The sequence below is a fragment of the Helianthus annuus genome, chromosome 4, assembly GCF_002127325.2.
Source record: "Helianthus annuus cultivar XRQ/B chromosome 4, HanXRQr2.0-SUNRISE, whole genome shotgun sequence".
NCBI lineage: Eukaryota > Viridiplantae > Streptophyta > Magnoliopsida > Asterales > Asteraceae > Helianthus > Helianthus annuus.
In genome coordinates this window covers 186,149,575-186,221,663 of record NC_035436.2, presented here as the reverse complement: position 1 = coordinate 186,221,663, position 72,089 = coordinate 186,149,575, and the positions used below count along the sequence as shown (strand labels likewise).

The following is a 72,089-nucleotide window of genomic DNA, read 5'->3' as shown; positions in this document are numbered from 1 at the left end:
ATGATGCAGATATGTACAAATATCAGGAATCAAGTAGCAGTTCATCGGTAAATTCAGTTAAGCACAGTAATCAAGCAGTAATTAATTATTAATTAAGTCGTACGGATACCTGGTTTAGTGAGGGTTGTCACAAGTATTTACCTTTGCAAGTATAAATCCTTAATCGAATAAATTGCAAATAACTTTTACTGGTCTCCTATTCTGGAACGAAGGTTTAAAATAACCTATTAGAATCCTAACGGGTCTTTAATTTAGCCGTAGCTTAGACCGGTCAGTTTCAAAGGATAGTTACGGTTTAATCGCGTAAAAGGCGAAAACCGGGAATGGAATGTGATTTGGACCCAACAAGTTTGAAGACTTGTTTTATATGGGTATAATAACCACACTCTGGATTTTGGGGTCAAAACAATATGGTTTGACCCGTTTCGGCTAGTTTATGTAAACTAGTTACATAAGCCGAACCGTGCGCGCAAAAGGCGTAACGGGTAACCGTAAGAGTCCTACACAAGTTTCCTAAGTCAATATGCTTTAAAGAGGTTGTGGTATCAGTAGGATACCTTCCATAATGCCCGTAACGAGTTTAAGTTCATTATATGCCCCGTAGGGGTATTTCGGTCATTTTAAGGATTTTAAAAAGAGGATTCTGAGTTCTACAGGAAATCTGAGTTTTCCGAACAGTTTATAAAGTTCAAAATACTCTATTTATTATTTAAAATCAGTAGCAACTGGAATCGGGTCAAAAGACCTTGTAGAACCCAAGTTATGCTCGAAAAGGGTATATTCGGTAATTACCGAACCGATGCCATAACCGCAGGTTATGAGCAGGTTAAAAATTATTAAAAATCTTTAAAATACCCAAAATATTATTTTACATCAGTGTGTAAAAGGTTTGGTGTCGAAATCTGGGTTTAGATAGGCTTTATGCTAAATGCGCCATTTAATTACTAAAGTTTCCGTAATTGCGCTATTTAGCATAACTCCTATTCTGGACCTCGGATTGACGTGAAATTTTAGGGACATGCTTAGAAATCAGTAACTAAGGTTATGGTCCTTTCACATGTCCAAAATTCTTGTTTTAAATTAAAAAGGGCGTTACGGTCAACCTTTAAGCATTTAACGGAAAAGTGTAAAAGACTCGGACAAACAACGAACCAGTCACAGAGGTTTATACCATCATGTAACCTGGTCCTAAGAGAGTCCTAAGGCATATCTAAAACATACTTTAACGGGTCATAACTGAAGTCAAAGCAAAAGTCAAAGTTTTGCGACTTTCGGCTCCGAACCGGGTCAAAATAATAAATGGTCGGATCAAACAAGCTTAGACTAGTTAATATACTTATTATCATGTTTTATGAGTGTTAAAACAGGTTACACACCATCTACATTACTGATTATGCATAAAATCGCAAAATATCATTTCTGTTGACTTTTTCTAAGCACGTTTGACTCGACATTCGGACTAGTTAGAGTGGGACTCAGAGGGTGCCCTTTTAGGGGTTTAATGCCCACATGATTACCAACATATAACTACTTTTGATTCGACAAACCACTGGACCATTTGTGATTTATCGTAAAGTCAATCGTTAATTACGACGGATTGACTTTTAAGCTAAAACTATGGAAAACTAAGTCACAAAGGGTTAGGCATACTTACAGAAGCTTGGTGCACGACTAGGGATGTTAGAAGAATGCTTGAGAGCTTCAGAGGTGATCAAGAAAGCAGATTTGAGGTGTGTTTCAAATGTGTGCAATGCATTGCCTTTTATAGTGAAAATTTTGGCATAAGATCATTACAACTCACCCTATAATTGCTTATGGATGATCAGCAGGTGTCCCTGAGTGCTAGGGGACATGTAGGGGGCGCCCATGCTTCAATTAATGCATCCAAGATCGTTCACAAGCTCAAACAGTGAATCTGCCCATGTTTACTGCATCTGGGAACTTGACGCGGCCCGTATTAAGGATTAGGCATCTTGGACGCGGGCCGCCTGAATCCTAATGTCAGTAAAAGAATCTGCAGGTGGCTCGCGGCCCGCATTAGCTTTCTTGTTTCATTAACGCGGCCCGCCTGAGGCCTGTAAATCAAGATTTTCAAATCTTTTGCCATGATTAGCCTGACCTTTCGGTTTCGAAGGGGTAACTTTGCGATTTGGGCCTCGATTATTTACAAATAAGGGCCTCGTGACTATTACCCGCATTGTTAAGTCCCCGGTTAGTTTAATTACTATCCGAAAAGTCTTAACTTTTATTGTTGACGCTTTTAACCCCTCGCATACGGATTTGATCATAACTTTCTCGTTTTAAAACGGAACTTCGCGAAATTTATATCGTATATTCTAGTGAGCGTATTTTACTGTTACAAAGTCTCGGGTTCGTCAAATGGTCACTCAGAGGTATAAATTAAACATGTTGACACATTTAACCCCTGTAGTTTGTAATCTCTCACTTTCTTCCGCGTTTCGCTCCGTACGATCCATGATTTATTCGTTTGAAGGTACGAGCATCATTTAGGGTTACTATACAGTATATTTACCCCTCGTTGACATTTCTAATCCTTGAATTTACATACTTTCAAGGTTTGTCAACTCTAGTCCTTTATTTAGTATTTAATACCACGTGTAAACTCATGACACGTGTCAACACATTATTGGACACAAAATTTCGAGGTGTTACACCTTTGTTTATATAATGATGTTTTTGGCGCGTAATTTAGGAGGGAATTTCTTTTAATAAATGTTAATAACTGAAATTCAGTTATTTGTGTTTTTCATCTTCCTGTAATATTCAACGCGTTTTATTACTAATTTTTGGCGTTTTGTTTTTAATGGCGTTTTATTTTTTTGTATGGAGTTTTATCATTTGATTGCGTTTTGAATATGAGCAGTAAAAGACCCTTTTACTCTTAATGAAGCGCGTCCCACATAATAAAATTGATGTTACTTACGAAAACGCTACCGCGCAATCTAGTCAATGGATTGTTTTGATCGGACGATCCATAAGCGTTCTCACCGTTCTCACACTTTTCACCGTTTTCTCTAAATCCTGACCCTATATATATATATATATATATATATATATATATATACAGAGAGAGAGAGAGATAGAGAGAGAGAGAGAGAGAAGTAGTGGACCACAAAATCTATACCTTGATTGCGAAAAGATATGACAGAGATAGTTCCTAAACTTGATTTTAACCAGCATGAAACCTACAAATTTTCGTATTCCAAGAGATATTAAGTAAGAGGCAAATAATATTTTATTCGAGAGTTAAGTTGGCCAGAATAAATGGCCGACCAGTGAACATTATTGCCTATCCATAATTCATTTTGAACATATATTCATTTACTGGCTGTTTGTTTACCTTTTAATGGACTCTTACTGTTTCAGACCTCTTACTCGTTCAGCACTTAATGGTTCAGACTGTTTGTTTCACGAGCAGATGTTTGAATGGTTTAGACAATTGCCTCTTAATAGTCAAGCATTATACTGAGTCTGAATGGTTAAGACCTCTAATGTTAATTAGTCAGACATTTGCCTCTGAACGGTTAAGCTTTATACTAGCTCTTAATGGTTTAGACCTCTTATTGGTTCAACACTTTATGGTTCAGACCTCTTACTGGTTCAGCACTTAACCACTCAAATGTTGCCAAACAGCCCCTTACATTAGGTAAAAGTTAATCTAGAGTTTCATATATAAGTCTTTAAAGGTAACATATATTTTCAATGGTTTCTTATTATTTTAATTTAGATTGTATAAAAAAGTTTCATTGTTTTCCTATGGTTTCAGTGTAGATTCTGTATTTGAAATAGAGTAAATGGCATTTTAGACCCTGAGGTTTTGTCACTTTTGCGACTTTCATCCAAATGTTTGTTTTTTCGTACCTGGATCCAAAAGGTTTGAAATCTTGCCATTTTCATCCAACTCGATAATTTCATCCAATTTTAACGTTAAGTCAAGGGTAATTTCTTCCTTTTCTAACCTTTTTTCTCACGTTCCCCTTTTATCCCCTTTATTACTAACCCTAAATTCACCCATGGTTATAACCTACAAATCCAACATTGATTTCACCATTGCCATCTTCAAAATCAAATCGAATTTTCAATGGTAAACCATCGAAATTCTAGGAAGATTTGCCAAGTTCTAGAATGGGAGGTGTACCAATATCAAAATCAAATATGAATAACCAAAATAAACTTGAAGGATCTGCAAATATCATCTCCGAATTCACAATGCACCAACATCTATTAAATCCCCAAAACCCGACTTTCCTTCTGTCGCAATTGATAATGACTTTTGTGTTTCTTGTTTTAAGATAGCGATTTCATGGCTAGTGGTTTTATCATGATGGTAGTAGTTTGCTTTAGATGATGATGATGATGATATCAGCCAATGGTTTGAGAAACTTCAAGACCATTGATGACGATCCCTTGTTCATGGTGGTTTAGATGATATTGATGATGGTTTCTCCCACAAAGAACTGCCTAAAGATTCAAACCCTAAACTACCTATCGCAACCCCCAACCCACCCTGAGAGCGGGTGTCGCGAGCCTGACCGGCGGTATCGGTGTTTATTAAATTTGCAGCGGAATTAAATCATCAGGGTCGTAGTTAGGAAATAATTTCAGAGTTTGTAAAACACCAAGAATTTTTATATTAAACAAATGGGCTAAAACCCATATTCCATTTCAAATGTATTTGTAGGGATAAACTCTAATTGCTGAAAAACATAAATTCCTTCTTTTATTCAGGTAACTATAGCCACTTTATTTAGGCCTTCAGTGCTCCATAGCTGGCTTCTAATAGCTTCACATCAAGTTACCTGAAACGCGTATGAAAAATATTTTAGGGTAAATTACATTTTTCGTCCTTTATGTTTATATTGGATTGCAATGGATACCCTTTAACTTCAATAATTATAGTTACAATCCTTTATTTGTAAAACTCATTACAACCTAGGTCTTTTAACACTAACCAGGTTAAAATTTTAAGTTAAGTTTATTCATACAAGGACAGTTTAGTCTTTTTATCAATCTTATTAAAATATCTTATAAATAAAAAAAACAAAATTAAAATTAAAAACTTATAGTAATATATATGGACGGCTGCACCATCACTGTTCCACCAATGTAGCATCCCACTATATCTGAACATTCTGAACTCAATTTGTTGCCAACCATTCTCAAGACCCAAAATGGCCAGATCTTCAACCCATCCCACAATGTCTGAACATCCACACAATCTAAATTTGTTTCCACCACTACCACTGTGACAACCCGAACTTTCAAGGTTAGTTACGTTTTAACTTTGTGAACTTAACTCCGTTAAATGTAAACGCTTGTTAGTTTAGTTATATAATTTAGTGGGGTGGTAGGGCCGCATATAGGTGAGTTCTATAATTATGCTTGTCTAAGTAGCAAGACATATTCCTTGCCGACTTGATTAACCGGTTCTTATTACGTGTTCTCTATAATTATGTCGACTCAATATATGTAACCACCATAACAGGACCAATCGGCCCACATATATGATTTTATCATGAAACCCAACAGTTTTGGTAATAACCCTTTTGTAACAGCCTTGTAGTCGGCCCACTTGTGTGAAAGTGTAGAATTAAATCCTGGCCCAGTTAGGATAGGGATCATGATCATCGGCCCATGTTGTGTTGATTAGCAATATAATTAGTTGTAGGTCGCATACCCGTATCACATAAAATATAACCAAGCAAACCCTACCCTTTCACCCATTGTGCGACGGCAGTAGGTGTCCCCCCTTCTTCGAGCATCATCCTTCTTGATTAAACTGTGGTTAGTGATTCTTTAATTGTGTTGTTATACATGAATTCATGCGTGTGCAATGATTAGGTTATGTGACCAGTATGTGTGTATATGAAGTAAATAATAAGATCATGATTATTAGCCTAGATAGTATGTAAATTAGGGTGTTGTACAGATAGACAAACGTGGCATTAAGTCAAGTGAATTGAATGATTGTTGGTTGATTTCGAAGTTGTGCATGTGATTTTTAATTGATTTTGATACAACAGTAGACATTCAAATCACATGGGATTGCCTTTACTTTGAAAGTGTGTGTGTGACTCAATTCGGTCCAATGATATTAAGGGAAAAGACATGGTGGTCGGCCAACATAGGAGAAAATATTAATAATATTAGGGAATGAATATTGTGGGTGTGTATAATCGGTTGTAGGGTGGAATTGGTGGAAAATATTGGCTTGATCTAATTGGTGGAAATTATTGGTGGAAATTATTGGTGGAAATTATTGGCATGATCTAATTGGTGCAAGGGGGCGGCATATATTTTTTTAATGTGTGTGTGTTGATGTATGAGGGGCCGTATACTCAAATAGATCATTTGTCTTACAAACAATTAAATGGGTCACACATGCTTACCTTACCGTTGGGCCGCATGAAGGGTGGGATTGGGCTTGAAGTCCAACCGGGTTGTTATGGAAGAACCTTTATATGAATGTTGCTGTGATGCTTTTGTATGACAACAAATGCTTTTGTAAGACTTAGATTACGTCAACTAGCTAATACAATTTGCACTATTTGTTTAATGTGTAAGCACTGTTGTGTGACATGATTAAATGAATGCGAAACTGATCGATTTTGGTAACTGCCTTAGGAGCTAATTGATTGACTGGGAACTAGTGTCTTAAATTTACCGAGCAACCTAAGGTGAGTTCACTACATTCGAGCATGCGTCCCAGTGGTTGGGGACAGTCAGTGGGTATCCCATGGGGGGAATGAGTCTTTGGGTAAAAACGAGTATATTGGTTAATATTCTCACCTATCATCTTTTGTAAGTCCCTCATCGGGTATTAGTTAGTAGCGCTACTTAGGTTTGGCACCCTCACCCCGTGCCTGTAGAGGACGGAGGTGAACTAATGACCCAGTCTGGCCCAGTACTAGATAGGAGTACGTGGGAAGGGCAGTCATGTATTTCAGGAGCCGTCCGTGTTTGGAAATGAGATATTAACAATATTACTTGCATTGGTTATTGAACTGTTTTACATACAACGGGTAACAAACGTTTTCTAAAAACTGTGAACTCGCCAGCTTTGTCTGATACACGTGTTACATGCTCGCAGGTCCTTAGGTACTTGGAACGCAGGAACTTGCTGGCTGGAGGGCGCGAGTGGTCATGGTTGCTTTGCTGAGTTATTTCACGAACATTTATTTACTTTGGTTGTGTGAAACATATACTTTGTGATACGTTAATGCTTCCGCTGAACTTATGGTTTTTGAACAACTTATGTTTGGGATTTCAGTATTATTAAATGATGAAACTTTATTTCAAACTTGTGATTCAATGTAATTGGTGGCTCATTGCTAGTCGTCACACGCCTAACAGGGACACTCCCTAGGTGGTAATTTGGGGGTGTGACAGTTTGGTATCAGAGCCACTGGTTATAGTGAATTGGTTTTAAAAATGTTTTATAAAACCAGACTATAACTGAACTGATACGACATACTGATACGACATGGACCATGACACTCAGCTCCAGGCAGCAAGGTTCGTCTCTTGTTTACTATTGTATAATATAGTTAGTACATACTCATGATTGATATCACACTCGAACGCACACATGCCATTACAATACGCATTACTATGCTACCTGTCCATACTACGTGTTTTTAAGAGTAGGACTCTTCTTGTGTTTACATGATCTATGTTGTGATATCGATGGTCGTACTGTATGAATTAGGGGAAACCTTCTAACATGAGTAGGGAGGAACTGAGATAAGCATGCAAATCAGGTTATTATTATGGGTGCACACATAATAACAACGTGAGGTGCATGTGAGTCCCAGTAAATCTCGACTAGTGTGAAAAAGGAATCCCGCGTTGTTAGTCAATGTTGTATTAGAACCTCGAAAACTGTGAATACTATAGCAATACTTGACATTCGCCTGAAATGGTCTGTTAATTTGTTACTTCTTCCCATACTTATAGAATCATGAACGGACGTGGTGGAGGTCGTCGTGGTGGACGCGGTGGGCGTGGTGGAGGCCGCGGTGGCGGACAAGGCGAAATCCATATGACTCAAGCTGAGCTAGAGGCATTACTCAACGCCCAGGTGGCTGCAGCCTTGGCAGCTTATCAGGCTGGTATGACATGTACCAGACATTCTTTCCTTTGAATCGTGAACTTGAGTCTTACTTGTTGGTTTATTTTCTTTCGTTAATAGGTCAGCCGGCGCCACAAAACCAGCCTTACCCACCGGTCTGCACTTTTAAAACTTTCATGGATTGCAAGCCACAGACCTTCAGTGGCACTGAAGGGGCTGTAGGACTTATACGCTGGTTCGAAAAGGCGGAGTCAGTGTTTGCGATATGTAACTGCCCAGTTGGGGATAGGGTAAAGTTTGCAGCAGGCACGCTTCAGGATGGTGCCTTGACCTGGTGGAATGCCCAGGTCCAACTGCTAGGTATTGAGGCGGCGAACGCCACTACGTGGGATGATTTCAAGGAACTGATGAGAGAGGAATATTGCCCTCGAGACGAGATACAGAAGTTAGAGAATGAGTACTACGATCTAAAAATGGTGGGGTCTGAAATTGAGGCGTATGTGAAGCGGTCGTACGAGTTAGCTGATTTGTGTCCGACTCTGTCCCGACCCATGTCCCGAAGAATCGAGTTGTTTATTAAGGGGTTACCTCCACGGGTGAAGGGTTTAGTTACAGCGGCGAACCTCAATAACCTAACTCAGATTGTTAGATTGGCGCATAAGATCGTTGACCAGGAAGTGGAGAGCGACTCATTGCCACCTCGTATTTCTAGCACTACCACAGCTGCCACTACTTCCACTGCATCTGCTGTTGATAGCAAACGTAAGTGGAACGACGCGGACAAGGGGTCCAACTCTGCACAGCCTCAGAAGAAGACGGATACTGGCAGCACCCGCAGTTTCAGTCAGACAGCATCAGTAAATCAGAACTCGAGTAACAGATCAGGGCAGGGATCATATGCGGGGAAGCTACCCTTGTGCAGCAAGTGTGATTTTCATCACAAGGGGCAGTGTACTCGAGTTTGTCATCGGTGTAATCGACCGGGGCACAAGGCCAGGGATTGTAGGACCACACTTCCAGCTCAGCAGCAGCCAGCGCAGCAGGCGGGTAGGCAACAGCCTCAGCAAACTCGGGGTAATCAGAAAGGGTGTTATCAGTGTGGGGCCGAGGGGCACTTCAAGCGAGACTGCCCTCAGCTGAGACAGAACACAGGGGGTGGTAACGGGAATAACAATGCAGGGAACAACGGGGGTAATGTTGCGCGTGGGCGCGGGTTTGTGCTGGGAGCTGGGGAAGCGCGGAACGACGGCAACGTGGTTACTGGTACGTTTTCAGTAAACGGTGTTATTGCTTCTATTTTATTTGATTCTGGTGCCGACTGGAGTTACGTGTCTTTAGAGTTTAGCTCCCAATTAGGGTTAAGTCCTACACTTCTTGTAATGAAACACATAGTAGAAATCGCAAATGGTAAAACAATCGAAGCTACACATGTTCTATTTGGGTGTAAAATCGATCTTCTGGGTCAAGTTTTCGACATTGACTTGATTCCTATTACTCTTGGAAGCTTCGACGTGATCGTTGGTATGGACTGGTTGTCCAAGTATCAAGCAGAGATTCTCTGTAAGGAGAAGATCATACGTGTTCCCCTTCCCAGTGGGGAATTTCTATCAGTTCAAGGTCATCGCAGCGGGACCCCAGTTAGCATTGTTTCGGCAATGAAGGCTCAGAAGTATTTGCGTAAAGGCTATCCTGCTATATTAGCTCTTGTTACCGATTCATCGTCTGATGAAAGGAAGATCGAGGATCTTCCAGTTGTTCGGGAATATCCTGACGTATTTCCTGAGGAACTTCCTGGTTTACCTCCACATCGTCAGGTGGAATTCCAGATTGACCTCGCCCCAGTGGCAGCCCCAGTTGCTCGTGCTCCTTATCGTCTTGCGCCAGGAGAACTGCAGGAATTATCAAACCAACTCCAAGAGCTGTTGGATAGGGGTTTCATCCGACCTAGCTCTTCCCCCTGGGGAGCCCCAGTCTTATTTGTGAAGAAGAAGGACGGGTCCTTACGAATGTGTATAGATTATCGCGAGCTCAACAAGATGACGATCAAAAACCGTTATCCTTTGCCTCGTATTGACGACCTGTTTGACCAGTTACAAGGGTCGAGCTTTTACTCTAAGATCGACTTAAGGTCTGGTTATCATCAAGTGCGAGTCAGAGAGGAAGACGTTCCCAAAACCGCGTTTCGGACGCGATACGGTCACTATGAGTTCTTGGTTATGCCATTCGGGTTAACCAACGCACCAGCGGTTTTCATGGACCTCATGAACCGCGTGTGCAAGCCATACCTCGACGACTTCGTTATCGTTTTTATTGACGACATTCTAATTTACTCCAAGAACAATGAGGATCACGAGCGGCACCTACGCCTTATCCTAGAACTCCTGAGGAGGGAGCAGTTGTACGCAAAGTTTTCTAAGTGTGATTTTTGGATACGGGAGGTACATTTTCTGGGGCATATAGTCAATGAGGTAGGCATACATGTGGATCCTGCCAAAGTTGACGCCATTAGAAATTGGGCGGCACCAAAGAACCCTTCGGAGGTGCGGCAATTTCTCGGTCTAGCAGGGTATTATCGCCGTTTCATTCAGAACTTCTCAAAGATTGCACAGCCACTCACCTCGTTAACACAGAAGAAAGTAGTTTACTCTTGGGGGACGAAACAGGAGGATGCTTTCCAGCTTTTGAAACAAAGGTTATGCAGCGCACCAATCTTATCTCTACCGGATGGCACTGAGGATTTTGTAGTTTATTGTGATGCTTCGATTCAGGGTCTCGGTTGTGTGTTGATGCAACGCGAGAAAGTGATAGCTTACGCTTCTCGACAGTTGAAGGTTCACGAGAGGAACTACACGACACATGACTTGGAGTTAGGAGCAGTAGTGTTTGCGCTAAAGATTTGGAGGCACTATTTATACGGTACGAAATGCACAATCTACACCGACCACAAGAGCCTTCAGCATATCTTCGACCAAAGAGAATTGAATATGCGACAGCGTCGTTGGGTGGAATTGTTCAATGATTACGAGTGTGCCATCAAATATCACCCAGGTAAAGCTAACGTTGTGGCGGATGCACTTAGCCGCAAAGAAACGAAACCTAAACGCGTTCGCGCATTACAGCTCACTATCCATTCCAGCCTTCCTGATAGGATTCGTACGGCCCAGACTGAGGCATTGAAGGAAGAGAACATTAAAACTGAGGGTTTGCGCGGTATGGAAAAACAGTTTGAACAGAGATCTGACGGCATCTACTACATCATGGGAAGAGTATGGGTTCCTCTGTTTGGTGATCTTAGAGAACTTGTAATGGATGAAGCACACAAGTCACGATATTCTATTCACCCGGGATCGGACAAGATGTATCACGATCTTAAGGTTATGTATTGGTGGCCGAATATGAAAGCCCTCATCGCCACGTACGTGAGTAAATGCTTAACTTGTGCTAGAGTTAAAGCGGAACACCAGAAGCCTTCGGGTCTACTACAGCAGCCAGAAATACCTAAGTGGAAGTGGGAACAGATCGCTATGGATTTCGTTACTGGATTACCAAGAACTCAGGCTGGAAACGACACTATATGGGTGATTGTTGATCGACTCACGAAATCGGCACATTTTCTAGCAATCAAGGAAACAGATAAGTTTTCGCAGCTTGCAGCAGTATATCTTAAGGAGGTAGTTGCTCGGCACGGAGTGCCAACTTCTATCATCTCAGATCGAGATCCGCGCTTTACTTCTGAATTATGGCAGTCTATGCACAAATTGTTCGGTTCAAAACTTGATATGAGCACCGCTTACCACCCACAGACGGATGGTCAGAGTGAGCGCACTATTCAGACACTTGAAGACATGCTGCGGGCATGTGTGATCGATTTTGGGAAGGGATGGGAAAGACACTTGCCGTTAATAGAGTTCTCCTACAACAACAGCTACCACACAAGTATTCAGGCAGCTCCGTTCGAAGCATTGTATGGGCGGAAATGTCGTTCTCCTCTCTGTTGGGCGGAAGTAGGTGACAGTCAACTCACAGGTCCTGAACTCATTCTGGAAACTTCGCAAAATATAGCTCGGATAAGGGATCGTATGGCAGCAGCGCGTGATCGTCAGAAAAGTTATGCTAACAAGCGTAGAAAGCCTTTAGAGTTCGAAGTTAATGATCGGGTTATGTTGAAAGTTTCACCGTGGAAGGGCGTTGTACGCTTTGGGAAGCGTGGCAAGCTTAATCCACGTTACATTGGGCCATTCAAAATTCTTGAGCGGATCGGTAAAGTCGCTTACAGACTCGAGTTACCTGCGGAATTAGGTAATGTTCACAATGTCTTTCACGTTTCGCAACTAAAGAAGTGTCTGGTTGATGAGACACTGGTTGTGCCATTTCAAGAGCTCAAGTTGGATGACAAGCTGCAGTTTGTTGAAGAGCCTATTGAAATCATGGATCGGGAGGTCAAGGTGCGTAAACACAGTCGAATTCCGATTGTTAGGGTTCGTTGGAATTCAAGGCGTGGACCGGAGTTCACGTGGGAACGCGAGGATCAGATGAAACTAAAGTACCCTCACCTCTTTCCCAAAGACAAGGCAGAGTCAAGCAAAACTAGTGAATCTCGGGACGAGATTCCCCTTCAAGTTGGGGATGATGTAACACTTGAGCAAAATCCGCAACAATCTTGAATTCTCACTCCATCCCTTCGTGTTTACTTGTCAAATTTCGGGACGAAATTTCCTTCAAGTTGGGGATGATGTGACAACCCGAACTTTCAAGGTTAGTTACGTTTTAACTTTGTGAACTTAACTCCGTTAAATGTAAACGCTTGTTAGTTTAGTTATATAATTTAGTGGGGTGGTAGGGCCGCATATAGGTGAGTTCTATAATTATGCTTGTCTAAGTAGCAAGACATATTCCTTGCCGACTTGATTAACCGGTTCTTATTACGTGTTCTCTATAATTATGTCGACTCAATATATGTAACCACCATAACAGGACCAATCGGCCCACATATATGATTTTATCATGAAACCCAACAGTTTTGGTAATAACCCTTTTGTAACAGCCTTGTAGTCGGCCCACTTGTGTGAAAGTGTAGAATTAAATCCTGGCCCAGTTAGGATAGGGATCATGATCATCGGCCCATGTTGTGTTGATTAGCAATATAATTAGTTGTAGGTCGCATACCCGTATCACATAAAATATAACCAAGCAAACCCTACCCTTTCACCCATTGTGCGACGGCAGTAGGTGTCCCCCCTTCTTCGAGCATCATCCTTCTTGATTAAACTGTGGTTAGTGATTCTTTAATTGTGTTGTTATACATGAATTCATGTGTGTGCAATGATTAGGTTATGTGACCAGTATGTGTGTATATGAAGTAAATAATAAGATCATGATTATTAGCCTAGATAGTATGTAAATTAGGGTGTTGTACAGATAGACAAACGTGGCATTAAGTCAAGTGAATTGAATGATTGTTGGTTGATTTCGAAGTTGTGCATGTGATTTTTAATTGATTTTGATACAACAGTAGACATTCAAATCACATGGGATTGCCTTTACTTTGAAAGTGTGTGTGTGACTCAATTCGGTCCAATGATATTAAGGGAAAAGACATGGTGGTCGGCCAACATAGGAGAAAATATTAATAATATTAGGGAATGAATATTGTGGGTGTGTATAATCGGTTGTAGGGTGGAATTGGTGGAAAATATTGGCTTGATCTAATTGGTGGAAATTATTGGTGGAAATTATTGGCATGATCTAATTGGTGCAAGGGGGCGGCATATATTTTTTTAATGTGTGTGTGTTGATGTATGAGGGGCCGTATACTCAAATAGATCATTTGTCTTACAAACAATTAAATGGGTCACACATGCTTACCTTACCGTTGGGCCGCATGAAGGGTGGGATTGGGCTTGAAGTCCAACCGGGTTGTTATGGAAGAACCTTTATATGAATGTTGCTGTGATGCTTTTGTATGACAACAAATGCTTTTGTAAGACTTAGATTACGTCAACTAGCTAATACAATTTGCACTATTTGTTTAATGTGTAAGCACTGTTGTGTGACATGATTAAATGAATGCGAAACTGATCGATTTTGGTAACTGCCTTAGGAGCTAATTGATTGACTGGGAACTAGTGTCTTAAATTTACCGAGCAACCTAAGGTGAGTTCACTACATTCGAGCATGCGTCCCAGTGGTTGGGGACAGTCAGTGGGTATCCCATGGGGGGAATGAGTCTTTGGGTAAAAACGAGTATATTGGTTAATATTCTCACCTATCATCTTTTGTAAGTCCCTCATCGGGTATTAGTTAGTAGCGCTACTTAGGTTTGGCACCCTCACCCCGTGCCTGTAGAGGACGGAGGTGAACTAATGACCCAGTCTGGCCCAGTACTAGATAGGAGTACGTGGGAAGGGCAGTCATGTATTTCAGGAGCCGTCCGTGTTTGGAAATGAGATATTAACAATATTACTTGCATTGGTTATTGAACTGTTTTACATACAACGGGTAACAAACGTTTTCTAAAAACTGTGAACTCGCCAGCTTTGTCTGATACACGTGTTACATGCTCGCAGGTCCTTAGGTACTTGGAACGCAGGAACTTGCTGGCTGGAGGGCGCGAGTGGTCATGGTTGCTTTGCTGAGTTATTTCACGAACATTTATTTACTTTGGTTGTGTGAAACATATACTTTGTGATACGTTAATGCTTCCGCTGAACTTATGGTTTTTGAACAACTTATGTTTGGGATTTCAGTATTATTAAATGATGAAACTTTATTTCAAACTTGTGATTCAATGTAATTGGTGGCTCATTGCTAGTCGTCACACGCCTAACAGGGACACTCCCTAGGTGGTAATTTGGGGGTGTGACAACCACCTCAAGTGCAATTCCACCACCATAATTTTTAGAAACCCCATATATTCTAATCAAGTGCATAAGACCCAAAATGGCCAGATTTGATTCGATTTTGACTATAAAGGTTGTTACAAATATTTTATGACTATAAAGGGGCCCCCATCGGAACCATGTCGGAACTCGGTATCTCCGTTCATGTATTAGTTCTACCTGTTGTTCTTCGCAACCAGACTGGTGACTATGCTCCGATCTGTTTTCTGGTAACTCGCCGGAGCTCCGGTCTCCTGAAACCTCTCTCCGCCGCATCCTCCGCCTCCTTCTTCCACCGCCGCCCGTTCTCCACCGAAGACACCACCACAATCCGACGATATGACTCCTAGATCCGGCCATTACTACGAACCTCCATCGAGAACCATCTCTGATCAAGGGTTTTGTCATCAGTGGGTTACCTTAAATGGGTTTCTTGTTACAAAGTTGTAACGATGAGAGAAATGGTTGGCTGGATTAGTATGGTGGTGGCCTCTGTGGTGATGGTAGATGCGGCAGGTAATGAAATCAATTAGGGTTTTTCATCTCTCTCTCTCATTATATATATGGATTAAGTGTTATTTAATAGATGGGTAAAAAGACAATTATACCCTCATGTGCAACTCATGTGATTAGATTCAACCATGAAAAGTAACATGGTTAGTGCTAAAGGACCTAGGTTGTAATGAGTTTTACAAATAAAGGATTGTGACCGTAATTATTGAAGTTAAAGAATATCCATTGCAATCCAAGATAAACATAAAGGACGAAAACTGTAATTTACCCAATATTTTATCAGCAAGAAATACTGGGGAGTACATTCAGTTTTATAAAAAAAACACGTTGTTATATTTTACAGTGTCAAGATGGAGATTACAATGTTTTTATCTAACAAAAACTCCAGAGTACTTGTCACTCGACGAATCTGTGACTATGGTCATATTACCCATTGGCTAACCCTTTGTCCAATGGTGAAGTTATATCAAGTAATGTATACAAACCTCATAATACTCGCAGTAATTGTAGAATACAAAGACTCGATCACTGTAAACATAACTGAAAACATTTAAGGTTTTGTAAATCATTTTGATAAAAAGAGAAAATGACTCACTTTGCAACTTAGGGTTTTGCTATAGGATTCCTAATAATATTTTCTGGTAATTTTCCTAAGTTCCTGATAAAAATATACAATGCACGCGTGTTAGTATAATATCCCAAATTCAACTTTATCAATACATCACGAGATCAGAACCCCAACGTAGTTTACAAAGCATAGCCTTATTCAGGTAGCGCCTTGACATCCGTTGTTGGGTTCAAGATCGATCGGACAGGGTATTGAATTAGTGATCAGGGGTTAAAACACTTACAACGGGGCAAAGCTTCGTGAAAATAGGGGTATTGGGTATATTATTTTCGTGCAATAGTTGAGAGAAAGAAATTGTGAACGGATTTGAACTACAGACTGAAAACTCTATTTATAGTTGTTTTAAGACCCCGTCGCGCCCCACGGTAGGCTAAGCTAATCTCGTCGCGGCCTGCGAAAACCCCTAGCTAGGGCTTAGGTGTGATTAGTCACCGGTGTAGGTTTGACACGTGGACGAAACGTGTCCCTAGGCGTGTCCGGAAAGTTATGAGGCCTCTGCGACCCGCGGTAGCCTTCCCTTAGTCTGTCGCGGCCCGCGACAGACATATAATTTTTTTTTTCATTTTTCAAGTTAAATAACGTTATGCTAGCTCGGTTTTTCGATTATGGGGTGTTTTAGGACATTTTTGAGGGTTGTTATACTACCCATGTTGGATCCAGCCATAAAGTTATGATCTTTCACGTAGGTTATTGGATTTAATGTGAAATTAGGGTTATGGTTTTGTAAAGTTGTATAACAAAAAAAAAAGAGTTTATGGATTTTAAATGTATAATCTTCAAAAAAGGGAACAAATGCGGTAACCGGGTTTTTAACCCAAGTAGTTTCATTTTGCTTGATCATGTAGCCAACATTAAAACCACTGCACCACATGCCCTTTTGATATTTAAATATGCTTTTCGTGTTATATATATGATGCGTGTGTAGTGTAATATATTTTAGATGTATATTTTAAGCCCTTTTTACACTTTTAGCTAAGTTTTAAATTTACAAAACACGATATTCACTAACACTAAACACACATATGGGCAAGTGCACCCATCATGGACGTAGTATAGTGTTGGTAAGATACCGAGGTCGTCCAAGGACACAAGAGCTTTTATTACCGGTTTATCCTCAACGTCTAACCAAATCAAAATGTTAGAAAATATTTTTAAACTAAGAAAAATAAAACTAACTAAATGCTGAAAAATAAAAATAAAAGTAAAAACAGATAGACAAGATGAATCACTTGGATCCGACTCGTGTATTAGTATAACCTTTGATTATTTTCGCACTTTTGCACTTGTTTAAGAGATTATCTTAGTTATTGTAGTAGGCCCCTCTTTTGAAGGTGACGTTACCCTCAACCAGTAGTTTGAGTCAGCAAGGATACAATTCTAAAGGGTCGGATTATTGAAAGATAATGAATTAAGTTATTAATGCAAATTAATGTAGGCCCTCTTTTGGAGGTGACGTTACCCTCGACTAAGTAGTCTGAGTCAGCAGGGATACAGTCCTAGATAGCCGGGTTATAGTATTAATAGTAGTTAACTTATGAGGGGGTCAAAGAGTTTGGATCCCCGCCATTCAATACCTATGGGCATTGAAGGAGATCCTACTAAATTTGACCCAGGTCCCTTGCAGGACCTCTAAATGCTGAACAAGGGCAAGACCCTTACCAAATCGTTCCCTTAACCCCCGACCAGGTAGCCAACATACCTCCATATAGACCGTGGAGATATGAATGGTGAAAATCTTTTATTTTATATAGACAGTAAAATAATGCCAAGACACCACGGACAAACGATAAGGAAGAATCACCTTCAACATAAGCAACTAGTTATTAAAGTCATTAATACAAAACCAATAAAAAGTGCAAAAGATTAAAAATAAAAAGTATTATACTAAACTCTTGTCTTCACCAAGTGATGTAAGAGACTTAGGCAAACATGGCCTTGATTGTCAAGAACTCTTACGATCAATCTTGGATCTCGAGACGACTCACACACTCTATGATGGACAATGGATGATGGTGGTGGATGATGGTGTTATGATGGTGGTGGGTGGTGGATGAAGTGTGAGAGAGGTGGTGTGCCAAGGGATGAGTTGAAATGAAACCAAGCACTCCTATTTATAGGCTGAACAGAAGGCTGGGTACGGCCCTTTGTTCGCTGGGCACGGCCCCGTGCCTGTCTGACAGTCTCTCTCTTCATTAATTGTAATTCGCAATTACAATTAATGCGCCTGCAGTACTTTCGCCACGCCCCCGTGTTCGCTGGGCACGGCCCCGTGGTGGGCAATAGAAGCTTCTATAGGTTTGTCTTTTCTGCTGCTTCTTGGGCACGGCCCCGTGCTGGCTGAGCACGGGGCATGTTTAGTCTTTTGCCTTCTCTGTTTTGCTTGGGAGGATGCTGTCGAGGGGTCGGGCAATCCACTTATGTTCCTTTTCTTGTGTTTATGTTAGATTTAGCCGTCTTTTTGCTTCTTTTGTTAATTTGAGCTCATTTAATCCTGAAAATACAAAAGGAAGACAAAAACACTCTTTTTCCAACATTAGTACTTAAAAAGGGTTAGTTTTATGCCTTATTTGATGTAATTTATATGTTGCATTTTACACACATCAAATACCCCCACACTTGAATTTTTGCTTGTCCTCAAGCAAAACTCTTTAATATGTGGCTTACACTCCCAAATGGAATAGGTAGAAGAGAAGGTTTTGGCTTGTCATCGAGTGTCAGGAATCCAAGATCCTTATTGGGTTTTATTTTTATTTATTTACAATCCTATTCGTTATGATTTATTTAGAACGTTTCATAAGAGAAATTACTTATTTGGGCATAGCATGCCTTTTTAAATTTCCATTTATATACAAGTTCACATACCTCACGGGGGAAATCACTCACACTCGGCCGAAGGTGTATTTTTAGTGAATCATTCGAGAGCGGCATGGAACTTATTCCTACCATAGGCTTGCCAAGCAATCAATCCTCCTCCTTTTTAACTTTTTACCTTTGTAAATATCAAGAGGACTTTTTGGGTAAAGGCTTGGGCTAAAGGTGGGTAGTTGGGTTAGTGGTTAGTAGAAAAGGGCGAAAAGCGTAAAAAGCGTCGGTTTTCGTAAAAATTTTGTTTTAGTGACTTTTTATTCTCAATGAAGTATTTCTTCAAACAAGCTTTTTAGGAGCTTTGTTTGTTTATTTCTTAACTTCATTGTAAAATTCTCTCCATTTTTTTTGTCACACGAAAACCGAGCTTGTTACTAAAATAAAGGAAAAAATAAAAAGGGTTTTTGGTGGGTAAAAAGGGTTTTGGGTTAAGAAATGAAAAAGTTTAGGCTCAAAGGGGTTAACTAGGGGGAGTTTTTGGGTAGGTGAAAAGAAAAATAAAAATAATGGTTTTGAAAGAAAAAGGGTTAGTCCTAATGCCTCCATCATTTACTTACTTGGGTTTAAGTTGGTAAGGACCGGGAATGAAACGTCGTGGCAAGTTCTAGAGTCGTAAGAACCAAGCGGCTATTCACACAAGAAACGAAAAATGAGCATTTAGCGTAAAGATGTATATTTGTATGCTCAATAAAGGCTCAAAACTCAGTTTTTGTGGGAATGGGTTTTTCTATGTGATCAAGTATATATAATCGAATTTTAACTAAGCTTGTCATGCCGTTTCATAATTTTCTTATGTTAGTTCTTTTTATCACGACGCTATCGGTTGTAAATTTGTAAAAATATAACCTTGTTAGTCTTAGAATTCCCAAATTAAACTTTAGACAAGTAAAAAAATGAAAATTTTTGAAAAAAATTTGGGGTGATTAGCGGTTCCAATAGAGTTTTGTGTAAGGCTTGTTATTAGGACTTGCAAAATTCAAGGTTTTAGCATCCCCCTACACTTAAATTACACATTGTCCTCAATGTGTCCCAAAAATAAATTTTTAGGTTGATTGAATGTGTAAAATGGTGTTAAAAGCAAAATTTTATGTTACTGGCAGTCTGGACACGGCCTCGTGGGGACCGGGCACGGCCCCGTGTTCAGGTGCCAGTAACGAAAATTAAAGAAAAGAAACAGAAGCCTGGACACGGGGGCGTGTCTGGTGAACACGGCCCGTGTCCAGTTACCTGAACTGGGCATTTTTCTGCAGGGTGTTCAGCACGGGGCCGTGTGGGCTGGGCACGGCCCGTGCTGAACCTACTGTAACGGAGAAATTGTTGACGTGTGGCCTTGTTCTTGTGCATGGGGCCTTGTTTCTCATTTCCCTTATCATCCTTTACCACCATGAGTGTGTTTTATTTATTATGAACCACTCAAACCTTAAAACCATCATTCCATTAAAACCTTAGAGAGATACATAATATTCCTAAAATAAAATAAAAAAAAAACCTAACTAATTAGGTCAGGAGGTACACGAGGTTATCATAAGGAGTTCTACTTTTCAAGAAAATTTCGAGAATAGTTTCCCGATGTAGTAGGACTTTCGGCCGACGGTTTTCTCCCCTAGATGTTGCTAAAGCCATTCTTCTATCTCCCTCGGAAGGAAGAAGGCAGCTTCATTTTCCTCAGCAACTTGTGGAGGAGGGGGAACACTCACCGGGACTCCTTGCACTACCCTTTGCGGAGGTTCAGGGTGCATGGCGTACCATTCGGCCGGTATGATGACTTCGGGCACCATGTTCCACGCCCTTTGGGTTATTATAGGTACCAAAGCCGGGGATGCGAGAAGGTTTAACCTCTGGTGCAAGAGGTTTACCTCTCGGAGACATCCCTCCAGTCCCACTGTTAGATGGTTGATACGGTCGACCAATGCTTCTTCTACTCCCGTCATTTCATCAATAGCCTCCCTTAGGGCGTAAACATAGTTTACAAGAGAGTCTTCCGCCGTCGATGATCTCCTCCCTTGTCGGTTGTTCCTTGAAGATGTTCCACTTGTTCTGCTTGCCATTTCTGGGAAATAAACCGAAGAAAACTAAATTTTTACGAAACAGGACCTCGGACACGGCCCCGTGCTTGCTGAGCACGGCCCCGTGTCCACTTGTCTGTAGGATTTTAGGCTAAGGAGTCTTGGAGTTTTAAATTATTTTTATGATTTTCAGCTGGGTTTTAAGCACAGATAATTTAAAATAAAGTTATACAACTAACTTTAAACAAGAATCCTTAGCAAATAATCTTACAAACTTCACATTAAAGGTTGGAATCATGGAGTTTCCAAGCTTTCATGGAGGAAATGTTTGAAAAAATTGAAAGAAGAGGTAATGAATAAAAGTGAAGGGACAAGAGGGTTCTTGGGAACCTTCTTTTAGAACTTACCTAGGATGGTATAAGTGAAGATCCCAGGAATCTCTGCCTTTGGAAGTGGTCAAAAATGAGCAAGAATCAGGCTGCATTTAAAGAAAACGACAGCGCACTGGACACAGCCCCGTGTTGGTTGGACACGGCCCCGTGTGCAGATGAAATCCTGACACATTTTGTCCGTATTCTGACAAAATCAGCAGAGAATCTTTTAGGTGAGCACGGGGGCGTGTTGACCTGGACACGGCCCCGTGTCTGGAAGCTGTCTTATGGTGTCTCTTTAATTCTAAGGAACTTATTGATATCGGGTGGTTCCTTACTGGTTGGAACAACCCCAAAGTGCCTAAGATACCTTAATTGTCCTAGACTAAGGCAAGAACGCAAGAGGTTGTCGGTGAGGATAATTCCTATTTTTATTCTAGGTGGACAAGTCCAACCCTTTCCCGGGCTCTCGTTAAAGAAGGTATATGCCGAATCGCTCAGGTCTATGTATGCACCGAACGAAGTCGATGGAGAGTCCTTCACGGCACAATCGGCACAGGGACGACTATCGTCCAAGTCTTCGCTAGGTATGAAGGTATTTTTGGGAGCAACGAGGTTGTTGGAATGCGGTCCCAACATTTCTTCATGGTCATCGTCTTGGGGTGGATCAATGAAATCCTTCCTAAGCTCTTTTGACCAATTTAAAATTAGATCTTCTAGTTGAAATAACTCGTCAAGGAGCATTTCTCCTAGAATATCTGGCTGGGCGCATTCGAGGGAGAGATAGTGATTATTTTTACTTTCGCCCCTCTTAAGGTTATAAGGAGTCGGTGGGTCTATGTAGTGGGGCTTATAATTCAGAAAGTAACATTCTAATTCTTTATGTTCGCCTCTACATAATTGACACCACGTACCATAAGAATGCCGAAAGTAAAAAAGAATTACCATCACTCATGTTTGTGTCAGAAATTACCAACCGCCGGGATCTAACGGTTCTGTTTTCAGTAAGTGAATCTTGGGCACGGGGGCGTGTTGAGTGAGCACGGCCCCGTGTTCAGCTTACTGTCTGACTTAAAACAAGATTACCAGTTCCAATGATTGGGCACGGGGGCGTGTTCAGTAGGCACGGCCCGTGCTGAGCTCTGCAAAAGCTGAAAAACTAAGAAAATCCTAAAAAATTAAAAAGAAAAATAAAAAATATGATTAGGCCGTTGATTCCTAACTTTCTTAAAATCCTTGTGTCCCCAGCAACGGCGCCAAAAACTTGATGCGTGTGTAGTGTAATATATTTTAGATGTATATTTTAATCCCATTTTACACTTTTAGCCAAGTTTTAAATTTATAAAATACGATATTCACTAACACTAAACACACATATGGGCAAGTGCACCCATCGTGGACGTAGTATAGTGTTGGTAAGATACAGAGGTCGTCCAAGGACACAAAAGCTTTTAATACCGGTTTATCCTCAACGTCTAACCAAATCAAAATGTTAGAAAAGATTTTTAAACTAAGAAAAATAAAACTAACTAAATGCTGAAAAATAAAAATAAAAGTAAAAAACAGATAGACAAGATGAATCACTTGGATCCGACTCGTGTATTAGTATAACCTTTAATTATTTTTCGCACTTTTGCACTTGTTTAAGAGATTATCTTAGTTATTGTAGTAGGCCCCTCTTTTGAAGGTGACGTTACCCTCAACCTAGTAGTTTGAGTCAGCAAGGATACAATCCTAAAGGGTCGGATTATTGAAAGATAATGAATTAAGTTATTAATGCAAATTATGGTAGGCCCCTCTTTTGGAGGTGACGTTACCCTCGACTAAGTAGTCTGAGTCAGCAGGGATACAGTCCTAAATAGCCGGGTTATAGTATTAATAGTAGTTAACTTATGAGGGGGTCAAAGAGTTTGGATCCCCGCCATCCAATACCTATGGGCATTGAAGGAGATCCTACTAAATTTGACCCAGGTCCCTTGCAGGACCTCTAAACGCTGAACAAGGGCAAGACCCTTACCAAACCGTTCCCTTAACCCCCGACCAGGAAGCCAACATACCTCCATATAGACCGTGGAGATATGAATGGTGAAAATCTTTTATTTTATATAGACAGTAAAATAATGCCAAGACACCACGGACAAACGATAAGGAAGAATCACCTTCAACATAAGCAACTAGTTATAAAAGTCATTAATACAAAACCAAATAAAAAGTGCAAAAGATTAAAAATAAAAAGTATTATACTAAACTCTTGTCTTCACCAAGTGATGTAAGAGACTAAGGCAAACATGGCCTTGATTGTCAAGAACTCTTACGATCAATCTTGGATCCCGAGACGACTCACACACTCTATGATGGACAATGGATGATGGTGGTGGATGATGGTGTTATGGTGGTGGTGGGTGGTGGATGAAGTGTGAGAGAGGTGGTGTGCCAAGAGATGAGTTGCAATGAAACCAAGCACTCCTATTTATAGGTTGAACAGAAGGCTGGGCACGGCCTCGTGCCTGTCTGACAGTCTCTCTCTTCATTAATTGTAATTAGCAATTACAATTAATGCGCCTGCAGTACTTTTGCTATCCCCCCGTGTTCGCTGGGCACAGCCCCGTGGTGGGCAATAGAAGCTTCTATAGGTTTGTCGTTTCTGCTGCTTCTTGGGCACGGCCCCGTGCTGGCTGAGCACGGGGCGTGTTCAGTCTTCTGCCTTCTCTGTTTTGCTTGGGAGGATGCTGTCGAGGGGTCGGGCAATCCACTTATGTTCCTTTTCTTGTATTTATGTTAGATTTAGCCGTCTTTTTGCTTCTTTTGTTAATTTGAGCTCATTTAATCCTGAAAATACAAAAGGAAGACAAAAACACTCTTTTTCCAACATTAGTACTTAAAAAGGGTTAGTTTTATGCCTTATTTGATGTAATTTATATGTTGCATTTTACACATATCAAATACCCCCACACTTGAATTTTTGCTTGTCCTCAAGCAAAACTCTTTAATACGTGGCTTACACTCCCAAATGGAATAGGTAGAAGAGAAGGTTTTGGCTTGTCATAGAGTGTCGGGAATCCAAGATCCTTATTGGGTTTTATTTTTATTTATTTACAATCCTATTCGTTATGATTTATTTAGAACGTTTCTTAAGAGAAATTACTTATTTGGGCATAGCATGCCTTTTTAAATTTCCATTTATATGCAAGTTCTAGAGTCGTAAGAACCAAGCGGCTATTCACACAAGAAACGAAAAATGAGCATTTAGCGTAAAGATGTATATTTGTATGCTCAACAAAGGCTCAAAACTCAGTTTTTGTGGGAATGGGTTTTTCTATGTGATCAAGTATATATAATCGAATTTTAACTAAGCTTGTCATGCCGTTTCATAATTTTCTTATGTTAGTTCTTTTTATCACGACGCTATCGGTTGTAAATTTGTAAAAATTTAACCTTGTTAGTCTTAGAATTCCCAACTTAAACTTTAAACAAGTAAACAAATGAAAATTTTTGAAAAAAATTGGGGTGATTAGCGGTTCCAATAGAGTTTTGTGTAAGGCTTGTTATTAGGACTTGCAAAATTCAAGGTTTTAGCATCCCCCCACACTTAAATTACACATTGTCCTCAATGTGGGGGGGGGTTAGGTTTTTGGGTAGGGGTGCTCACCGAATTCTAATAACGAATTTTTGAATTAATCGAATCAAATTTTTTGATTTTTTTTACCAGAATTCGTATTCGGATATATCTGATTTAATTCGAATTCACCGTAAATAATAAATTATTTTACATTCATTTTTTAAAACTACTATAAATTAATTATATTTAACATAAAATATTATAATCTGCAAAGTTAATGAACTATCAGTATGTCAAAACACCAAAATTTAGAAGATAGGTTGGCCACTGGTAGCGATTTAAGTTGGATAAAAATTTAGAAATAAGTAGTATGGGCTATTTGTCATTAGGTTTGGTAACATTATGAATAATAAACTTTTGACTTATGGATGTAATTCATAATTTGGCCAAATTTAGAAGTTAAATGTGTGTGTGTATAATAATAAATTTTTTATATAAATTGAATTCGAATTTCGAATCGAATCAACTTGAAGATCATAAATTCGTATTCGATTTGAATTCGATTACTGGACTTGAATACGAATAAACTCGAATTCTAACCTTGATAATCGAATTCGAGTCGGATTTAGAATGTTTCGAATCCGAATCGAATTCTGAACACTCCTGTTTTTGGGGGTGGGGGTAAGGTTTTTGGAGGGTGGGGGAGCTAGGTTTTTTGGGGGTTTACGTTTCAGATTTTTGGGTAGCGGTGTTCATCGAATTCTAATAACGAATTTTCAAATTAATCGAATCGAATTTTTCGATTTTTCCCTGAATTTGTATTCGAATATATCTCATTTAATTCAAATTCACCCTAAACAATAAATTAATTTACATTCATTTTTTAAAACTACTAAAAATTAATTATATTTAACATAAAATACTATAATCTGTAAAGTTAACGAACTATCAATATGTCAAAAACCAAAATTTAGAAGATAGGTTGGTTACAGGTAGCAATTTAAGTTTGGTAAAAATTTAGAAATAAGTAGTATGGGCTATTTGTCATTAGGTTTGGTAATATTATTAATAATAAACTTATGACTTATGGATATAACTCATATTTTGGCAAAGTTTAGAAGTTAAATGTATGTGTGTATAATAATAAAAATTTTATTTGAATTTCAGATCGAATCAACTTGAAAGCATAAATTCATATTCGATTCGAATTCGATTACTGGACTCGAATACGAATCAACTTGAACTTTAACCCTGATAATCGAATTCGAATCGAGTTGAATTTGGAATTTTTCGAATCCGAATAGAATTCTGAACACTCCTATTTTTGGGGGGTGGGGCCTATAGGTTTTTGGGGGTGGGTGGGTTTAGCTTTTTGATGGGTTGAGTTAGGGGTTTAGGTTTTTGGGGGGTTGCGGTGTGGAGGTGGGTTAGTGGGTTTAGGTTTTTTCATATTAATACACATACGTAGTACTTTTATAAAAATAGCGAACAACTAGAAGCTAAAATATAGAACATCCAACAGTTTTTTATAAAACTACAAACTGGAAGCTAAAATACAGAACATCCAGCAGTTTTCAAAAGTCTAGCATATCTCATAAATGGAAGTTGCTAATACAAAAATCTTTCATAAGCTTCTAAAGGTCTTAATCTTGTCAACTATTCTTAAAAGGATCATTTATTCCTTGATATAAGGTGTTTAATAATCTCACACCTCTCAGAAGAAAGGAGTGTACGGCGGTCTTCAGAGATCTAAAGGGTACTAGTTTTGAATCTTCCCTAACCCAAAGACATAGAGACAAGAAGCTACTTCCAGATTAAAATGTGTGAAGACAGAGGACCTTTTCTCTGTAAAGTCAAAGATGGTTGACTATAATGAAGATAAAGGATTTGTCGTTGCCCACAACCTCAACAATTTTTTTCAAATGACTCTTTATCAACAAAATAAAAGAATAAAGACATGTTCAAATAAGTTTGTTTTGGCATCAGCAAATCTAGGAGGAGATTGTTGGGTTATATAAGATCTGCTGATGATGAAAGCCAAAAACCAAATGATCCATCATCCTTGCCTGAATAAGTTAAAATACAATCTACAAAGTCTAGCAGTTTTTCTCCCCACGAAAGCTTCTCGAAACAGTTGCCCTAACTGCTGCTACATCAAACTATTGCCCTCAAAGCAATCAAGTTGAAGAACAAGTGGTGATGGTCAAAGTGTTGGTCAACCAAAGTCAAAGAATAAAGACTAGAAGACCAAGTCAACAAGTCAAATACCAAAGTTTAGGATTTCCAGAAGTGTTGGTTTCTAACCAGTACTTTTGTGAAATCCAGCTGTTCTCACTAATCTTACAAAAGAGCAGCAGTTCAGTGTGACAGTGTAACAATCTAGCAGTTTCATAACTACTAACGGTTACATCATTTAATGAGGCTATTTAAGGTATCTTTCAAGATGACATAATCAGTAGTTCTATATAGTTTTGATTGTTCTTTTTAATAGTTAACACTAAGAGCCTTAGAGAATACAAATTTAATGAGAGTATATTCATCTGGTGATGGGAAGTACTAAATGCACTTTGTGATTGTATTAGATCATTGAATTCAATATATGAATCATTTGCAATTATTCTCAATTCCATCTGTGATAGTTTGTTGTGTTTAGTTATTACCGTTTGATTAAATTTTTAATTTGATTAACAGTTTTACAAGAAAAATACACACTGCACAACACTCAGATCCAACAAATGGTATCATAGCAAGGTTCACTAAATTGACTTCACCATTTATTCAAAAGATAATCTAGCTCAGATTGATAACTAATTGAGTTATCAAAGTATATTGAGAAGAATTAGACCAATCAGATCAACTAGTTGTTTTTGATACTCTAGATCAACTAGTTGTTTTTGATACTCTGTTTTCTGAAGTAAAATTCAATAGAACTCAGAGAGATGTCAATCACTCATGATCCTCACAATACCGGATCGGCAAACAAGTCTCCAATGCTCGTTCGTCATAAATTTAATATATGGCAACGAAGGATGGGTCACCACCTCTCATAGCAGAACACTGGTTGTTGGAGATCCGTGGTGTATGGCCCTCATGTTCCCTTTGTTCCGAGTACCGAACAACCGAATGTTAATATTCCTAAGAAACACACAGACTACTCTAAGCAGGATTTCCATAAGTTGGAGCTCGATGCTAAGGCTTTTGGGTTACTGGCCATGGCCTTATCCAACGAAATCTATGCTAGATTGCTCCATTGTGAGAATGCCAAATAGTTGTGAGATACTTTGAACGAACAATCCAATGGTACAGATGAGGTTCAAAAGAACAAGAGTGAAATTTTAAATCAACAATATGAAACCTTCTCTCACATCTAGGGATAATCTCTGACTTAATAGTTTGAAAGGTTTAACTGTCTTATTAGCGAGCTTTAGCTTGCAGATAAAGTTTTTGCAAACTCTGCTCTGAGTCACAAGTTCATGAGATCTCTTCCTGATAATGGGATACATCTACTTATGTGTTGAGAAACTATGTTGGTTTTAAAGAGATGACTCTGACATAGCTAATGTCAAACTCCTCACTTATGAGAGAGAGCATGATTAGAAACAAACGTTGATGTCATCAGGTAAAACTGCTAATGATTACACATTTGGTAACACAACCTTGATAAGTCAAGATGAGTCATTATCATCTTACATAGTAAATTAACAGAGTTATTATCACTTTGTTGATATATGATGTTCTCAAAGTGTTTTAATTAAAACTAACCAAATTACTCTAAACTAGACACTCTAAGTTTTAAATTTGTAAACTAAGACTTTCTGAACCTAAACCACACAATCGGCAAGTGTACCAGTCAATGCAATACAGCTAAAGTAAGTCTGAGTATCGAACCCACGAGACTCTACTGAATACATAAACTAGACTCGATTACTTATCTAAACTAACTTGACTTAATTGTTTTTATTGTTTTGAGGGGGTTTCTAATATCCAAATGCAAATAATTAAAATTAACTAAAAATGACTAAGACACGAACTAAGACTGAGGACGAATTCAGATGATGGAAAAGATACTACCTAGGTCAGAATCCTACACATGAATGACACGTTCTATCGGTTATGGGACTAATTGTGGAAATCGAGATCTTGAGATAATACACTTAAAGGATGACCTAAAGGACCCTAGACCCTTCACGAGAAGAAACCTATGGACACCTAAAAGCCGTTAAACTACCGGTTTAGTAGATTCCCTCACGGGTTTTCTTACTCCAATAATAAAGTACCAACTAGATAATCTACCTCACAGCGTGAAAGTCACACGTAACTATGGATCCTGATCAGACTCAACAAGCAAGGAATGAAAGGTAAACTAGGAAGATCTTCTCACAAAGGCTCTAACCCTGGCAATCTAATACTCAAGACAAACTGACAATCTCTCACCTCACAGCTATCGAGATTAGTAGAATACCTAACCCTATTCAATTTATGAATAACACTCCAATGGATAACTAGGACTAGCAAACCATCCAATAATCAAGAACACACAGTAATTGACCTAGCATGCACCTATTATTTGAAAGACATTCAACAAGGAACACGAGGAATATTAATCATTCAATGAATAGGATTAAATACGCATATGAAAGATCATGAAAACCGAAGTCTTTAAATCATTATTAATCCACAATCAAAGTTCCAAAACCAATAGAAAACAAATCAAACATGTATGATCATCTTAACCTAAACAGTAGCAAAATTTCTAGCCAAGAATCATAATCAAGAACAGTAACTAGTTCATCAACATAAAGCAAAACATGTCTAAATGTATCAAAAACACAAAGTTAAAGATGAATAAGAAATCAACTATTTGCTAGAGTGAAAATCACGAACCCACAATGTTAAAATCGATCCCGACACCTTCTTTCCACCCAAAATCACCTATGGTTAAAATTGTTTGGTATTTCATACAATTAACCTAGCTAAAAAAATAAATACCAAGTAAAATTCTACATCTAGAAACATAAGTTTAATTGGATAATTAGTTGGGATGATTCCTCATAACTAAATTTGGTGATGTTTTAAGATAATGGAGATGATAATGGCAAATGATTACTATTTTTTAGGGTATGCGGTTAGGATGTCGTTAACTGAGTTAGTAGTTAGTATGTTAGTATCACTAAGTTAGTAAAATTTCAACCAACTGGGGTAGCCCAGTTGACCAGTCTCACCCTTTCTCTCCCCAGAGACCCGGGTTCGACTCCAGGTATGGTAACCAGCCAACCACCTCTTCCAAGGGGAAACGGATCGACTCGGTACAGGGTATTAACCCCCAGGTGGCTATGGGACTAAGCTAACCTGCGGAGTGGGATCACTCCGGCGGCTGGGAGGACCGTGGAATAACCCCCCCCCCCCCTCCCCAAGTTAGTAAAATTTCCTCAGGGTTTGAACCCATGACTTCCAAAAAAAGCAAAGCTTTCCACATTCCCTTGACCACTAGGCCAAAAGATCAATGGTAATTGATTGATTACTATTTTAAGTAGTATAATATTAAGATTCACTCGCATCACCTTATTGTATGTCGGTCGATTCTTCTACCGGTAAAAAATTCTATTCATTTGAATTCATATATAGATAATTTGTTGGAGTATTTAATAGAAAAGGATTCTAGTGTATGTGCTACTCTTGTTCTTTTCTTGTCGTTTATCCTTTCAAATTGTTATCGGTAATATTGAAAACCCTAGTGAATATGGAATTAACTCGTTAATTCAACCAGAGATATGATATGATGATGCATGGAATCTTTACCAGCGAATTCCACACAAAACGATTGTTGAAATGAAAAACAAAAACACTTATTATGGGTAAAATATTATGATTGTTTAATTTTTAAAATTTCAAAAAATAACTAAACTACCCACATGCATTTTAATACAATAATAATTGTGATCAATAGAAAATGGGTGAATTAAGTGAATAGTTTATGGCAATTTGGATTTAACTACGAAAATAAAGACCCATTCCATACCCATTGTCCAGAAATCCCAATATTCGCTTATTAAACTTTATTTTTATAAAATCCAATCTTTGAATATGACCATCCAAGTTGTAATTTATAATATGTTTGATTTACTTTAATAAATATATATACAGTGTTTGGTCTCCTATGCAAAAGTAACAGAGACAAAATGGTATAAAATAGTTTGAATGTTATATAAACAAATCTAATATATTACTTTGTCTATGTTACTAGTTTTTAAATATGAGTGTTATATAAGCCATAGTACTTAGAGTTTATGATCTCATTTTGAAAAGGATAGATTAAATGAAAATATATCAAACTTTATATTAACTAGTATTTAACATACTGAACTCCTAACACTTATGAACTTCTAATTTTTGCTATTGTATGTATTCAACCTGTTATAACTTGCAAACAGATGACATGACGCTGGTTTATTAGGACGTGACAAATAAGATAATCACTTATATGTCGACGTGATGAAGTAGTAATTTGTGGATATACATAATGTTAAGAACATGATATATTCAATACTCTAATAGTTCAGTTTAAATTTAAAACTTAAAATCTAAAATCTAAAATACACTAAAAAATAGTATAAATAGAGTTAGTGACCTTGAATTTATGTGGTTTCCTCATTAGGTCGAAGAAAAAAATTAGTTATTAGCTAGAAATGGTGAGACAAAGAACAAGTATGTAAAGGCGTATCACCATTCACCAACATATACAATCTATCTATATATTCCATATACACTTTGCAAAGATATGATTCCAACGTATGCTTTAGTTTTTTTAATCATATCTCACAACAACATGAAATTTAAAAATCTTTACTTTCCCATCTTGAATTTTATCATTGACTAAAATGACATATATTTAGATTACATATGACATTATGAATTATAAATAGTCAATAATAAGAAATAAATAATCATGTTTATAAATAAAATAAAAAATACTAGTAGTTTTTTAATCTAAATATTAGTAGTTTTTTAATCTATTATGTTTCATATTTTTATTGATTGATTAGGCTTCATATTTGAGTCATCTTGTATTGATGATGTTAGAGTGTTAGACTATCACTATTGTTTATCTCGTTTGATTTGTAAATCATAACTTTCATAAACGCGTCTTTAAATGTGTATTATATTTTTAAGTACCTTTTAACAGATAAAAATACCATTATGCAGGGGCGGACCCACATTGGTGCCACCGGGGTCCCCGGACCCCAATCTTTAAAAAAAATAGTATATTCGGTATATTAAATTGTATATGGACCCCATAAATACAATTAGGTGGACATCATAGAAATAAAAAGAAAGCTGGTGTAGTGGTAAATCTCCCTCTTTTCCACCAAGAGGTCATGGGTTCAATCCTTGATAAGCCCATTTTTCTTATTTTTTTTTAAAATCTAGTTCAAACCTCACTTTAACTCGACCCGAACGAGGACCGACCCGAAAATGGACCCCATTGAAATAAAATCCTGGGTCCGCCACTGCCATTATGTCATTATGTGAGTGGCACATGGGTAGATTTAACATTAAATACTAATTAGGTTAGGATAAAATCACGAAACGTGTATAGGACTACTAGAAAATACACTACTCTTGACACACTAACAATGACACACACATATTTTTTGACATTCAAAAGCGTATGTCAAGAAAAAATTTCATGGTTTACAAAATTTAATAAATCTATGACATTCTTTTTTGTGTGTCATGTTTTTAGCGTCATAAAAAAACAAGATTTATCTTGACACACAAACAATGACACACGCTCATTTTATGACATTCGAAAACGTCTGTCAAGAAAAAAATGTCATGTTTTTACAAAATTCAATATATTTATGACACACTTTTTTGTGTGTCATTCTTTTAGCGTCATAAAAAAACCAGATCTATCTTGACACGCGAATAAAGACACACGCTTATTTTATGACATTTAAATCCGTGTCAAGAAAAAAATGTCGTGGTTGTACAAAATTTAATAAATTTATGAAAATGTTTTTGTGTTTCATCTTTTTGGCATCATAAAAAAAACACTATATAAACATAAGGGTTAATTTCATATAGCAGTTCTTGTTTATGTAATATGAACATCATAGTTAATTTCCAATAGCAAATTATAGGAAAAACTTGAAAACTGTTAAAGAGAAAAAATTGTACGGACTTATGAAAAGTGATATATATATATATATATATATATATAGAGAGAGAGAGAGAGAGAGAGGAAGGTTAACGTACATTACGGCTTAACGTACATCACGTACGACAGGTAATTACGCACGTTCATGTTAAAATCACGCACGTTATAACTCAAAAATCTAAAATCACGCATGTTGAAACACAATAATCACACGTATTGAAAACATTAATCACGCATGTAATAGAACAAATCACGCATGTTGTTGTACGTGAAGTACATTAAGCCGCAATGTAATAGAACAAGGGGATGATTGATGCAAATATTCATCCTCCCAATTTGGAGTGATTTGGTGAGAAAAGATTATTATAAATCTTAGACATTTTTAAATTTCCTAAACTACCCTCTAATTCATTATAAATAAAATAGCGTACACCATTCTTTAACCTAATACATTGTTTTTTTCTCTGGCGCCAAAATCATCAGTTTGCTCCTCTTCTGCCGCCAATTTTCTCATCCATCTCGATAACCAGGTATGAGTTTTAATATGCAATTATGGATTTATAATTCTGTTTGCATAGGCTACTCTAGTGTTAAAGAATGTTATTGGCCATTTTGACGGCTACTCTAGTATTAATAATGTTATGGGCCATTACAATGAGAATGGCTACTCTATTGTTAAAGAATGTTATTGGCCATTTTGACGGCTACTCTGTGATCAATTATTATTATTGTTTTAGAGTTTCTATTATGAATTTTATAATAGTTTTGATGATAAGAGTTTATTAATTGAGTAAATTATTGTTTAAACTTTGAAGAACAGTGTATTGTGTTATTTTGAGATTATAACTAAACGAAGTGTAATATTTTTTTACATAAAGTAGCATACTGATATGAATTAACATGTTCATTTAATCTATTATCTTTTATGAATTAACATTATCTTTTATAAACCCACTATGTCTTTTTTATTTGTGTTAATATCATTATGTGGATCTGGTTTGTCTTTTCCATTGTGCTAAAGAGATGTTTTTTTTCTTTCTTTTTAAGCGAATTTTGGCCCTTTGCTATGGATAATCAGATACTCAATACAATTCATGTTGTGCGAGCTAAACAATTGCAAGCAATTAAAATATTTTGCTTATTGGTGGTTTTTATTATACGACATAGAATGTTTACCAAAAAACATGTTAATTTACCTACTAGAGATGAAATTTTACAAAGACGATGTGTACGAGAAGAGATGTTACATGATCTTTCAAAAAGTGGTAAATGTCGTGAACTTATCCGTATGAGTGAGAAAGCTTTTATGACATTGTGCAATATCCTAAAGCGTGATGGTGGTCTTCGACCTACTCAACGTATGTCCGTTGAAGAGCAAGTTGCAAGATTTTTGCATATTGTAGGTAATGACTTGAGAAACCGGCTTGCCTCTTGGATGTACCGTCGTCTTGGATCAACAACCAGTCGATGCCTCCATAGAGTTTTGCAAGCGATTATATCGTTAGAAAGTCGTTATATTCAACAACCGAAAGGTGATATTGTCCCGAAAGAAATTCAAGAAAAAAAACGATTTTATCCGTTTTTCAAGGACTGCATAGGGGCAATTGATGGAACACATGTTCGTGTCAAGGTACCTAACAAAGATGCCCCTAGATATCGTGGTCGCAAAGGATACCCGACAATAAATGTATTGGCTGCTTGTACATTTGATTTAAAGTTTACATATATTTTAACTGGTTGGGAGGGTACCGCGTCGGATTCAAGAATAATAAAGAATGCACTTACTAGAGATGATAAACTAGTCATTCCGACCGGTAATACCTTAATCCGAATTTACTTAGTTGTGTAATTTTTTATAATAGTACTAATTCCAACTTATTTATAGGTAGATTTTGTTTAGTAGATGCGGGCTTACCTCATACGATTACACTAATGACACCATATAGAGGTGTTAGGTATCATTTGAAAGAGTACTCCGCTCATGCCCCTAAGAATTCAAAGGAATTGTTTAACCTTCGTCATGCTTCATTGCGTAACGCAATAGAAAGAGCATTTGGTGTCCTAAAAAAGAGGTTTCCTATCATTAGAAGTACGACAGAACCATTTTACTCTTGTGAAACACAATCACGCATCTTTTTGGCATGTTGTATTTTACACAACTTTTTACTAGAGGAAGATCGTGACAAAGATCTCGAAGATGAGGTCTTACATGAGGTGTTAAATGGATCAGAAGAAGAAGAACGTCATAGTACAGGAGACATACGTGAGGGTAATACCAGAGCAGACCAACTAAGGAATTCAATTGCTAATGAAATGTGGACTAACTATTTGGCTTATCCGAATGATGAAATAGATATGTCAAAGTAGTTCTAGAATAGTACATTTTAATTTTTCTATTTGACATTGTATTGATGATTGGTATTTGAAATTATTATCATTATTACATTTACCATTTGTAAATTTTCAATTATTTTAACTTTGTATTATTTATTTATGTTACCATGAAGAAAATCATCATGATCAAACTTGAAGTCAGTGGAAATACCAGTAAGAAGGAACAATTGAAGTGGACAGAGATTATGGACAATGCCTTCATTCAAGCAATGATAACGCAACAAGATAAAGGTAATAGGATCAATGGGACATTTACTACACAGGCATACGCTAATATGATTGAAGAGTTGACTACAAAACTTCCAAGAGATATTATTAAAATGGAGATTACTAAAAACCATTTGAGGAATCGTTTAAAAACACTAAAAATACGTTTTTCTCAATGGTACGATATGTTTCGAGGAACTTCATTGAGTGGGTTCTCATGGAATCCTGATACTCAACTAATTGAAGCAGAGGATGAAGTATGGAATAAGTTGATAGAGGTAAGTGTTTTAGTTTTAAAATTCCTTAAAATATTTATGTTATCATTTATAATACTAATTATCTTTTTTTTGCTTAACAGTCAAAACCCGAGGCTGCATCATTGAAGACAAAAAAAGTGTCAAACTACAACGAACTATTAGCGCTATTTGCAAGGGATAGGGCGTCGGGTATACATGCTGAAACTGCTAAGGAAATGAATGCTCGATTGAACAATAACGACACCATTAATATAGAAACGATTACAGATGTGGATGACTTACTAGCGACCAATGAAATAACTTTGGAGAACGAGTACAATATTGAAGATGATATTCAAGTATTAGGTACTACGCCTCCTCCCCCTGAACAATCTTCTAATGCAAAAAAGTATAAAACTAAAAAAAGAAAACTAGAGCAAGAAGATGAAACATTTAACTCAAAGCTTATAAATTGCTTTGAGAATGTTGCTAATGCTATTGTAGATGGCAATAAAATATTAGATAGAGTTCATCATCGTGAGTATACAGGTGAGGAAATTTATAAGGAATTGGCGCCGATGGGTTTGGAGTCCCATGAAATACCGAAGGCTTTAAATTATTTAGCGACCAATCAGGCAAAAGCAAGGACATTATTTAGTTGTCCTCCTGAAATACGAATGGATGTACTTAAAGATATGATGGGTGCGGATAAATAAACGAGTCCAAAAGATGATTAAAGGATTACTCGTTTTTTTGTTTAGTGATTTCGGACAATTAAGACATTTTAATTTCTTTTATTGGGTACTTTATTTTTTGGTTATGTATGTCGAAGACAATTTCTAGTTGAAGGATTCATGTTATTCATTGGTTGAAGGTTTATGTGTATGTATATGTTTTAAATTACATCTTTCATCCTACCATGCCGTTGAGGACAACAGCAGGTATCTACATATAGGAGATCTGCCTCTACAATTTTATTGGCAAAAGCATTATTTAAAATGATATTTCATACCACTTTCAAAGCACTAAGCTGAACCAATATTTTTATAATGTTCATAAATAATACATAAATACATTATATACATAAATAATGATTTGTTTTAATATTTGATGTGTTTTCTTTATATTTGAATGAATGATCAAGTTTTTATTAAGTTTTACCTTTTTGATTTACTGAAATAATGTTATGACTGGTACTTATAATTCAAAGTGTGTTTACATGAGATTAAGATGTTTTATGTTAAAAGGGTATAATAGTAAAATTGTAACTTTCTTTTCTTTTCCTCCCAACTCGGGAACACATAAAATGTTTAATTTCCTTTCATTTCCTTTTCATTTCATTAAACTCGGGAACACGAATATAATCACATCTTTTCCTTTCCATTCCCTTAAAATTCCCTTTCCTTTCTCTTCTATCGTTAAATGAAACTCGGGAACACAGCGTAAATACTAATTAGGTTAGGATAAAATCACGAAACGTGTATAGGACTACTAGAAAATACACTACTCTTGACACACTAACAATGACACACACATATTTTTTGACATTCAAAAGCGTATGTCAAGAAAAAATTTCATGGTTTACAAAATTTAATAAATCTATGACATTCTTTTTTGTGTGTCATGTTTTTAGCGTCATAAAAAAACAAGATTTATCTTGACACACAAACAATGACACACGCTCATTTTATGACATTCGAAAACGTCTGTCAAGAAAAAAATGTCATGTTTTTACAAAATTCAATATATTTATGACACACTTTTTTGTGTGTCATTCTTTTAGCGTCATAAAAAAACCAGATCTATCTTGACACGCGAATAAAGACACACGCTTATTTTATGACATTTAAATCCGTGTCAAGAAAAAAATGTCGTGGTTGTACAAAATTTAATAAATTTATGAAAATGTTTTTGTGTTTCATCTTTTTGGCATCATAAAAAAAACACTATATAAACATAAGGGTTAATTTCATATAGCAGTTCTTGTTTATGTAATATGAACATCATAGTTAATTTCCAATAGCAAATTATAGGAAAAACTTGAAAACTGTTAAAGAGAAAAAATTGTACGGACTTATGAAAAGTGATATATATATATATATATATATATATAGAGAGAGAGAGAGAGAGAGAGGAAGGTTAACGTACATTACGGCTTAACGTACATCACGTACGACAGGTAATTACGCACGTTCATGTTAAAATCACGCACGTTATAACTCAAAAATCTAAAATCACGCATGTTGAAACACAATAATCACACGTATTGAAAACATTAATCACGCATGTAATAGAACAAATCACGCATGTTGTTGTACGTGAAGTACATTAAGCCGCAATGTATGATATACTTTATATATATATATATATATATATATATATATATATATATATATATATATATATATATATATATATATGTATATAGGGAGCCGCTAGAATGATAACCACCTCCAGTTGTAAGAACCGCGAGAACCACTTTCCACCAATCAAAATATGCCAACACAAAGGGTGTTTTGGTCATTTACTCATATTGTCTAATCACTCTCTCTCTCTCTCTCTCTCCATTAATAAATGTGGCAGACCTTTTTATCTATCATATCTTTCTTTTCTCTTCTCTTTAAAATTGTAGAAACCTTTCATCTCTCTCATCCCAAAAACCTGCAACCCACCCTCACAAAAACCTGCAACCCACCCTCATCACAGAGAGATCCGACCTACACTTTTGGGCGGCGGTGCACCACAAACAACGGCAGCAGCGGCGGAAGGCGGTAGTGGGGCGGTGGTTGATCGGTGGCGGAAGACGGTTGTGCGAGGTGGTTGGTCGGCCACCATCGCCTGAAAACGAACCGTCATGGCCACCATCTCTCCGGTCACCCTTTTGCGACATTGCTGGGTTTAATTTGGTATGTTGGGGGTTGCTTGGGTTTGGGGTTTCTTTGATTCTGATTATGTTGGTTTGGGATTTTTTTTTTATTCTGATTATGTTGGTTTAGGATCTTTTTTATTCCGTTTCCGTTGATTCTGTGGTTGTTTGTGGTGGGTGGTTGGTGAAGGTGGGTTTGTGATGTTGGTTAGGGGCGGCGGTCGTTGAAGGGTGATGGTGGAGTGCGGCAAACACCCAGGTGGTTTGGGGTTTTTGCCGGAACAGCCACCGCCGGCATCGACTCCGGTGAGTCTTTTCGTTTTGTTGGCTTGATTACCTTTCTTCGGTAGTCGGTGCAGGTGGCTGGTGGGGGTCCAAAAGGTTCGATTTGATTAAGTTTGTTGGATTTGTTCTTTGATTAAGTTTGTTTGATTTGATTAAGTTAGTTGGATTTGTTCTTTGATTAAGTTTGTTGGATTTGTACAGCTTCTTTGATTTGATTAGTCGGTGCTGTACAGCTTGTTTGATTTGATTAAGTTTGTTGGATTTGTTCTTTGATTTGTGTACAGCAGTGCCCGGAGGTGCCCCGTAGTGCCCGCTGGTGCCGGTGGTGCCCGCTGTGCCTACAGAAACTTTTTTTGCCGACAATTGATATTTGACGATCGTTCTTGGCAGTGATGATGCAAAAAAAAAACGCATATATTTGATGACGATGGCGCGGCAAGGATGGTGGAGGGTAGGTTTTAGAACCCGCAACCCCACTTTGCAGCCTCTGATGTTCGGAAAATCTGAGCCAAAACTTCTTTTTTTTTTCCAGAATCCACTCTTTCTTTTTTATTTTTGTTTGTTGGGTTTTTTTTACGTAAAGCGTAAAAACGTAAAAAGTTAAACTGTAAACTTTTTAACGTAAAAACGTAAAACGTAAAAAGTTTTTACGTAAAGCGTAAAAAGTTTTCCGTGAAACGTTAAAAGTTTTTAGGTAAATCGCAAAACGTAAATTTTTTTAGTAAAACGTAAAAACGTAAAAAACGTTAACGTAAAAAAACCGGCGCGTAAAACGTAAAAAAACGGTAACGTAAAAAATCGGGGCGTTAAACGCAAAAAACCGGTGCGTAAAACGTAAAAAAACGGTAACGTAAAAAACCGGGGCGTTAAACGCAAAAAACCGGCGCGTAAAACGTAAATAACGTTAACGTAAGAAACCGGCGCGTAAAATGTAAGAAAACGTTAACGTAAAAAACCGGCGCGTAAAACGTAAAAAAACGTTGACGTAAAAAACCGGGACGTAAAACGCAAAAAACCGGCGCGTAAAACGTAAAAAACGTCGCGTAAAACGCAAAAAAACGTTGACGTAAAAAACCGGGACGTAAAACGCAAAAAACCGGCGCGTAAAACGTAAATAACGTTAACGTAAAAAACCGGGACGTAAAACCAAAAAAACCGGCGCGTAAAACGTAAATAACGTTAACGTAAAAAACCGGGGCGTAAAACGTAAAAACGGCGCGTTGAAAAACCGATGCGTGAAAAAGCCGGGCGAAAAAACGGCGCGTCAAAAAACGAGGCGTGAAAAGGCCGGGCATAAAAATCTTAAAAATTAAAAAATTTATAATAAAAATTTGATTTAAAAAAATTCTTTTACTAAAAAAATCTGTTTATAAATAAAAAATAATTAAGTCAAAAAACTAATTAATGAATAGGACAAAAAAAATAATTTAAAATTAATATATATAAAAAGACAAAATATAGTGATTTTACTTAAATACCCTTTTGGATTATAATATTAAAGACATAATAAGACAAAAAGCTTTTAATATTAGTATTTACTACTTTTAATCACATCCATCCATCTAGTTGATCTAAGGGCCAGAAAGTGGTTCCCATGGTTCTTACAACTAGAGGTGGTTTTCATTTTAGCGATCCCATATATATATATATATATATATATATATATATATATATATATATATAGAGGGTAGGGATCCTAAGAGAAGCCCACCCTATTTGAGAAACTTGAGAAACATTCTGGAACACACATTTTTCTAAGCTTTTTGTAATATACATATATGTATAGTTTAAAATCAACTATATATATATATATATGTACATTTTGAAATCTTGAATTATGCACATGTGTATATAGTCAATTTTAAATTATACATATGTGTATATTACGAAAAGCTTAAAGAAAATGTGTGGTTCAGAATGCTTCTCAAGTTTCTCAATTAGCCTAGTCCTTCTCACACGATCCTAACCCTATATATATATATAATATTAATTAAAAAATATATTAAAAATGTCTCGTTTAGGCTCATGATCTGGGTTGAGCTCGGGCTAGTTTACTTAACGAGCTTGTTTTTAGGTTCAAGCTCCTTACAGTTAGGCTCGTCATAGTTGGTTTGGGCGGCAGTGCTGTCACACCCCGATTTCCACGTGTTTCACCGCTGGGCCCGGTGGGGGTTTACCGTGACGTAGTTGGCAACAATATAGTCAAACCACACAATATATAAATGCACAGCGGAAGCATAAAGATAAGTATATTTCAACAATCGAGTGTAATATCCAAGTATCACCAATCGTCGAAATATAATCCACTGGGGATCAAAATAAAATATAAATATTGTTCAACAGATATGGCATCCCAAGCTTGCGAGACTCTAACGATGCTTAAGGAGTGGCCAGCCTATTACGCCTAGAACCTGCATTAATCTTTTTGGGAAAAATACGTCAGTTTACACTGGTAAATACATTCAACCGACACTTTTGTAAAATGTTTAATAAAATTGATTTGAATGCACATGACACAAAATCTTTATAACTTGGGATAATTTATAATTAAATCTTGTAAAAGAATTACATGTTCATTATGCGTTCGGTCGCCCGGGTCGTGCCGGGTTTAAGGTTAATAGACACGCCACAAAGCATAAAGCCGTGGCAGGAAAACCAACGGTTATACCTTTAATAATATAGACACATTACGGGTGTACGCCTACAGCCGTGTGTCGGGGTCGTGGCCATTTCGTAAAATGATGCCAAGGATATCCGGGACATGGTCATTAAGCTCCCAAAGGCGTAAAGCCAACAAAACCAATTTTTAAACGGGTCACATTGAAATCACCCGACTACTAATGAGTTGGGGTCAATTGCCCGACCAAGGGGCATTTTAAATACCGTAACCCAAGCCCGTATAACGGAAAATAAGTTAAAAGTATTTACCTGAGCAAGTAATATCCTTAATAAACAAATGCAAGTTTCTTTTACTGGTCTCCTATTCTAGAACGAAGGTTTAAACAACCTATTAGAATCCTAACGGGTCTTTAATTTAGCCTTAGCTTAGACCGGTCAGTTTCAAAGGATAAATACGGTTTAGTTGCGTGAAAGGCGAAAACCGGGAATGGAATGTGGTTTGGACCCAACAAGTTTGAAGACCTGTTTTATATGGGTATAATAACCACACTCTGGATTTTGAAGTGAAAACGATAAGGTTTGACCCGTTTCGGCTAGTTTATGTAAACTAGTTACATAAACCGATCCGTACGCGCAAAAAGGCGTAACGGGTAACCGTTAGAGTCCTACACAGGTTTCCTAGGTTAATTTGCTCTAAAGAGGTTGTGGTATCAGTAGGATACCTTCCATAATGCCCGTAATGAGTTTAAACCCATTATATGCCCCGTAGGGGTATTTTGGTCATTTTAAAGATTATAAAAGAGGTTTCTGAGTTCTACAGGAAATCCGAGTTTTCCGAACAGTTTATAAAGTCCAAAATACTCTATTTATTATTTAAAATCAGTAGCAACTGGAATCGGGTCAAAATACCTTGTAGAACTCAAGTTATGCTTGAAAAGGGTATATTCGGTATTTACAGAACCGATGCCATAACCGCAGGTTATGAGCAGGTTAAAAATGATTAAAAATCTTTAAAAATCCCAAAATATTATTTTACATTAGTGTGTAAAAGTTTTGTTGTCGAAATTTGGGTTTAGATAGGCTTTATGCTAAATGCGCCGTTTAATTACTAAAGTTTCCGTAATTGCGCTATTTAGCATAACTCCTATTCTAGACCTCGGATTGACGTGAAATTTTAGGGACATGCTTAGAAATCAGTAACTAAGGTTATTGTCCTTTCACGTGTCCAAAATTCTTGTTTTAAAGTAAAAAGGGCGTTACGGTCAACTTTTAAGCATTTAACGGAAATGTGCAAAAGACTCGGACAACAATGAACCGGTCACAGAGGGTTATACCATCATGTAACCTGGTCCTTAGAGAGTCCTAAGGCATATCTAACTCATACCATAACGGGTCAGAACTGAAGTCAAAGCAAAAGTCAAAGTTTTGCGACTTTCGGTTCCGAACCGGGTCTAAACAGTAAATGGTCGGATCAAACAAGCTTAGACTAGTTAATATACTTATTATCATGTTATATGAGTGTTAAAACAAGTTACACGCTATCTACATTACTGATTATGCATGAAATCGCAAAATAGCATTCTGTTGACTTTTTCTAAGCAAGTTTGACTCGACATTCGGACTAGTTAGAGTGGGAATCAGAGGGTGCCCTTTTAAGGGTTTAAAGCCCACATGATTACCAACATATAACTACCTTTGATTCGACAAACCACTGGACCATTCGTGATTTATCGTAAAGTCAATCGTTAATTACGACGGATTGACTTTTAAGTTAAAACTATGTAAAAACTAAAACACAAAGGGTTAGGCATACTTACAGAAGCTTGGTACACGACCAGAGATGATAGGAGAGTGTTCTTGAGCTCCAGATGTGATCAAGAAAGCAGGTTTGAGGTGTGTTTACTAAGTGCACAACTCATGGCCTTTTATAGTGAAAATGGGAGCACAAGATCATCACAACTAAGGCTACAAGGGTTCCTTGATCATCAACATGTGTCCCTGGGTGCTAGGGGTCGTTTAGGGGGGCGCCCATGCTCTCATAATGGCATTCTAAGGCGGTTAAAATAGCAAACAGTGAACTTGTCCCCGTATTCTGCATCTGGCGGTCTGACGCGACCCGCGTTAAGAATCAGGCTACCCTTACGCGGGTCGCCTGAATCCTATTGTCAGTAAACGAATATGCACATGGCTCGCGGCCCACACAAGATCACTCAGATCTTTAACGCGGCCCGCCTGAGGCTTGATTTCCAAGATTTTCAAATCTTTTGCCATCATTGACCTGGCCTTTCGGTTTCGAAGGGGTAACTTTGCGATTTGGGCCTCGATTATTTGCGTATAAGGGCCCCGTGACTTTTACCCAACTTATTAACCCTTGGTTAATTTATTATTACACGAAAAGTCATTACTTTCAAAGTTTGACGCTTTTAACCCTTCTCATACGAATTCGATCATAACTTTCTCGTTTTAAAACGGAACTCCGCGAAATTTAAATCACGCATTCTAGTGAGTATAATTTACCATTACAAAGCCTCGGGTATGCCCAAAGGTCACTCAGAGGTATAACTTAAATATGTTGACGCATTTGGCCCCTGTAGTTTGTAATTCCTCACTTTCTTCCAAAATTCGTTCCGTACGATCCATGATTTATTCGTTTGAAGGTACGAGCATCATTTAGGGTTACTATACAGTATATTTATCCCTCGTTGACATTTTTAACCCTCGAATTTACATACTTTCAATGTTTGTCAACTTTGGTCCTTTATTTAGTGTTTAATGCCACGTGTAAACTTATTACACGTGTCGATACATCATTGGACGCAAAATTTCGACGTGTTCAAGTGCGGGCTGTGTAAGCGGACCAAGTCGATACTGACCAACAGTAAGACTGCCTCCAATGCTTCAAGTGAAGGGGATGCATTTGGTGACGTGGAGGCTGCATGTGGGAAGGATGCAATGGAGTGGGTGATGAAGGGGAAGGCTTGTAGGTGGGGAAGTGCAACCAAGTACAGAGAGAGAATGTGGGCCCATTCAATTTTAAGTTTAAAAAAAATAGAGGAGAGAGGGTGCATGTGGGAATGATGGGTTGGAGTTAAAAAGATGAGAGAGGGTGCATTTGTTAAGAATGAGTAAAAAGCTGATGTGGCAGTGATGATTAGGATGCATGTAGTAAATGCAGGCCGATGCATTGGAGACAGTCTAAGGGTTGGGTCAACGATGGGGTGCCAAGTTGGTTTATGTAAATTTTTATATTTTTATACAATATTTATGATTTTATTTACATATATCTATTCATATGATTTTATACATATTTTTTAAATTAATTTCTATAAACAACCTTCTAATTTACGTTAGCTTTGTCAGTGTTTAAAAAGAAAACATGATATAATATTTTCAACAAAATTAAAAACAAAACATGATATAATATTTTCAATGTAGTTATTGGGTTCATTCTGAATCTCCATCAGTTCCAGATCCGTCCCTTAAGAACCCCATCCAAAATTCGTCGTTTTTTTTTTCAGATTTGTGATGGGGAATTCTAGGATTTGAGGAGAGCACGTGTTTTAACTTTAATAGGGGTTTGGGTTGGGTTGTGAAGAGTTTAGAGATAGAGAGAGAGAAAAGTTTTTTTTTTCTTTGTTAATAGGGGTTGGGTTGTGAAGAGTTTCGAGATAGAGAGAGAGAAAAGTTTTTTTTTTTCTTTCTATTTGTGTATATATACTTTATTTTTTATAAAATAGTCCATGAATATATGTTATTTACAAAATACTTCTTACAGAGTAAATGATAAATACGCCCTCATGTGCAAGGCATGTGACTTGATTAAACATTAAAATTTAACTGGGCTAGAGTCAAAGGACATATCATGCAAGATTTTAAAGCAACAAGTATAAAACTCGTCAATTTTAAAGATAAAGGACAAAACTTGAAATTTGGTATATAGATAAAGGACAATACTTGCAAAGTTTCATGAAATATTGGTAAAATTGTTGTTAAAAACAAAATTAACAAATATTAGTGTGGAAGGGGCACCATTCGGTGAATGTGTTTGCCGAACGATGAGGTGGCGCCACCTTGTTTTCGTTGAGCGGTAAAGGAGTGGCATGGTGACTAGTCACCGAGTGGGGAAGAGAAGAGATAGAGGAGAGTGAAGGGTTAATGGTGGGTTCCACTTTCTTCTAACCAATCATATATTTATCTTTTTTTTTTTTAAATTTGTTTACCATTACCCATGTGGGGAACACCCCTAGTGTTTGAGTGCAAATGAGAAATGTAAAGAAAAGGTTAATTTATAAAAGGTGAAAATGAATTTTTTTTAATAAACCAACGGCATTATAGCCGTTGAACCTCGTTCCCCGCATCGGCATTCATCCCCCGATTCTTGTGTTGTTCGGCAACGGTAAACTGTTGGCGACGGTGTTTGCCGATCGGCAAAACCGTTTGCTGAGCAGTTTACCGCTCCACTCCTAACACCCTTAGAAAAAGAGTCAAATGAATCGGCTGAGCATTAAAACAGTGCCAAATGGCTGAGCATATATTATGTATGTTAAGTTGAAAAATAAATAAAAAATAAATCATTTGCCCTTATCTAAATTTCCATTTTCTCCATAAATTCTCTTTTCCCTCTTAATCCAAATTTCAAACTTTGTTTTTTCCCTGTTTCCCTCTTCTTGCTCTCAATCGGTTTCTCAAACTCCTGGTTCTTCCCCATCCCAATTCCTATGTCCTTGGAGTTGCCTTTCTGAAACATTTAGAAATTACCATCACACACCAAAATGAAGAAATGAGCATAGCGAAATGCGACATGTGAAGGACCGACCTTAATCTTTGGGAGGTAAAACCCTAATTTATGGTCCCCCATATATATATATATATATATATATATATATATATATATATATATATATATATATATATATATATAGAGTAAGGTTAACATACAAAAAGCCTTATCATACATCACGTAGGAGACAATGGTAACCGTTGGATCAGGGGTATAATCACGCATGGGACCACATAATCACGCATGGGACCACATAATCACGCATGGGACTATAATCACGCACGTTCTATGATAATAACGCACGTTATATTTTTTGTCATGTATGTTAATGTAGGTTAAGACCTGAAGTACATTATACTTTCTCTCTCTCTATATATATATATATTTTGTTCTATACTATGTTGGTGTTAACAGTGAAAAGAATGGGGCTGAATTGGAGAGATTAAGATTAATGCAAACTGGATGGTAGACTAAAGGCAATATATATAATTGATTTGAAGTTTTGGTCAATCTTTCATTAACAGGTACATCAAATTAATACTCGCTTACTATAAGTTTTTGATCGTTGCAGCTCCTAATCTGAGTGTTAGTACTTGAATAGTAAAAGGGTTTTAAATGTACAAATTGTAATAGAGGGGTTAATGTGTAAAATCTGTAATAGGTCGTTGGAGTTAGTTAATAAAAGGAACGATCCATCAAACTGATGGATAGGCTTGATTGTGGATACTCTTCCTTTTCTTCTTCTTGATTTTCCCATTTCAATCCTAACATTTGGTATCAGAGCTCTCCGATCCTCGGAAGCTCCATTACTGGCTGATTTTTTTCCGTTCAATTCATCAGAAGCAAATCATTGTTCGATTGATTCAGTTCAATTCAATTCAGAATTGTTCATTGTTCGAGCAATTCCAACCCAATTTCGTTCGGACTCATCAACCCACTTGACAAATTCAGAAGCAATTCAAGATTGAAATACTGGAACCATCAATGACGACACGAACGCAGGAACTTGAACGTATGGCAAAAGACATCGCAAGACTAGAAACAACAACAGATCAAAATCTGTCTGAATTGGTTGAATTGAAGGCAGTTTCGGAGCAAATTCGAGATCAGATGCAATCAATTTTGGCAAGAATGGACGCTCGTGATGCACGTGATGAAGAATCGAATGGCAGAACAGATGGGTTAAGAAATAATGATGGTGATCGCTTCTGTAATAATCGACTCACTAAGGTGGAATTTCCCAAGTTTAATGGAGATGATGTGGAAGGATGGCTATACAAGTGTGAACATTTTTTTGAGATAGATGAAACCCCTGATAGATTTAAAGTGAGGTATGCGGCGGTTCATTTGGAGGGTGGAGCTCTACAGTGGCATCAAGGGCACATGAAGTCTAGTGGACGAACGTTAATGCAAATGCCATGGGGGGAATATGTTCGTTCAATTTCAGCAAGGTTTGCAACTACTTTGATAGAAGATGCGATGGGAGCATTAAAGGCTTTGACACAAATAGGGGATCTTGATGAGTATTGTGATCAATTTGATTTGTTGTTGAACAAGGTAACACTGTGTGATGAATATACTGTTAGTATATTCATTGAAGGGTTAAAACCGGAAATCAAGTGTTATGTTAAATTGTTTAAACCAACCTTGTTAAGAGAAGCGTATAAGCTTGCAAGATTACAAGATCAAGCAAACAAAACAATGAACATCAAAAGTAGTACAGCAACAACATACAGACCATCAGTTAATAAGAGTGTGTCAAGCAACTTCAATACTGGAAGTAAACAACCTATATTGGCAACTCCTCTTAATTCATTCCTTACCATCAACAATGTTATCTCTAAGAAGTTGTTTGATAAGTTCTTGGATGAGAAACGAGCAAAAGGGGAATGTTTCTCATGTAATGAGAAATATACTTCTGGTTATAGCAGAGTGTGCAAGGGTAAGAAACAACTTTTTTTGGTAGAAGTAGAGGAGAAGGAAGAGGAGGAACCAGTGGATCAATTCAGTGAAATACAAGAACCCATGGATAATGGTCCATAGATTTCTTTAAATGCTATCATGGGTATTCCTTCCTTCTCTACCATGCAAATTGTGGGGTCAATTGGTACCATGAAATTACAGATTCTGGTAGACAGTGGATCTACCCATAATTTCATGAATGATGCTTTGGCTAAAAAATTCAATTGTCCATTGAAAGATATATCCAATTTACAAGTTACTATTGTTGATGGTAATAAGATGGAATGTCTCAAATTGTGTAAAGATTTTAAGTGGATGATGCAGGGATCATGGTTTACAGCAGATATGTTGGTAATTCCTTTAAGGAATTATGATGTGGTTTTGGGAGTCCAATGGCTAGAGACACTTAACGACATTATGTGGAATTTCAAACAGTTGACTATGAAATTCAAGGTGGGAACTCAAGATTTCGAGCTCAAAGGGGCTAAGTCTCAGGGAGTTACTTTGTGTTCTATGGAAAAGCTGACAACAATGTTACAGAGGGAAGGAACTGTGGTACAGGCACAGTTGTTTTCAATACAAAATCCGGCTAATGTTCATTGTGCTTACCAACCTAATATAGGGGAAGCATGTCACAATGAAGATTTGGATAAGTTGTTGCAAGAATTTGAGGATATTTTTGAGGTTCCAAAAGGACTGCCACCACCAAGGGTCTTAGATCATAAGATTGCACTGAAAGATGAGAAGATAAATATTAACTTGAAACCTTATAGATACCCTAGTGCACAAAAGGATGTGATAGAGGCCATGACTCAAGATTTGTTGGATTCTGGTGTGATCAGGCCAAGTACAAGCTCTTTTGCAGCCCCAGTAGTCCTTGTTAAGAAAAAAGATGCTACTTAGAGGATGTGTGTGGATTACAAGCGTTTGAATGATGCTACTGTCAAGGATGTATTTCCTATCCCTTTGATTGAAGAATTGTTGGAAGAATTACATGGGGCAGTTGTTTTCTCTAAGCTGGATCTAAGGTCAGGCTATCATTAAGTCAGGATGTATGAACCTGATGTTCATAAAACTGCTTTTAAGACTCATCAGGGCCATTATGAATTTTTAGTATTACCTTTTGATCTTACTAATGCTCCGGCTATGTTTCAGTCCTTAATGAATACTATTTTCAAACCGGTATTGAGAAGATGTGCACTGGTCTTTTTTGATGATATCTTGGTTTACAGTACAAGCTTTCAGGAGCATTTAAAGGATCTAAGAGTGGTTTTGTCTCTCATGAGAACTTGAGGTAAAAGAGTGTGAAAACTCGCCCAAGAATCCGAGCAGTAATTAATAATATTAGTTTGATGCGGAACGGAATTAATGTATCAAGCGTAATCAAGCACCTGGTAATTTTAAAGGTAGAAAATAAAATAAGAGTGACACGAGGATTTACGTGGAAAACCCAAATCGGGAAAAACCATGGGTGGCGGAAGCCGAGAAACAATTCACTATAATTTTGCAGTGTTTACAGAGTTTGGAGAAAAAGAAAAATACATAGAGAATATAGAGATTTTTTGTATCTCTATTACATATGTATATTTGTGAGTGGTTTTTGATACTACTTGCAACGGAGCTTCACTTCAAATTTATAAGAAAAATTGAAGGTGAGAACATGTCCTTATTTTCTTGCCAGCCATTTGAAAATTGCATGGAAAAATTTCTTCACCTGACATTTGTTAGACTTTTATTTAGCCAGTGCATTAATTGTGCAACCACAATATTTGACTTCACATTTTGGAAGGCCCATATTTCTACAATCTCCACCTTGACTTCAAAATGCAACAAGTACCAAACACCTTATTAAATTCTAAAACTCCATAAGAACCTGCAATCACTATATAGGAAAAAATTGTTTCCGAAAATTAAAATACTTCCTCCACCACGAGCCTATCTGGCTCAATTGCGATCAGAAACACCCATCAAATCCAAACATAGTTTGAACTTGGCTATTGGAAGACTCTTGGTGAATACATCAGCGGGATTATAATCTGTATCAATCTTGTCTATGACACAATCACCTTTCTCAATGATATCACGCACAAAATGATAACGAATATCAATGTGCTTTGTTCGGTCATGAAACATTTGATCTTTACTCAAGAAGATGACACTTTGATTATCACAGAAAATTGTGGTAACCTTTATTCTATCATGGAGTTCTTTAAATAATCCCTTCAACCAGATATCTTCCTTGACTGCTTCTGTAATCGCCATATATTCTGCCTCAGTAGAAGACAACGCAACTGTAGACTGTAACTGTGCTTTTCCAACTAATAGCACAACCATGCAAAGTAAACACATACCCTGTAATCGATCTTCATTTATCCAAATCTTTGCCATGATCTGAATCAACATATCCAAGTACCCCTGTGTTAGAATTACCATAACGTAGACACATAGAAGACGTACCACGCAACTAACGAAAGATCCATTGTACTGCTTTCCAATGTTCTTTCCCCGGGTTCGCCATATATCTACTGACCATGCTAACATCATAAGCCAAATCAGGGCGCGTGCAAATCATAGCATACATCAAAGATCCAACGGCACTAGAGTATGGTACGCGTGCCATATAAGCCATATCAGTCTCAGTAGTAGGACTCAAAGCGGATGATAGCTTGAAATGAGCTGCAAAAGGTGTGTTGACAGGTTTTGCTTCATGCATATTGAAGCGTCTTAGGACTTTCTCAATATAACTTTTCTGAGAAAGATGCAAGACCCTAGACTTCCTGTCACGAACAATTTCCATACCTAAAATCTTTTTGGCAGCTCCTAAGTCCTTCATTTAAAAATTAGCTTTCAACTGGTCTTTTAATTTCTGAATCTCCTTTATCTCTTTCGCTGCGATCAACATGTCATCCACGTATAAAAGTAAGTAGATCATTGAACCATCGTCACAATTCTTGTAATAAACGCAGCTATCACGGGTGCACCTTTTGAATTTGTGACTGATCATAAATGAATCAAACCTTTTATACCATTGTCTAGGAGACTGCTTGAGGCCATAAAGAGATTTACTCAATTTACACACGTAGTTCTCCTTGCCTGGAACTACAAAGCCTTCGGGCTGTTGCATAAAAATCTCTTCCTCAAGCTCACCATTTAAGAAAGCTGTAGTAACATCAAGTTGCTCTAACTCATAATCATTAGAAGCAACCAACCCCAACAATACACGAATGGAAGTATGTTTGACAACTGGGGAATAAATGTCAGTATAATCAATGCCAGGAATCTGACTGTAGCCTTTAGCTACTAACCAAGCTTTGTACCTTGGTTTCTCGGTTGGGTTGATAGGTTCTTTGAGTTTGTAGACCCACTTGCATTTAACCGGCCTTTTCCCTTTCGGAATAGGAACTAAGTCCCAAGTACCATTTCTTTGCAAGGATTCCATCTCATTATGCATAGCAATCATCCAATCACTTGAGTCTTTAGACTTGATAGCCTCATCATACTTAACAGGCTCCATTCCTGACTCAATATCGGCAGCAACAGTAAGAGCATAAACAACAAGATCAGATTCAGCATACCTCTTCGGAGGAACAATTTGTCTTCTCGGCCTATCTCTCGCAATGCTTGGAGTAGTAGTTTGTGGTTACGAAGGTGTTGAATCCTCAACAACAACATGCTCATCTGGCGAGGAAGACTCTTGATGCTCAAATGTACTCTGCTCGGTAGAAGATGGAGTAGGAAGCTCCACCTCCACTTGAGATTGCTCTTTTCTTGCTTCGGATGATGTATCAGATGTATCTGTAGCTTTTGAAGTGTCTACAACTGGTTGAATCATACTAGACTCATCAAAAGTAACATCTCTTGAGATAATAACTTTCTTCAGTTTAAAGCTCCATAACTTGTAACCTTTTACCCCCGGATTGTACCCAAGAAAAACGCATTTGATTGCTCTCGTTTCTAACTTCCCATTGTCAACACGTGCATACGCTGGACATCCAAAAGGTTTTAAAACTGTATAATTGGCAGGTTTTCCGGACCATAACTCAAACGGAGTTTTCTTCTCAATTGCTCGTAATGGTGATCGGTTGATAAGATAGCAAGCAGTTGAAGCAGCCTCCGCCCAAAAAGACTTTGGCAGTTTGGAATTAGAAAGCATACATCGGACCTTCTCCATAAAGGTGCGATTCATCCTTTCGGCTACACCATTTTGTTGAGGTGTATGGACCACCGTGCGGTGTCGAGTGATGCCTTCCTTTAGACAATAGGCATTAAACTCTTCTGAGCAAAACTCAAGTCCATTATCCGTGCGAAGATACTTTACCACCAATCCTGACTGCTTTTCAACCTGAACTTTCCAGTTTCTGAAGGTAGAAAAAACGTCCCCCTTGCGTTTTAAGAAGAAAGACCACACCTTCCTGGAGAAATCATCAATGATAGTGAGCATATAATTAGCTCCCCCTTTCGAAGCAACTCGAGCCGGTCCCCATAAATCCGAGTGGACATAGTCAAGTGGTCCTTTCGTTGTATGAATACCACTTAGAAAACTCACTCGTTTTGCCTTGCCATACACACAGTCTTCACAGAACTCTAAGTGAACAATCTTTTGTTCACCAAGTAATCCTCTTCGACTTAATTCGGACATGCCTTGAAAACTCATATGGCCGAGTTGAAGATGCCAAAGACGGGACTGATCTGGTTCAGAAAGAGACTTTGAAACAACAACAGCATCACTCGAAATTGTTTGCCCGTCAAGAAAGTAGAGGTCTGAGGTTTTTCGCTTGGCCCTTAGTTTGTCAGAACCATCTTTGAATACCCTGAGAACTCCACCTTTACCGGCAAACTCATATCCTTTTTTATCAAAGGAGCTGAGAGATAACAAGTTTTTTCTGAGGTCAGGAACATATCTAACATTCCCAATGGTTCGGATAACTCTGTCAAACATACGGATTCTAACTGAGCCATGTCCAACAACTGGACATGTAGAATTATTGCCCATTAAGACATAACCCTGGTTAACCTTTTCAAATGTATAAAACCAACTTCGGTTGTGACACATATGAAAAGTACAACCAGAATCAAGTATCCATTCATCAGTGGAATCCAGTTTATCTGAATAAACTGTCAGGAGTTCTCCAATACAACCGACCTCCGCTACATCAGCTTCACCCGAAGTGCTAGCTTGTCTACCATTTACTGCTGCTTTCTCTTTATTCTTCAACTTGAAACATTCATCAATTGTATGTCCCTTCTTATGACAGTAATTGCAAAACTTTCGTTTGCCTTTAGACTTGGATCTCGTTCTGTTGGAAGATTGAGGGTTTTTACCCCTATCGGTTGTTCTTCCTCTGGCATTTAAACCTTCGGCTTTCTCATCACTGGTACCACCACCAGTAATGTGCTTCATCTTTTCTTTTGAATCCAAAGTTGTATAAACTTCATCTAAGACAAGAGTGTCACGGCTATATATGATAGTATCACGAAAATGGCTGTAGGATTCGGGCAATGATGACAGCAAAAATAAAGCCAAGTCTTCATCTTCATACTGAACATCCATATTCTCTAAGTTATTAACTAACTCTTTGAATGTGGAAATATGTTCAGCTAAAGAACCACCTTCAATCATTTTGAGATTGAACAACCGTTGCTTTAGATGCAACTTGTTTGGTAAGCTCTTAGTCATCAATAATTGCTCCAACTTTAGCCATAAAGAAGCCGCTGAAGTTTCTTTTAAAACATCTTGTAAAACATCGTTTGATAAGTGCAAACGAATCTGGGATAGTGCCTTGAGATCTTTCATCTCCTTTTCTTCTTGGTTCCATGACTCGGGCATCTTATCGAAACCCAAAAGCGCCTTATGTAAATCCATCTGAATTAGAACATCTCTCATCTTTACTTGCCATAGAGGAAACCTGGTGTTTCGATCTAACAACGGAATATCGAATTTCATTGTAGACATTATTTACCACTTGATAAAATAATTCCAATAAACTAATATTAAAACCCGGATGCTCTGATACCAACTGAGGTAAAAGAGTGTGAAAACTCGCCCAAGAATCCGAGCAGTAATTAATAATATTAGTTTGATGCGGAACGGAATTAATGTATCAAGCGTAATCAAGCACCTGGTAATTTTAAAGGTAGAAAATAAAATAAGAGTGACATGAGGATTTACGTGGAAAACCCAAATCGGGAAAAACAACGGGTGGCGGAAGCCGAGAAACAATTCACTCTAATTTTACAGTGTTTACAGAGTTTGGAGAAAAAGAAAAATACATAGAGAATATAGAGAGTTTTTGTATCTCTATTACATATGTATATTTGTGAGTGGTTTTTGATACTACTTGCAACGGAGCTTCACTTCAAATTTATAAGAAAAATTGAAGGTGAGAACATGTCCTTATTTTCTTGCCAGCCATTTGAAAATTGCATGGAAAAATTTCTTCACCTGACATTTGTTAGGGTGAAGGGGGTGCTCACCTAATAGGTGAGTCCCCTCTCTTACGCCAAACCAATCCCCGTGTGCCACGTCAACTCCCCTCTTAAACTCCCCTAACACCCCAATTTGATGGCGCCACTCCCCTATTAGGTGAATTGGGTTTTTTTTTTTTAAAAAAAAGGAAAGCATTGATTGGACCAAGCCTCCCTCTCTCCTCTCTCTCTCCTCCCCTCTCTTCGGTGCCTCCACCCCCAACCTCTTCCCCGATTTCACCCCCCGCCTTATTGGCGGCACCCCCCAATTCGGCAAAACCCCTCCCCGATTAAGCATCCCGAAGGTGCCCCGTACCCCCTTAGACTTTTATTTAGCCAGTGCATTAATTGTGCAACCACAATATTTAACTTCACATTTTGGAAGGCCCATATTTCTACAGAACTCATACCTTAAAGGCTAAGAAGTCTAAATGTATGTTTGCCAGTTTTAGGGTGGAATACTTAGGGCATATTATCACAGCAGCAGGAGTAGCTACGGATCCTCAAAAGATTGTTTCTATTCAACAATGGCCTACTCCTACTAATGTTAAGCAGCTCAGAGGGTTTCTAGGTCTGGCAAGCTATTACAGAAGGTTCATAAAAGGATTTGGGGTATTAGCTAAGCCTTTAACTGATTTGCTAAAAAAAGAAGGGTTTCATTGGGATGAGCATACTCAGGCAGCATTCGAGACATTCAAACAGGTTTTGAGTAATCCTCCTGTATTGGCATTACCTGATTTTAACAAAACTTTTATTGTCGAGACAGATGCATCAGCAAAAGGGTTGGGGGCAGTTCTCATGCAAGAAGGGCATCCTTTAGCTTTTATTAGTAAATCCCTGTCTACCAAGCAACAATCCCTTTCAGTTTATGATAAAGAATTACTGGCAATCTTAATGGCAATCAAACAATGGCATCATTATTTGATTATGAAGCATTTCATCATTAAGACTAACCAGCAAAGTCTGAAACACCTGTTGGAACAGAAGATTGTGACTCCATTACAACAGAAGTGGTTGTCAAAACTAGTGGGCTATAGCTATGAAATCACATACAAGAAGGGGTCTGAAAATTTGGTAGCTGATGCTCTATCTAGAGTTTCAGGAATGGCATTATTACAAATGGGATGTAGTTCCATAGATCCTTTATTATGGCCAAAGTTTCAAGCTGCTTGGGCAGCTGATGGTGATTGTCAGCAGTTGATATCCTAGTTACAACAAGGACAGGAGGTTAAGCAATTCTCTTGGGATGGCCAGATGTTGAGAAGGAAGAACAAACTATGGGTTCCTAAAGACATGTCCTTGAGACAAGAATTGCTGAATTTATGTCATTCTTCCCTTATAGGGGGTCATTCAGGTTTTAAGGCCACTCTAGCTAAGCTTAAAGAATTATTCTACTGGAAGGGATGCTCAAAAGATGTCCACAGATTTGTTAAGGAATGTTCAATGTGTCAGAAGTCTAAATATGAGACACATGGTAGTCCGAGGTTACTGCAACCTCTTCCTGTTCCTCAATCCATTTTCAGTGATATCTCTATGGACTTTATTTCGGGGCTCCCAAAAGTTCAAGGCAAAGATACTATTCTAGTTGTGGTTAATAGGATGACTAAATATGGTCATTTCTTATCCCTGAGACATCCTTTTACTGCTGTGGAGGTGGCTAAAACTTTCATGGATAACATTTTCAAGTTGCATGGTTGCCCATCAACAATTGTTAGTGACAGGGACCCTGTATTTTTTAGTGCATTTTGGCAGGAATTCATGAGGTTACAGTGAGTGCAGTTGGCCCTTTCTACTGCATACCACCCACAGTCAGATGGTCAAACAGAAGTGCTAAATCGGTGTCTAGAATCTTACCTAAGAAGCATGTGTATGGATGCCCCTTCATCCTGGCTTAAGTGGTTACCTTTGAGTCAATGGTGGTACAACACTTCCTGGCATTCTTCTATTAAAATGACCCCTCATGAAGCACTTTATGGAGTAAAACCTAATATTCACATTTCGTTTATTCCGGGTGATACTGCATTAGCTGCAGTGGAGGAGGTCCATAGAGACAGGGAAGCAATGATAGTCAAGCTTAAGGGTCATTTGGCAACAGCTAGGAATCGAATGAAACAGATGGCTGACAACCATCGTGTTGACAGAGATTTCCAACCGGGCGATTGGATGTGTGTTAAACTACACCCTTTTGCACAAACATCATTAAAACACCATCACAACAGGAAATTATCTCAACGATATTTTGGGCCCTATTTGATTCTACAGAAAATTGGAAACGTCGCATATAAACTGGACTTACCTCCTGAAGCTGAGATGCATCCTACATTTCATGTATCACTGCTAAAAAAGGCAATTGGCCCATTACCGTTAGCTGGACCTTTTCCGTCTGCTCCTCGTTTTACCTTGCAGCCTCGGGCGATTCTGGATAAACAATTGGTCAGCCGTGGTGGTAGGGCTACATTGAAGGTATTAGTTCACTGGATGAACTTGCTGGTGACGGAAGCTACGTGGGAGTATTGGGAAGATTTCAAGCTTCGTTTTCCCTCTTTTGTTTTTTGAGGTCAAAAAAGTTTATGGGAAGGGTATTGTTAGTACTTGAATAGTAAAAGGGTTTTAAATGTACAAATTGTAATAGAGGGGTTAATGTGTAAAATGTGTAATAGGTCGTTGGAGTTAGTTAATAAAAGGAACGATCCATCAAACTGATGGATAGGCTTGATTGTGGATACTCTTCCTCTTCTTCTTCTTGATTTTTTCCATTTCAATCCTAACACTGAGTGGATGATGACACATAGTTTTTGCTATGTCCTTGAAGTGGCATTTTATTTTTCTTTCTTTTATTTGGTGTGTGAACATAAGCTTAGGAACACATTTGTATATTGGTAATGGTTTTATTAATATGCATGATTGATTTTGTGCATCTGACAAAGCACGCCAGGTGTTCGATGCCATGCTAAAGAGAGACACTTTTAATTTATCAGTCTTTAAGCTTTAATTTTATATAGGCCAGCATAATCATGTGTAATGATAAATCTTGTAAGTATATACAATTAAGGAAGTGTGCAGAATTTGTTTAATTTTTCGTTTCTTATAAGTTTATAATTTTTTTGTTAGTACTTAGGAATTTGCTGGAAGAGTGAAAGATATAAAGGTGGATCTTTTGGACACAACAAGTGCTCGAGATGCTTTTCTAGTTGGAGTATCATCAAAACAGTAATGCATTAAAACAATCTGTTCCAATCTTAAGACGGTCTATACTCAATCGGTCCTTCAAAGGTTTATTTTCTTTCTAATTTATGTTTTTACTCGATCTTTTGCTTTAGGATTGCACTTAATTACATTCGCTGAATTCATTCATTCATGAAATAAGCCTAAATCAGGTGTCTGAAATTAGAGCTTGTCCTACTACTAGCCTATCACTTGGATACAATGGCGGATCTTGCCCGTTGAACGTGCCAGGGCCGAAAGACACGGGCACTAAAAAAAGCCCGGGCAAGCCCGGGCCAAACATAGTATATATAAAAAATTTCGATCGAAATGCGAAAAATTAGCACTACGGCCGAAAAACTTGCCCGAGCCGTGGCCCTGCCAGTGGCCTTCTAAGAACCGCCCCTGCTTGGATACGTGTGATTATAGCTCATGTTGTTAAGTGTGTACAACTTGATTGCTGCATTTTAAAGTCCTTGACATCTCTTTTTCATGCTCATTTTGATGAACTATTTTGGTTTTTTTTATTCATTTATAATTTATATCAAATGGTTTTATTACACAATAGTCTTGATATTTATGTGTTGATATGTTCTAATTTTGTAACAACTAAATGTAATCCTTTTATCATTCTGTTTACTTTATATAATTGTTTATATTACCAATTTATTTGTATAGCCATACCTGATGATACTATGTATTTGCACAACTTGTGAGGTTGAGTGTCGATGAGCAGTTGAGGCAAATTATCTTGATTCTTTACGGCTTAGAAGTGTCGATGAGCAATTGAGGCAAATTATTGATACGTAAGTAATACAAATTATCATAATGGATGATAAAAGAGTTGGAATATACTTTGATATAATTTTGACTTTTTATAAGGCAATGGTCGTGTATGCTTTACGAAGTGGTGCCAACATAAGGGTTAAACTCATCTGGATTAACGCTAGGGTAAGCACTTAATCTCTTATTTAAACTGTGGTTGTAATGATACTGTAAATATTAAAACCCTTTAGTTTAAACTTAAATCGCAATGGTTTCACATTTCTTGGTATTTTTAATTGTGTAGTGTCCACGTCAGCCAGGAGGTACTGAATGCGGCTACTATGTGATGAAGTTCATGAAGGAGATAGCTTACGAAGGAGTTGAAATACTTGACAATGATAATGTAAGTTTAGGCATATTTTTGTCTGAGAGAAATATGTACTTAAATATCCAAACAAATGCTTAAATTCATATATTAGGATTAAATTCTGATTTTTAAGATTTATTTCATTTAACTGTTGGCTCAGGTTGGGAAAGGAGTAGAGGAATACTCGGCTGTGTATATAGATGGCATTCGCGAAGATTGGTCGACTTGTGCGGTTACCTCTATTTTTAAGTGACGAATCGTATTTTAGGTGTTGACGATGTATTGACAAACAATTCTTTTTTTTTTGTTAACGTTAAAATATTTGTAGTATACTTGACAAATGATTATGTAATGGATTATTTTGGTATATATATATATATATATATATATTTATGTGTGTGTATTTGTTTTATGAAAAAAATTTATTGTTTTTGTTATTATACATGTAACCAGGGCAAATTAGTAATTCTATAATTTTTTTAAACAATTAAAAGCATGACACGCGTAAATGAATGTTAAAAATGATTGTCATGAATGTGTGTCATTAAAAGGTGTCATAAAATGAGAGTCATGTGTGTCATGAATGTGTGTCATGAAATGTGTGTCATAAAAACATGACATACAAATGCATGTCATGGTAATTTTATGACTCCTCAATCAACGACACGCTTTTGTGTGTCATAATTACCGTTTCATGACGCATAATGTTCGTCAAGAAATGTGTATTTTTTAGTGGTGTAGATATGTAAATACATATGACATCCAGTGTATTTGTCTTAGTTATAGAACATCATCCACAGTTTGGTGTTTGGTATAAACTTAAAATAAGTATGATTAGAACTAAGAATAGCCAGTGGTGTTGGTGAGTTAAATAGAATTTCGGGTAGTAGGAGGTTGTAGGTTTAATACCTATAATGTGCAAATTTAGCTATTAAAAAAAATATTCATTGTGTTAAAATTATAACCGTGCATTGAACTTATTTGATATCTTAGTTTACGGAGATGTATACTAACGATAGACCTCAATCTTTTTCTTTTTATCTTAGCCCCATTTGTGATCCACTAACTACATAATAAATTAATATAAGTAATTATACATCACCCCAAGTTATGGTTTCCATTGAGCATGTTACATTCAAATATATGCGACTCCCAAATATATATAACTCCAAATGAATTAATTCTTGATCTATTAATTATTTAAATAAATTCAAATTTTAAAAAATTATCATTGTATAAAATACACGAATTAATCATCATAAGAATACTATTTTTATGATGCAAAAAGTAAGAGCATTTAATTTGAATCTTACTTACAAATCTATTAATATAATAAAAGAAACCTATGAGGTACACGTGTCATTCATTGAAGCTATCGATTTTATTGCGTTCCCGCCTCTTAATTATAAATATTTATTTTTTTTATAACTAAAGATAATCATTATCTATTAGATATAAAAATATAACAAACAATTTGAAGTAAATATATTACGGGAATCCTAATCTAAGTTTATGTCAAAACAACCATTGATCTTGAAAGTAGTATTATTAGTTTTCGTATACTTAATCCATATGCTTAATTCTTTAAAAATGTTACATTTTTATCTTTGGTTACATAGTTTTCATCTAAACGATGTGAAAGTTAAAAATAATGTACGGTTACTTTTGTAGATATTAATCTAAAAGGGTTAGTATTTATTTACACATACTCGCTATTAAATTTTACTTGATTACTATAACTTTTCCTAACAATCTCGATGCTTCACGGGATGCTTATAATATAAAGGTTCGCATCTAAAATGATTTTCATGAAGAGTTAATTGCCCGGATGGTCCCTGTGGTTTCATGTTTTTTCACGTTTAGTCCCCACCTTTTGAAAATAACATGTATGCTCCATATGGTTTGTCATTTTGTTACTCGGATGGTCCCCAAACATTTACTCTGGGGACTATTCGAGTAACAAAATGACAAACCATAGGGAGCATACCTGCTATTTTCAAAAGGTGGGGACTAAACGTGAAAAAACAGAAACCACAGGGACCATCCGAGCAATTAACTATTTTCATGAATGAGCAAGTAATCACATCTAAAAGAGAATTATAAACAGGTTATATATACGCACACATTTTATAATTATAAAAACTCTATTATACAACCCCGTGTAATACGAAATCAATGTGTAGCACATGTTATTAATTGAAGGCATCAACTTTTTGATTTTGCCGTATCATTTTCCTACATATCTTATATTAATTAAATAAATAATAAATTAATATTAGATCTTATCTTACTTTGAATGTTTAAAAGATTTCTTTTGTTTTTTTAATAAAATTTTATCCTCCAATTTAAATTGTTTTAAGATATTTTTAAATAATACAAATTATTTATCACGAAAACCAAAGTCTGTATTAATATATTATTTATTTTCATTATTAAAATATATATATATATCGATTCAATACATAATTTATAAATCAAATTGTCGGAATTAGTACCACATTTTACCACTCAAATTGTAGCTGATTTGCTTCTTAAATAACGTATCTTAAAATTACATTTATTCAACTTGTGTAATCCACAACATCGGGTTTTTAAAGATATAATTTTTTTATTATTTGGTTTACAAAATTAGATTTATTCAACCCGTACAATATACGGGATTTTTAAACTATATAAGTTTTTTTATTATTGGTATATAAACTTACATTTATTCAACCCATGTAAAACACTTGAGTTTTAAGCATATAACTTTTTTTATTATTTGGTATATAAAATTACATTTAGTCAACCTGTACAATACATGACACTACTACAAAACCAACCATTAGACGGTGTTCAATTTTGCTTTAGACGGGGTTCAAGCAATAACACCGTCTTAATATCAATAAGTATAATATATTTGATTAAAATATCCAACAAAATTCAGAACAACCCCGTCTTATAATCAAACCGCGTCTTATACAAATGCAAGAACCTTTTAGACGGTGTTATCATTAAACCCCGTCTTATACAACAACAAAAAAAAAAAAACATAAACCCATTTGTAACCCTAACTTACATACTGATGAGTTAGGCTACAGCAATTTCCCTTCCTCTTCAATGTGCGACGACCAAAACCCTACAGCCGCACCACCACGCGCAGCCCCTTTCCCTTAGATTTGCTCGACGACGGAAGCATTCTCCTTCGATTCCACCTTCGAGACTGGTTAGTTTTTTCGATTCCACTTCGACGCGGTTTGTATGTATATGTATTGTTGTTTGTAAGTGATTCCACTTCCACTTCGGAATTGAAGCCAGACGCTGAGGGATTGACGAACAGTTCTAGCTATCCACATCATCGTTCAGATGATACACTCAAACCCAGGTTTGCTGATAATTTTTCTATAATGATGTATATTTTTAGGGGTGTTTGGTTGTGGAACTGGTTATGCAATATTAAATAATAGCTGATAATAGAGAGAGCTGTAGGAAATGCTCTGTGGATATGTTGGATATGCTGTAGGAAATGATGTATATTCTTAGGGCTGACTTTGACATGTTTGGATTTAGAAGTAGATTATTAGCATTCCACGAACTGTTGCACCCATATCTGCTGCCTTTGACCTTATCGAATTCTTTATTGGTCTAAAACATTATTACTAAAGTACTTTTTAAGTCTCCAAGTATACCAATCGCTTAAAAACGTATAAAAAAGTTGATTAGATATTAGACTATGGGGTATGGGGCTTGGGTTGACGCGTGGGTTGGCTGAAAATGCCCAAGCCACCACCCAGGGTGGGCTTGGGTTGGGGTGTGGCCCAAGGGGTGGGAGTTTGAAGCCGTGCATGGGGCGGGTCTAGCAAGCTGACATGACGGGCTCTCAGTTGTGATTATTAATAGTATCACTCTGGTTGATGCTTTTCTTGATGCAGTATGTCACTAGCTTGTTCATGTTAGATTTAAGTTTTTTTTTTTCTTGTTTGGAAATAGATATTTTGTTGGTTTTTAATCTATCATTTTTTTGGGGATTTATAGGATAAATGGATGGAGTTGTTTCCCTCAATCATCTCGCGTGCGAAAACGCTTCAAGTCATCATTTCTGGTGTTAATGGAACGCCGAATGCTTCCATGCAGCTAGTGAGTATTTATATGTTCTTAGTTAGAGGTGCTAAAATAAGTAGGTTGGTGTGTTGAACATATAATAAATGTTAAATATGGATGTTGTTATATAATTATGAACCATTTTATTGAATCAGGTTACTTGGGTTGAGCATGCTGAGGCTGAGAATGAGCTGGTCCATGGGATCTTTACTGATTATGTTAGCAGTGGAATGGCATTTGGAGCTCGACGATGGCTAGCTGTTTTACAACGCCAATGCGAGAGGCTTGCAAGTCTTATGGCCTGAAATATATCTGACATTGGAGGTACCAATAAACATATATTTCTTCATTTAATAACATGACATGATACTTATATAAATGTATGTTTACAGCAATACCAACACCAGAAGCAAGAACAAATTTGATGAATGTGGCTCATAGGATGGTACGGATGTTTTGCCTTCACATAACTGGCTCATGTCGGCAATCATAGACAGCCCTTTCTGATTCAGTTGAGTAGACAGTTCGAATAACGACTAGAAAAGTCACTGAACCAGGCCAGCCCAATGGTTTGATCCTGACAGCAGTATCAACAACCTGGTTTCTTTATCCTCACTATCAAGTTCTTGACTAATGATTATTGTAATCTGCAGCCTGTTGGTGTGGTTGGTGCAGTAATGCTTTTGCGTTATATCCAGAAGTAAGTTAATTGACTATTTTAATAAGTTAATTGACTATTTTAATAGTAGTTATGTCTTAGTTGTTTTTTGTTCACTTGAAAGTATTCCTGTGATGCACCTTTAGGCATGGCCATTTTATATAAGGTCTTTTTTGTTTTCTTTTGATTCACAGCTTAGGGCTGTGATATCGGCACTTAGGTATCATGAACAATATCCACGGCTTCCAGCTGATTTTGAGGTATTTCATTTAGATGTGGCACGACAAAAGAGAGAGGCTACAGATGATTGTAATTTGACGGGTTTATTTCCGAAGTTTTTTAGAGAGTTAGGTATTTCGTTAGATTAGCTTATGTAGTTTTTTTTTATACAATTTAACGTAGTTTGTTATGCATTCAACGATTGTAATTTGACGGGTTTATTTCCGAATTGGATGTCTACAGGTTTATTTCGGAATTGAATGTGTATTGTTTTGGTTTGATTTGAAAATGTTCCATTGGTGTATATAAGCTTGATGTTTTCTGGAAAACTTTTTATATTGTAAATGTTTTTTTTTTAGCAAATGTTTATAAGACGGTGTTAAAAAATATTTTGTGTTGATATTAAAAGACGGTGTTCAGCAAGTTTAAGCCGGTGTTCAAATTGAACACCGTCTAATAAGACATCACTTTAAACCAGTGTAGTTTAAGACGGTGTTGAAAACACCGTCTTAAAACCCATATCACCCCGTCTAAAGCTCTCTTTTGTAGTAGTGTGAGTCTCTTACAGATATAATTTTTTATTATTTAATATATAAAATTATTCAACCATTGTAATAAACAAGGTTTATAAAGATATATTGTTTTGTTATTTAGTATATAATATTGCAATTATTCAACCCGTGTAATACACGGGGTTCTAATCTAGTGATTATGATATATTAAACAAAACTATCATGATAGATGTCGTCATTGCTGGTTAAACCATTTATAGAACGTGCCAAGATTTGTTTCAACCAAAAGATCCAAGCAGCATAAGACTCAAGGCCGGTGTATAGTTCAACTGATTAATTACATGATCGACATAGATATCCCTTGAACAATATACTAAGGTTTAAACAAAATTTTGTAAAAATATAGGGTTACAAAAGAAAAAATTACACCGTTGGTCCTTATGATTTCTGCCAAATTTCAATGTCAGGTACTAATAGTTTTTTGTTACAAAATCAGGTATTAACGTTCTAATTTGTCACAATGTTGAGTACTAAGGCCAAACCTTGTTAACCTTTTTGTTAAATCTTAATAAAATTACTAAAATGCCCTTTAATAACTAGATGGTCTATTTTTTAATTAATTTTATTTGACTAATATAATGAAAGTAAATATTTGAAAAGTAATATGACAAAGAAACATAGCAAAAGTAAATTAAAATCCGAATATAAAATAGTAAAAATAATTAAATAAAATTTGTAGCAAACCGTGTAGGAAATTGTAAAAAATATACTTAGAATTAATGATAGAAAAAATCCATAAGAAAATAGGAAAATAAACATTTAAAAACTAGTTTAAATAAAATCAATGGAAAAATAAGTAGTAAATTCAAGAACAAATATTCAAAAATTTATTTAATAAAATTTGTAACAAGTGGAGTTTTGATTTGCCTTGAGATTGAGATGATGGGTTAATCAGTCTTTGAAATTCATCCGTTTATACTTAAAACATTCTATTTTTATCAAAATCTTTATTTTTTAGGATAAATACATATTCATCCGTTTATACTTATACATTCTATTTTTATAAAAGTCTTATTTTTTTAGGATAAATACATCACAATTTACGTAGAACAGAATTTATACTTCGGACTTGACTCAAAACACTAGTATTTGAACACCCGAATATGTCCCTTAAGTACTAGACTCAGAACATTTGAAAACATACTAAGGTTATAGGGTGTGGTTATGACCCAAACTACTGTCATCTTTATTTATTTATTTTATTTTTGTCTTAAAATATTCAGATGGGAGGGTCGTGGTTGCCGTGGTTCAATCCACGCGAACCACCATAATTTAATGAGGGGGATGGTGTAGTGCATGAATAATGATCCTATGTGGCAAATAATAACCCAACCATGGCCCCCATACCCCTTAGCCTAAGACCATGTTTAGTGGTCAAGTCCCATAAGGCCCCATAAGAGGGTTATGTGACAAGTGGCAAAAATATGTAAAGATATGAGTTATATAACTTGAGTATGTAGTAAAAAAAGGTTATGTAACCCCTTCAATTATACATACATATGTATGTAAATATATGTGTGTGAGAGACAAACAAATTATCACACCGTTATAATTTCGCTGGAAGTGAGGGAGGAAGGGCCATAGCACCCTTAAAGGTGGTGTAGCTCGATGCCATTTGGTGTTTTAAGATTTGGGGGGGGGGGGTTACATACAGCCCCACCACGGATGGATAATTGAACTAGTGAGTCTATAGGTTTTCACAAAGATAGATCGGCATAGGGGTGTTCACGATCTGATCCGATCCGATCGAGGGTCTGCTCATGCTCGGATTGAATTACAACCGATCCGATCCGAGCGGATCAAATTTATAAAACCGATCGCAAAAGTGATGCTCATGCTCGGATTGAATTTGAATCGATCGGCTCGGTTTCGCTCGGTTTTTATCAAATCCTAAAAAAAAGCGAGCGGATCGTTTTCGCTCGATTGAATAATAAGGCTTCGTTCAACAAAAACAAATTCTAACTTAAAGTGCGAATACAAAAGCAACACAAAATAAAGTGCGAATACATAAGAAACACAAAATAAAGTGCGAATACATAACATTTTTTTTGAACAAACAAGGGAGCAATTTTTATTAATAACCAACAACCAACTAGCAAGAAGCTAGAAAGGACCTGGGACAAACAACAACTAATCACCAACCATGTTTACATCAAAATTTTGCCAACTGTCGAATGTCATCGATCTCCATCTTGCTCTATGCTACTATAACAAACATACCAAACAGAAACATAACATACCAAACAGCAGATTAAAAAAAAACAGCATATTAGAAAAAAACAGCAGATTAGACTCACTTGTTGCAGATTGAAGAACTGTTGAAGACCGTCCGAAGATTGAAGACTAGAGACAGCGGCGATATGTGTGTCGGAGATTAGAGAGCGGAGCCGGAGATTAGAGGGTCGGAGACGGAGACTGTGAGTCTGTGACTGTGGAGACCGGAGAGTGAGACTGAGATTAGAGTGGCGATTTGAATACGACTGATTAGGGAAGAATAGATTTATGGTTAGATTATACTTAGATTTATATATTAAAAATTAAGTTGGGTTGAATGTTATTTGGGCTTTTAGTTTTTTTTGGGCTATTATATTTTTTTGGGTTTTTAATCTATAAAATCTATAATATAAATATATATATATATATTAATTATTAATAAAAATAATTCGAGCGAAACCGAGCGATCGACGAGCGAGCGGAGCTATGCTCATGCTCTGATTGAATTTGAATCGAACCGATCCGATCGGCTCATTTACAAACTGAGCGGGAATCGAACGAACATTTTTCGAGCATTTTTCGAGCGATCGTCGAGCGATCTTCGATCGTCGAGCAGTTTGGACAGCCCTAGATCGGCATGAAAAAGAAAATCATACAACGTAAAGTCTTTGGTGGGCCTCCAAACTAAAACTCTGTAAACTAGACCCAACTAATTTAAAACCCAATCCAGAATATAACAACTTAGGCCCATGAATATTGTATGTATAGCCCATTCCACTTCCAAAACTCAATAAACACAAACCCTAGGTCTTATTATTAATACACAACAGATCAGTTCTACAACAAGCGGCGGCGGCGGCTGAGAAAATGCAGATCTTCGTGAAGACATTGACGGGGAAAACCATCACGCTCGAGGTTGAATCGAGCGATACCATCGACAATGTCAAGGCTAAGATCCAAGACAAAGAAGGTAAGCTTTTCATTTATACATATAATAATGGTTTTGAATTCATTTGAAACGAAATGAAGAATGAAATTGTTGGTTGATCAGGAATTCCACCGGACCAGCAGCGGTTGATTTTCGCCGGAAAACAACTCGAGGATGGAAGGACTCTTGCGGATTATAATATTCAGAAAGGTTGTGGGTTTGTTTTGGTTGTGATGAATTGGAATTTGAATTTGAATTTGATTCGTGTGTGAATTTTGATGTGTAGAGTCTACACTTCATTTGGTGTTGAGGCTTCGTGGTGGGATTATTGAACCGTCTTTGATGGCTTTGGCGAGAAAGTATAACCAGGATAAAACTATCTGCCGCAAGTAAGCTTTTTATTGTCCTAAAGTTTTGCAAATGGTTGTTCGGCTCGGTTATTTTTTAAACATTTTAAAACTAATTGTGGGTTTCAGATGTTATGCTCGTCTCCATCCACGTGCTGTTAACTGCAGGAAGAAGAAGTGTGGGCACAGCAACCAGGTACCTTCAGTTATTGATTATGATTTTGATAATTATTTAAGTCTGTAGTTATTGATTGGTACTTTGGTTGATGAATTTTAGTTGAGGCCAAAGAAGAAGATCAAGTAGATGATGATGATGATGTTGTTATGGTACTTTGTTTTGAAGGTTGTTTAAGGTTGTAAGGATGGTGCTTACATTTTAACACCATTTTTGAATTTGAATGTTATGTTTTAGACTTAAAATTTATGATTTGTGATTTTGATAAGCTATTGCGGTTTTCTTATATGTTTTAGTGATCTTTACATTTATGTTTGCAATGTGTTGTGTTGGTTTTTGTTAGTGACAGTCTAGATGGGATACTTGTTTAATTTAGTTATTAAAACAATTTAAGATTTTCATTTTGGTTGTAAAAACATGCAAGTGCTATCTTCTCTCTATGGTTCTTTTTGTAATTTTACTTGCTAATTCAACCTAGTTAACCCATTTGTACGTGCTACCATGGGGTTTGGTGGGGCTTGGGTTGGGGCATTGGTTGACACGTGGAAATTCAAAACTCAAGTCTTCAACCCACTTTGAAGGGGGTATGGTGGGGCTTGGGTTCAACTTTTTTTTAATATATATATATATATATATATTTATAACCATTTACAGCCCGCCATGTCAGTTGCTCCTCCGCCCCACGCCCGGCTTGAAAGCCAAGCCCCAAGGGGCCACGCCCCAACCCAAGCCCACCGGGGTGGTGCCTTGGGCGTTTTCCCCCAACCCACGCCCAAACTCCCGCCCCATACCCCATGGCCTAAACAAGTTGATGGGTTGACGACTGACGGTAGTATTCAACTTGGAATTTTGTTAATTAGGTTAGCGCTTTTTAAAAATACGTTTTTGAGTCGAAACAAGTTAGCAAGTCAGCATGTTTAATTTAAATAGGTTGAGTTAGGTAAACATGCGTTTGGTTAACCTTGTTTATCCGAACATGATTCGTTTATATATACTCGGCTACTAGCCAGTCATTAGAATTCAACGGACAGTGTACACCTCCAACTTACAACAATGGAGCTTAGGTTACAATCAAACAACAAGCACTTTGACCATTTCAAGTGTAGTAGTGTAGCTCTGTTTTTGACCCATAAAAACGTGTTCACCTTGATCTTCTATGTGACCTTGCCAAGTGAGGACGTGTTAGTGCGTTGCTTCTGTAAGCCTTCTTGTTTCTTGCTTTCCAAAGCAACCAAGATGTTAAGAGAAACACGGCATACGACGCTTTCTTATGTTGTGCTTATGACAACACTTTCATTTTGTTGATTCCTTAGGCAATAATGCCTAGAAATCAACCCTATAAATTGTAATCGGCACTTATGCTATGGTGAGCCCCTTTCCTCTACACGACACCACCTTGTGTATCTCTCGAGTCCTGTTCAGTCTAAATGTTTCAATGATAGCTGCAAGCTGTGTGGCGAGGTTTTGGAGACTGTCGATCATCTCTTCACTTCATGCTATGTCGCTAACTTGGTTTGGAATCACATCAGCAGATGGTGTAAAATCCCGTCAATGTTTTTCTTCGATTTCAAGGATCTGCTGAACATTCACAATCATGTCGGGTTGGATGGTCCTAAAAAAGATCTCAAAGGCTTGATTAGAATCGGTTGTTGGTGTATTTGGAAGGCTAGAAACGGGGCGATTTTTAATAACAAAGAAGCGAAGATCGAAGACATTATAAGTGATATAAAGGCTTTGGGCTTTTTGTGGTTTAAGGTTAGGTTAAAAGGTAATTCAATAGTTTGGAGTGATTGGTGTAAATTTGTAATTATGTAATTGTTGTTTGTTCGGGTGGCGGCCTTGATTTGAGGCTTGCTTCTGTTTGTTAATGAAATTTTCCTTTAAAAAAATAATAAAGTAAGCCACTACTTGGTCATGATGCGGTAAATTTTGTTTCAGGCGATTTTCAAATGAGTGACACTATTCTTTTGAACGATTACACTAACATCACATGTAAAATTCTTTTGTTTAAAGGTCGAATTTCAAATTATCATTTTTATTTAAAAGTTGAGCACGTTATAATTTAATAAAGTTAACCCCATTACAACATAATAGACAAATAGTTGAGCCAACTCAAACTTAAAACGGTATGGAGCCCATGGCATAATGCACTTTGATTTACAGGAAATCTTGGTAACATATCGTACTCTAGTTTCAGGGTAGGTTTGGATATTTACCTATTGTTGTTTCAGCTTTTAAGATTCAGATTCAGAGCCTGATTTGTAGAGACGTCTCTGAGAATTCACGTACCCTGTTCGAGCTTGAAAAAATGTGTCATTTCGTACTATTTTATTATTATTATTTAAAAAAAATCGAATTAGTATTGAGCTCAATAAACATAATGTCAAGTGTGCTAAATTTTAAACTATAAAAAATGATTTGTAAATGGGCCTATATCAGAATTGTGATGTGTTTTACTATTTAAAAAAATAAACATATCTGTATCGGATTTTTTTAAATCGCGTGCCCTCAAAATCACGGGTCTTGTGCGGAGGTCCTCCTTGTACCCATAAAAGCCCCGCCACACTGTTGATTTGTAAAAAGAAAAAAAAAGTCAAACTAGAAAACCGAATGGTTTGGTATTAGGAGCAATAGTGCGTGAGACCATGAAAAGTTCAAGAGACCTAAACCAAACTTTTTATATGGAGATACTACATGAAACAAATAATATTAAAGCTAGCCAACTAATGATAATAATAAAACACCAATAGTTGTTTTAATATTCAAATTAGAGATCAGATTAATGATAATTGATCATGTAAATAATAACAATAAGTAATATAGATAATAAACTTTTTAGGGTATAACAAATAGTAAACAAAAATATGCTTTTTGGGCATGTGATAAAAAATAAGCTTTGAAGAAATCTATAGAATAATTTAGTTATGAAAAAAATTAAAATGTTTAGTTAATCTATGTGGTTTACTAGTATAACAAGTAGTACACAAAAATGTATACCATCGTGAAGTAAGTGTTTTGGTTTTGTGTTGTAAGGATATTATGATGTCTCTGTTGCATACACGGAACCTCTTCCCCTTTCTTAAAGTTATGAATTTCCTTTTTCCATACATTTGTATATAAACATAAAAAGAAACTTTAATATTTTAGATTATCTCTTGCCCTTTTAATAAAAATTATTCAAACATCTTTATATTAAGTTCATGATAAGATTCTTCTTCTAGACTCAAATAATTACAAGCCAATAAGTTAATTAATTAGCTATATTACATACATTTTGATTTAATTTGACCAAAAAAACAGTGTATAAATGTTTCTACAATCCTCGTATTTCATTACTAGTCTAATAGGTTAGAGAGCTCATTTGGACTATAAACCCCACAACTGTTGCTTATACAATCAATATGGGACAAATCCTACACATTGCGATGATTTCAGTCCTTAACAAAGGCTAATAGCGTTGGACGACACTGGCTTGATCCGAATCATGATAGGGCAGAAGGACATGTAGACCTAGAGGTCATCGGTAACATGTAGTCATGTAGTTGTCACCCAAGAAAGAGCGTAGGGGTAAATGCATTACCCAACTTGAAAACATATCGGACCTACAGGTGAATGACTTCGATCTAGATCATTAGTGCAAGCGCTTAGTGGCCAAACGTAGAGACGGTTAATG

At 37.1% G+C, this 72,089-nt stretch overlaps 4 protein-coding genes and 1 long non-coding RNA gene across 10 annotated transcripts; 4 read left to right on the top strand and 1 right to left on the bottom strand.

Moving 5' to 3' along the window:
• Window positions 1-5,015: 5,015 nt before the first annotated feature.
• Window positions 5,016-15,505, bottom strand: LOC110935156. Its single transcript, XM_022177694.2, has 2 exons — window positions 14,959-15,505; window positions 5,016-5,262 (listed from the first exon to the last, which is right to left on the bottom strand). Exons 1-2 carry the CDS (start codon window positions 15,376-15,378, stop codon window positions 5,074-5,076), a joined length of 609 nt encoding a protein of 202 aa, XP_022033386.1. The 5' UTR covers window positions 15,379-15,505; the 3' UTR covers window positions 5,016-5,073.
• Window positions 15,506-33,369: 17,864 nt separating this feature from the next.
• LOC110935157 (uncharacterized protein At2g29880) lies at window positions 33,370-36,783 on the top strand. 2 transcript variants are annotated; one of them, XM_035988680.1, is made up of 4 exons: window positions 33,370-33,422; window positions 33,557-33,603; window positions 35,581-35,952; window positions 36,033-36,783. In XM_035988680.1, the coding sequence occupies exons 3-4, from the start codon at window positions 35,590-35,592 to the stop codon at window positions 36,624-36,626; spliced, it is 957 nt and encodes a 318-aa protein (XP_035844573.1). In that variant the 5' UTR covers window positions 33,370-33,422; window positions 33,557-33,603; window positions 35,581-35,589; the 3' UTR covers window positions 36,627-36,783. The 2 variants fall into 2 exon arrangements, with proteins under 2 accessions (XP_035844573.1, XP_035844574.1); XM_035988681.1 differs by having other exon boundaries at window positions 33,378-33,603; window positions 36,033-36,276; window positions 36,460-36,783.
• Window positions 33,598-35,573, top strand: LOC110934031. Its single transcript, XM_022177226.2, has 2 exons — window positions 33,598-34,887; window positions 34,959-35,573. Exons 1-2 carry the CDS (start codon window positions 34,059-34,061, stop codon window positions 35,438-35,440), a joined length of 1,311 nt encoding a protein of 436 aa, XP_022032918.2. The 5' UTR covers window positions 33,598-34,058; the 3' UTR covers window positions 35,441-35,573.
• Window positions 36,784-62,263: 25,480 nt separating the features above from the next.
• Window positions 62,264-64,461, top strand: LOC110937521. 5 transcript variants are annotated; one of them, XR_002590846.2, is made up of 6 exons: window positions 62,264-62,587; window positions 63,238-63,339; window positions 63,459-63,627; window positions 63,696-63,872; window positions 63,957-64,003; window positions 64,156-64,441. It is a non-coding gene; the product is annotated as an uncharacterized LOC110937521 (long non-coding RNA). The 5 variants fall into 5 exon arrangements; XR_002590845.2 differs by having other exon boundaries at window positions 62,265-62,428; window positions 62,521-62,587; window positions 63,696-64,003; window positions 64,156-64,461; XR_002590844.2 differs by having other exon boundaries at window positions 62,265-62,428; window positions 62,517-62,587; window positions 63,696-64,003; window positions 64,156-64,461.
• Window positions 64,462-67,762: 3,301 nt separating this feature from the next.
• Window positions 67,763-68,723, top strand: LOC110937522 (ubiquitin-60S ribosomal protein L40). The gene is made up of 5 exons (XM_022179952.2): window positions 67,763-67,936; window positions 68,018-68,104; window positions 68,181-68,283; window positions 68,371-68,437; window positions 68,519-68,723. Exons 1-5 carry the CDS (start codon window positions 67,834-67,836, stop codon window positions 68,543-68,545), a joined length of 387 nt encoding a protein of 128 aa, XP_022035644.1. The 5' UTR covers window positions 67,763-67,833; the 3' UTR covers window positions 68,546-68,723.
• The last annotated feature ends 3,366 nt before the right edge of the window (window positions 68,724-72,089 follow it).

Bases quoted from the DNA above. Each gene is read 5' to 3' on its own strand.
- LOC110935156 (XM_022177694.2), bottom strand. From the start codon at position 15,378: ATGACAAAACCCTTGATCAGAGATGGTTCTCGATGGAGGTTCGTAGTA. The intron at 5,263-14,958 runs GTTGTCACACCC...GTTGTCACAGTG, and splicing joins GTGGAATTGCACTTGAGGTG to GTAGTGGTGGAAACAAATTT.
- LOC110937522 (XM_022179952.2), top strand. From the start codon at position 67,834: ATGCAGATCTTCGTGAAGACATTGACGGGGAAAACCATCACGCTCGAG. The intron at 68,105-68,180 runs GTTGTGGGTTTG...TTTGATGTGTAG, and splicing joins GGATTATAATATTCAGAAAG to AGTCTACACTTCATTTGGTG. The intron at 68,438-68,518 runs GTACCTTCAGTT...GATGAATTTTAG, and splicing joins AGTGTGGGCACAGCAACCAG to TTGAGGCCAAAGAAGAAGAT.
- LOC110934031 (XM_022177226.2), top strand. From the start codon at position 34,059: ATGTGGATCTGGTTTGTCTTTTCCATTGTGCTAAAGAGATGTTTTTTT. The intron at 34,888-34,958 runs GTAATACCTTAA...ACTTATTTATAG, and splicing joins TAAACTAGTCATTCCGACCG to GTAGATTTTGTTTAGTAGAT.
- LOC110935157 (XM_035988680.1), top strand. From the start codon at position 35,590: ATGATCAAACTTGAAGTCAGTGGAAATACCAGTAAGAAGGAACAATTG. The intron at 35,953-36,032 runs GTAAGTGTTTTA...TTTGCTTAACAG, and splicing joins TATGGAATAAGTTGATAGAG to TCAAAACCCGAGGCTGCATC.